The sequence below is a fragment of the Acomys russatus genome, chromosome 3 (genome assembly GCF_903995435.1).
Source record: "Acomys russatus chromosome 3, mAcoRus1.1, whole genome shotgun sequence".
NCBI lineage: Eukaryota > Metazoa > Chordata > Mammalia > Rodentia > Muridae > Acomys > Acomys russatus.
In genome coordinates, this window is record NC_067139.1 from 77648638 (window position 1) to 77712427 (window position 63790).

General features: G+C 46.4%; 2 protein-coding genes across 2 annotated transcripts; one reads left to right on the forward strand and one right to left on the reverse strand.

Annotated features, from left to right (window-relative positions):
• Nucleotides 1–10775: 10775 nt before the first annotated feature.
• Lgals3 (galectin 3) lies at nucleotides 10776–17398 on the forward strand. The gene is made up of 5 exons (XM_051142951.1): nucleotides 10776–10797; nucleotides 11692–12057; nucleotides 13175–13263; nucleotides 15995–16160; nucleotides 17216–17398. Exons 1-5 carry the CDS (start codon nucleotides 10780–10782, stop codon nucleotides 17369–17371), a joined length of 795 nt encoding a protein of 264 aa, XP_050998908.1. The 5' UTR covers nucleotides 10776–10779; the 3' UTR covers nucleotides 17372–17398.
• Nucleotides 17399–19569: 2171 nt separating this feature from the next.
• Nucleotides 19570–53643, reverse strand: Dlgap5 (DLG associated protein 5). Its single transcript, XM_051142962.1, has 19 exons — nucleotides 53409–53643; nucleotides 49248–49441; nucleotides 48988–49050; nucleotides 47668–47752; nucleotides 47455–47577; nucleotides 45779–45860; nucleotides 43927–43936; nucleotides 43072–43334; nucleotides 42037–42131; nucleotides 41536–41662; nucleotides 36625–36710; nucleotides 35356–35516; nucleotides 33482–33571; nucleotides 29105–29324; nucleotides 27300–27483; nucleotides 24635–24695; nucleotides 23344–23557; nucleotides 21857–21903; nucleotides 19570–19808 (listed from the first exon to the last, which is right to left on the reverse strand). Exons 1-19 carry the CDS (start codon nucleotides 53641–53643, stop codon nucleotides 19668–19670), a joined length of 2481 nt encoding a protein of 826 aa, XP_050998919.1. The 3' UTR covers nucleotides 19570–19667.
• Between the last annotated feature and the right edge of the window lie 10147 nt (nucleotides 53644–63790).

Consider the following 63790-nt stretch of genomic DNA (forward strand, 5'->3'; position numbering starts at 1 on the left):
AGTCAGCTCCACCTGTGTTACCTGTCACCAGGACCTATTGACACGATTCAGACACAGGCAAAACTGGGAAACTTGCTGTGGACCAAATGTGGGAAGATCTCTCACGATCCTTTTTCCTGGTTGTTCTGACATTCTGCTCTCTGTAAGAGTTCTGTCAGTGTGGTTTTGTTTATATTTCCCTACGGGCTTCAAGTCTTGTAGGGCATCTTTCCTTAGTTGGCACCGTGTAGCTAGTTTCTGGGAAATTTCTCCTTCTGGCTTTACTTCATATTTCTTCATGTTTTACTTTTTATTATACTTAGTTGTTTGTGTGTGGGAGGACACGTGCGTGCCACAGTGCATGCACTTGTGTGAGTCAGTTTTCTCCTCCTGCCATGTGGAGCCAGGGGCTTGAACTCATGTGAGCAGGCTTGGTGGAAGATACTTTAAAAAAATTTTTTTTTTGGTTTTTTTGAGACAGGGTTTCTCTGTGTAGTCTTAGCTGTCCTGAACTCGCTTTGTAGACCAGGCTGGCCTCAAACTCATAGTGATGTGCCTGCCTCTGCCTCCCGAGTGCTGGGATTAAAGGATTGTACCATGATGCCAGGCTGGTGGCAGACACCTTTATCTGCCATCTTTAACCCCTCCCCAACATAACTTTATATGCCCATAATTTTCCTGTTCTACTTCTAGCTTTCTTCCCCCATCTTCATTTTCCTACTTAAAAAGTTCCCTATTTAAAAGGTTCTTTTCCAGTCTCTCTCTCTTTCTCTCAGAGATTTCTTTTCTTTTCTTTAGTATTATTTTTCTTTCTCTCTCTCCTGGCTTTCTCTACGGGAATTCCCTCCTTCAGATACGTTTCGCCAGCTTCCGTCAAGTTCCTCCTTGCGCTGTGGGTGACACTGTTCTGAGGCCTTTGTGTGACTTTCTGTTCATTTGTTTATTAAGTAAAAGTCCTAACATGACCACATCAGAAGAAACCAGGTGGCCTCTTGCTGAGGGCCAAGGTTAGGCCTGTCCCTTATTTCAGATAGTACAGTCACTAGGATCTAGAAGCCATTCAGTGATCTTTTATGAGACTGTCTTACATTTATTTTGAAGGAGTTTATATAGGCTTTGGGTTGGGTTCTAAAGAGTCATTTACTGCACGTATACAGATCATAAATTCTGGGTGCTCTTTGATACAGCGAGACCCTTTTGCTAGGTTCATTTGGCATGAAACAAGGCAGAGACATGTCTCTACGATGGGCAGTGGAGACCTAAGTCTGATCTCATGACTCAGGTCAGCAGAAGTAAGCCTTCTAAGTAACAAAGCCACAAGCTCTATCTATCCCCAAAACTGACCAAAGATTGCCCAGAGAGCAAGAGTGTGACTCACTCTTATCTCCATAGCAACCCATTTGCCTGTTTCCCTTCTAGCTAGCCCTTAGAGAAAGTACTTATGACTTAACGTCTTAAGGCTTTTAGTGCTTTCCCATTCGAGGGCCATATGCTAACCATCCACAGATGACTCATTCAAACACATTGGTTGCCAGGCTACCTGTGTAGAGGAGAGTTCGTGGTGTCCAAATTCTTCCTCCAGCCACGCTGTGACTTCCGTGTGTAAGCTTAGAGGGAACAGCAATGAGTGCATGGACAACGACAGTTCCTGTAGAGCTTGTAGATCTGTCCTAGGGAATGCAGCAGGCCTCCTCAGTGCCGCTGATGGAGAGCGCCTGTGTGCACACTTCCCTCTGGTTGTAGAAAACTGGCTGAGATCATTCATTAATACACGAATAAGTGATTAGCTTAGAGACAAGAGAAATTCTGAAGATCCAGGTGACATCTGGGCTGCTCCACGGTTTACATTAGCTAGCGTCTACAGTGATTGGGGGTTTTGGTTTGTTGTTGTTTGTTTTTGAGATAGAATCTTACTGTGTATCCCTGGTGGCCTCAAAGTACTATACAGATCAGGCTGGCCTTAAACTATGGGGATCTGCCTGTCCCTGCATTCCAAGTGCTGGGATTAAAGGCGTGAGCCACCACAGCTGTCTACAGTGATTTAAAAAACACTTACATTCATTTACTTTTACATTTTTATTTGTCTATTTTAACGTTTTTTTCTATTTTAATATTTTAAGATACATTTTTGCATGTATGCACGTTAACATATGTGTGTAGGTGAGACATCAACATTCAAGAGTTGGTTCTCTCCTTTCCTCACGCGTTACAGGGGTCAAACTTAGGTGGTCAGACTTTGTAGCAAGCACAGTTCTGGGCTGAGCATCTAGTCAGGCCTACAGCGACTCTCTTGTGGAGTCTGCTCCTCTGGGAAGGAGCTTGGAGGAGCAAATTGCTTTCCCATTGTCTGAGTTCATTTGGTCTTGTCTACAAAAGGAACCAGCAACCAGGTGGCTTGTGGACAGCACCTACAACTTTTCCCTCTGGAGCCTGGGACCCAACACCAGGGAAGAGTCTGTGTTTGTCCTTTTTTGCTAGAGAGTGACTTCCCACTGTGTTCTCATTATAAAGGAAGGCCCTGATTTGATTATTTTTTAAAATTATGCTGGGCATGGCATAATTAAGCCCAGCACTCGGGAGGCAGAGGCAGGTGGATCGCTGTGAGTTCGAGGCCAGCCTGGTCTACAAAGTGAGTCCAGGATGGCCAAGGCTACACAGAGAAACCCTGTCTCGAAAAAAAATTTACATTCTATTAAGATGTGTGTGTGTCCGTCCCTGTGTAGTCCAGGCCTTGAACTCTCAATCCTCCTGAATACTGGAATTATAGTCAGTCACTACCTACTCAGTTTTTTTTTTTTTTTTTTTTTTTAATTTTGGCTATTTACTGTAGTTGATTTGACATGAGGTCTCACTATGTAGCCTAGGCTGGCCTTTATAGACTATGTTTGAGGAAAGGGTTTACTTCCCCGCCTCCCTATTCAATAGACTAAAGGGTGGGTAGAAGAAGAAGACAGGAAGAAAAGAAGGCAGGGGAGGGGGAGGGGAGGGGAGAGGGAGGGGGGAGGGGAGGGGAGGGGAAAAAGAAGGGGAAGGGGAAGGAGAGAGGAGGGGAAGACCACCACTTTTCCTTTGGTCACTTTAGGAGATGCTATGATCAGCCATTCAGAAATGGAAAGAGCAACTGACCACACATGCAATTAATTCTCTCTGGACACCGGAAAAGCAAGTTGCTCTTTCAGACCTAAGACAGTACAGGGCCAGAGCTTCCGGTGTGACTCAGATTCCTCAAGAGCTTGTCTCCTTTTGAGCTCTCTGAAAGCCTTTGGGGGTTTAGTTAGTGGAGGAAGACACTTGGTGCCAGAGGACCCATTTCTCAAGCTCCGGGACTCCAGCATGTTTTCCTTGTGATCATGGCTGTAGTTAACTCTCTAAACCTACATTTCTTCATGTCTAAATGTGATTTGTAAACAAGGGCACAACAAATCCACCCAACTGGAGTGACTGCTCTGTCGGTAGAAAGAAAGGTTTAGCAGAGTGTGGTGGCGCACGCCTTTAATCCCAGCAATTGGGAGGCAGAGGCAGGTGATCACTGTGAGTTCAAGGACAGCCCGGTCTGCAAAGCTACTCCAGGACAGCCAAGGCTACACAGAGAAACCCTGTCTCAAAAAAAAAAAAAAAAAAAAAAAAAAAAAAAAAAAAAAGAAAGAAAGAAAGAAAGAAAGAAAGAAAGGTTTATTGGGACTCAAACTGCCAAGGCAACACCCCGACCCCCCCCACCTCCCAGCTGGGTCAGGGGAGAAAATCACAAAGGGAAAGAAAAGCAAGTGGATTTTATATGACAGCAGAGTGTGGAGGGGGCCATGGAGGGGGGTGTGGAGGGGGGCGTGGAGGGGCCATGGAGGGGCTGTGAAGGAGCTTTGAGCTGATAAGGCTGTTGGGATTGACCTTGACCTAGATGGCTTTGCCTTAGATAAATGACATTGGGAGTAAGATTAAGGGAGGTTCCTGGTCAACAGAGACCATCTGTAAGCGGGTCCTTCTGTTTAGGACACGGTCACCAGCACTGCCCTTTTTTTTGGGGGGGGGGTTCTTTGGACCTAACAGGATTAAAATAATACCAACTCCAAAAATGTATGCAAAGCCCTAGCCACTGCATGGGGTTCATAAACCTTTAGTGGATATTAGCGGATGTCATCTGAAGCCGGAAAAAAAAAGTCATCTTAAATATCCTTAACCACGTCACTCTGTTTTTTAATCTAAATAAATGCTTCCAAATTGGTTAACAGCATTCTTGTAAACTTTTCACACAGACAGCTTCCTCCTGTTCTTTTGATTTAACTGTTCCTTGCTTTGGAGTACTCCCCTGCAACCTTTGAGGAAAAAAAAAATTTCCTAGGAAGCAATCCAGTCAGTCACTCAGTCATCCAGTCAGTCATCATCAAACACCCACTGAGAACCTACTATGTACTACGCACATCATAGTGAGTAGACAAAAACAACCAACACTTGGGGTATTCAGACCCAGCAAAACCCAGAGCAGGGACAAATGCAGCCTGGAGGCGCCTCTTCTCATGCGTGTGTCAGGGATGCCTTCTCCTCTCTCCCCTCTCAAGCAGAAGTCACTGCGCACTTCTGGGTGAGGGAAATGGAGGCAGGGTGAGACCATGAGAAAGGCAGCCTCAGACTCGGGAACCCGGTGAGCCTGCGAGTGTCTGGGTGGGGACAGCCTGGGTGGGGACTGCACTGCACTGTGCCTGGGAACAGGTGATGGGCACAGCCTGGCGGGCGTATCCCTGTCCAGTTTGGGGAAGCTCCGGGTCCCCGGGGCGGGGCGCGGCCGGGCCAGGCTCCTACTGGGGGAGGGACACTGCCCCACCCCGGGAGGGCGGGTCCTCCTGGCAGAAATGTACTTAGAAGCGCCGAGCCGCCGCCCTTAACAGCTAGCTGAGCGGCGGGCGGAGCACCAACTAGGTAAGCGGCTTCGGGGCGAGGGGACCACTGCTGTCCAGTGCGCCAAGAAAGGGCTCAGTTGGCAGGAGAGCGCACCGCCCAGGTTCGACGGGAGGCGACCTTCAGGGTTCCAGGCTCCCTCGAGGGTAACACTCGAAGAAAGTTAGTCAGGACCTACATACTGATCATCTTTGGGGTGGCGGGGTGCCAGTGGGCTCTGGGCATGCCTCGGAAGGCCTACGCGGGAGTTAGCCGCAAGCTACTGAGATCCACCTTGCAGTTGGCTCCAAGCAGTTGCCCCTCGCTTGTCCATGGGGGCGGGCACCTCAGGACATCTCCTGGGATCCTTGATTTGGCCAGCAGGCTCCTTTGCTCAGCCTTCAGCTAGAGTTCTTGCTGTGTGGTGCTGATGAGCTCTACCAGGTCCAGCGGCTACAACTACTCTCTGCGTGCTGACCGCGCGCAACACACACACACACACACACACACACACACACAGTGCTGCCCCAGGCACGCCCAGGCCCTAGGGCGTATGTGCTCTGATGAGGAACGACTGTAACCCCTAAACTTTTTTGCAAGCCAAGTGACTGACTCATCCCTGTGGAGATTTGTGCAATAACCTCTAGATCTGAGCTGAGGAAGCTTTGGGTGTGGTGATGTTTGTCTCAGAGTGCACAACCTTAGCTGGAGGCTTTTAAACAGTGTATCTGTTGCTCAACGGCAAACGCCAGGAATCGATGATGACAGGGGAATAGGTGATGGGGACTGAAGCCGTGATTTAGGATCCTAGCAGGAAGAAACTGGAATATTTCTGAAGAGACCCCTGGGGTGGAGTTTCTAGATATTGAGAACAACTGGGTAATAGTAATCACAGTGTGTAAAAATTCCAAGTTGTTTACTTCAAGATTTTTTATTTCCATACTTTTTATTTACTTAATTTTGGGGGGAGAGGTAGGAAGGTCTGGCTCGCTGCAGCCTAGGCAAGACTGGAACTCAGTATGTAACCCAGTCTGGCTTTCAATTTCTTTCTTTTTTCTTTTCTTTCTTTCTTTCTTTCTTTTTTTTTTTTTTTTTTTTTTTTTTTTTTTTTTTTTTTTTTTGTGTGTGTGTGTGTGTGTGTTTTGTTTTTGTTTTTTGAAATAGGGTTTCTCTGTGTAGCCTTGGCCGTCCTAGACTTGCTTTGTAGACCAGGCTGGCCTTGAACTCACAGCGATCCACCTGTCTCTGCCTCCCTGAGTGCTGGGATTACACTAATGCGCCACCACGCCCGGCTCTTTAAGTACCCAGTCTCATGTCTGCATTTTGATTGCACATCCTACTCTTGACCTCCTACCTGGACCCTTTCAAAGCATCTTTTCTAAAGCCACATTTCTACCCTTCAGTCTCCCAAGTGCAGGAATCAACAGTGTAAACTACCACCCCCAGCTCTTTCTATAAAAATTGAAGTTTAGTAACAAAAGCTCCCTTTTCTGCAACAGTGGTCTTTTTCCCAGGGAGGGAGCCGCAGGCCAACAACTCGAGACTGGTAGAATTTTTAGTTTAGATGAGGGCTTCCTGTGTGCTCTCGGCTGGTTTAGAACTGGCAATTTTCCAGGTTAGGACAACCACACCTGGCAATTGTTTCCTTCTTGGTCACTGATATTTTTTGCTTTTGTTTCTTGAGAAAAGGTCTAACAATGTAGCCTTGGCTGGGCTTGAACCCATGGCACTCTCTCTACCACGGTTTCCTGCTTGCTGGGGTTACAGGTGTGGACTGCCACACTAGGCTTCTTTCCTAAGATAGTCACGTTTGTCTCTGATAGGGACTAGCTTCCTAAGATTCGCAGTGTTGAGGAGTTTGGTTTCAGATCTGTACTTATTCCATATTCTAGAGAGGACTTTGATGGGGTCTTTCAGGTGTAAGCGTCAAAGTGTTTAAGGGATGGCTCATTAACTGTACATAAGGCAGAAACTGCCTAGGCTGCTCTTATTTATGCACCGGGTGCCTATCAGCCCAGCACTGTCAGTAGCCAGAGTCCGCATGCAACAGACCTGTGTCCAGCTTGCTGTGGACAGGGGGTCAGGCGGCTTCCTTGACTGACACTCAGCTTGTCCAAAGGGAGAAAGAAGCATAAAGTAACTTTCTCTTCCTTGATGTGAGGAACCGGGATGAGAAAGGAACCCTAGGAGACGGCCAGTGTCATCCGGGGGCAGGAGCATGGGGTGGGCCCAGGATCCTTAGCCGCTGTTTTATAGTTTTGTTCTTTGATAACAGAACTCCCAGAAGAGTCCCTGGGAAGCAGACAAGTGGGTGGTTGGCAGGCAGGCCCGGTAGAGCATGGTCCAGCGAGGAATTCCTAGTACAGGAAATGCTACTGATACACTGCTGGTTACACTGACTCACATTTAAACCCCTCATTCAGAGTTACATTGAACTGCTTCTGCCTGCTGCTTCCAAACAGAGACCTGAGCCCTATGTTCTGCTTAAAAAAAAATATATATCTTTGATGAATTGTTCTTTTTTCCCCGTGTGGCTATTCACAATTTTCTGGTTCTAGACGTGATAGAATAGAGTTTACACGTTTATGCTATTTGTAGGGTGGAAATAATTTTTTACATTTGATAGCTTGAAAAGAGCATGTTAAAACTCCTTTCAACAAATAGATTTGAGCCAGGTGGTGGAGGCACATGCTTTTAGTCCCAGCACTGAGAAGGCAGAAGCAAGCAGATCTCTGGTTCAAGACCAGCCTGGTCTCCAAAGTGAGTTCCTGGACCACAGGCTCCTGTCATAATCCAGAACTGTGGATGTGGAGACAGGCGGGTTCTATGGACTCACTCACCAGCCATTCTAGTCAATTAGTACACCTCAGATTCAAGTAGAAATGGCCTCAGAAAATCAGGTGGAGAGCGATTTCAAAGGACTTCCGGAATTGACCTCTGACTTCCTGTACACAGGCATTCATGCTCTCAGAGACAGGTGCATAAGCATACCTCACACACACACACACACACACACACACACACACACACACACACACAGAGAGACAGACATACACACACACACACACACACAGAGACAGACATACACACACACACACACACACACAGAGACAGACATACACAGACACCCACACATACATATATACATACACACACAAACACACAGACACCCCAGCTTTTTAAAAATAAAAAATACCTGTATTTGGGAGGCAGAGGATCCAGACCAGCCTGGTCTACAAAGTAAGGCCAGGACTACAAGAGAAACCCTGTCTCAAAACCCACCCAACCCCCACCTCCCCGCAAAAAAGATCTATGGTTGAGAGGTGGCACAAATAAAACACAACTTACTGGTTAAAATGTGGTTTTTCTTAGCAGTGTGACTGTACACAGTGGCATTCTGTACTCAGTGTCCTGTGTGTGTGGAATGACTCATGGAGTTAGTGTTCTGGCCAAAGCTCAGTCTTTCCCAGTAAAGAGTAAATAACAACTTCAAAAGATTTCTATTTTAAAACACCAAAAATGTATAGTTTTAAGCTAGCATAGGACAAACTTGAATTGGGAGTCAGGAAACTTGGGCCCTCGCCCCCAAGCTCTCCGTGAGGTGACTGGGCCGACGAATTAGCTGAGTTCTCACTTTCCAGTCAGTCTCAGCAGATTGCTAGCAAAATGAAAACAGACCTATGGACGTTCTTTGGGAACTGAAAAATCACCATACGAGTTCAGGGAGGGCTTCGTTACCTCAACATCCTGTGGGATGTATCACCATGCTGTGCAAATGGTCACCCAAGGCCCACATGAGTCATAGTGAAATCCGCTGTTTCCAGGATTTCATCTGGTCAGATCAGAGCACAGCAGCCTTGGTCAGGCAGAGGCTTTGCAACCTCTTTTTCTTTTTCTTTCTTTCTTTCTTTTGTGTGTGTGTGTGTGTGTGTGTGTGTGTGTGTGTGTGTGTGTGTGTGTGAGTGACAGGGTTTCTCTGTGTAACCTTGACTGTCCTAGACTCACTTTGTAGACCAGGCTGGCCTGGAACTCACAGTGATCCACCTGCCTCTGCCTCCCGAAGGGAGTGCTGGGATATGTTGTGGTTTTCAACGATATCTGGTTTTTGCCCCAGAGGATATTTGGCAATGTTTGAAAAACTTTTGTGTTGTCACAAGTCACAGAGCAGTGTGCTCCTGGCATCTGGTGTCTTAAGTCTAGAGAGATTGCTGAAGGGCTGGGAAAACCACTTTCAACTTCAAAACTGTTTCTGAACATCCTCCAAAATGGACACACGGTCTTACTATGTAGTGTTGGCTGATCTGGAACTTGCTACATAGACCAGGCTGGCCGCAGACTCAGAGATCTGCCTGCCCCTGCCTTCTGATGCCGTGTGCCACCATGCCCACATTTTCTTAACACTCTGAAGCCAGGCACTGTGGCTCATGCCTTTGAGTCCAGCCACTGGGAGGCTGAGGGAGGGCGATTGCCCTCAGTGGCCAAGGCCAGAATGAGAGCAGGCTGGCCACACACTGTAGATTCCACACACAAGCCAGCACACTCACCTGGTAATGTCATTTCTTGGGATAGCTGAGTAAAATATGAGAGGTGGGTGGGCAAACAAAGTCAGAAGAGATTCTGGTCCTTTCCAGGGCCGGGTTACCTGTCCTGGGAGCAAAACAGCTGCACTGATGCTGAGCTCAGGTAGAACTCCTGGAGGGTTTGCCAAATATGCCAAGACTGAAAATTTAACCCCCGGCACCCCAAGGTGGCGGGTAGGTAGGGAGGGGCACGGACAAAATGAAAAGTTTCCAACCAACGCTGTACTCTGCTGCATTCTGAGGCAGCTGTGGAAACTGGGTAGGTCCCAGGCATCCTGAGCTTCTACAGGAGTGGCACAGGGGTCAGAGCAGGGTGTGTCTGCAAACCAGGCCCGGTGGTGGCAGCTCAGTGCAGGACAAACCTGTTTGGCAGTATCTTCGCGTGCCCCCCCCCCCCTTGCCAAATGCCTCTATTCACGCTGGCTGCCGCCTGACTCTCCCTTTGTTCAACTACGTGACTGCTAAATGCTTTGTTCAGAATAACAAGTTACCTTTAGAAAAGCCAAGCCCAGTTGGCTCACACACCACAACCAGCACCCACATGAGAGGCTGAGGCCGGTGGATAAGTGCAGGGTCAGGATGGACTACACAGACCTTTCTAAAATATAGAGCAAAAACACCCCCCGCCCCCCAACCAAATACTCCCAAATGTCACCTGTCCATCAAGGTCCAACACAGTCTCCCTTCCCAACCCACAAGGAAAGGAGGGCTCTCAGATGTGAATGTCCCAGCAGAGTCTTGTCGCGTTGACCACACCCTTGTGTGCTTGGATCTCATGTCTGCGGCTGATCTGTGGGCCCTGCGCTTGTATGCAAAGCGGTGGCTCAGGGCAGGCACCAGCGTGTGCCAACGGAGGACAGATAACCTGCAGCAGCCATGCCGGCTGTCTCTGATATCTCAGTAGGAGCCGACACACAGCTCTCCTGCAGCGTCCCACAAGAGCTGGGGCTGGGGGCGGAAGAGAGGAAGGCTGTAGTGCCCACGAATCCTTCCAAGGGTAGATAGAGAGTCCCTGGGAAGAAGGCGGCCGCCCGTCTGTCCGCTAGAGATGACGCAGGAAATCCTCACCCGCTCCTTGCCCCTCAAGGTCTTTTCATCTCAGGCCTTCAAACCCCAAGCCCCTGGCACCAAGGTCTGACTTCACAGCCTGATTAGGGTTGGGATTTAGGCAGAACGGCCCCGCCCTCTACAAGATGCTTTTACGGCCCTGCACCATTGACTCAGGCAAAATGACTGTAGACCGACTGGAATCGCCCACCAACTGTTTGCAACGCTGAATCTCATGGAGGTTTGTAAAGTCTTTCAGGCTCAAATGATAATAACCCCCTTTTGTTTTTTCTCTCTTAGGAAAATGGCAGACAGCTTTTCGGTAAGTGTTTCTTTTTTTTTTTTTTTTTAAAGATTTATTTATTATTATGTATACAGTGCTCTGCCTACATGTACATCTGCAGGCCAGAGGAGGGCACAGATCACATTAGAGATGGTTGTGGGCCACCATGTGGTTGCTGGGAATTGAACTCATGACCTCTGGAAGAGCAGTCAGTGCTCTTAACAGCTGAGCCATCTCTCCAGCCCCTCGGTAAGTGTTTCATACACACTCACACGGGCTAAACACAAGTCGTTTTCACCACTGCGCTTTCCCATTGGTCCTCCTTCCGTGGAGTGCCCGGCTCACGTGCGCACTAGCGGCCTGTTAGCTGGAGGCTTGCTTTTCCCGCCGCAGAAGCCAGGGCGAGCCACGGCCTCCGCAGTAGTGACTCCCCCGCTGGAAGCGGAGGGCGTGGCCTCGTGTGCTCATGCCAGCGCCTGCAGCTGCGGCTGGTTAGAAAGCCTGTGTTTAGCCGGGTGTGGTGGCGCACGCCTTTAATCCCAGCACTCGGGAGGCAGAGGCACGCGGATCGCTGTGAGTTCGAGGCCAGCCTGGTCTACAGAGTGAGTCCAGGATGGCCAAGGCTACACAGAGAAACCCTGTCTCGAAAAACAAAAACAAACAAAAAAAGAAAGTCTGTGTTTATAAACAACCTGTCCCAATCTGCAATGAGACCAAAATAAAATAAAATAAAATAACCAGGAGAGGCTCGATCCCAAAGTCTAAGTCCTCGGAACCCCAGAGAGTGGAATAGGCAAGGGGAAAGTGTGAGCCTTTATGTACTTCTCAGCTTCTGAGATCACAAATGCCTACAGCCCTGAATTCTGTTTTGAGGAGGAGTCCAGGGAGGAGTTCCCACCGTATGATTGTTATTTATTTATTTATTTTAAACAGCTTAACGATGCCTTAGCTGGCTCTGGAAACCCAAACCCTCAAGGATGGCCTGCTGCATGGGGGAACCAGCCTGGGGCAGGGGGCTACCCAGGGGCTTCCTATCCTGGGGCCTACCCAGGACAGGCTCCTCCAGGGGCGTACCCTGGGCAGGCTCCTCCTAGTGCCTATCCTGGCCCAGCTGCTCCTGGCGCCTACCCTGGCCCAACTGCCCCTGGCACCTACCCTGGCCCAACTGCCCCTGGAGCTTATCCTGGACCCTCTGCACCTGGAGCCTACCCAGGGCAACCTGGGGCACCCGGAGCCTACCCTAGCGCCCCTGGAGCCTATCCTGCTGCTGGCCCGTATGGTGCCCCTGCTGGACCACTGGTAAGGAGGAAGGCTTGTTTCAGGGCCTTGACGCACAAGAGGAAAGGACATTAGGGGGAAATTACACCTTAAGCCTGCTGCTTAGAGCCATGTCTCAGGGGCCAGCCACGGGGGGGGGGGGGGATTGGTCTAGTGGAAGAGGGAGTGTGTCCATACTGAGTTTATTCTGTGACTTGTTATGATAAGGCATTGATAATGGTGCTTTAATATAAATCAAATTAAGACTGTAGTAAAGAGCCGGGCGTGGTGGCGCACACCTTTAATCCCAGCACTTAAGCAGAGGCAGGTGGATCGCTGTGAGTTTGAGGCCAACCTGGTCTAACTAGAGAAATCCTATCTCAAAAAATAGTTAACACTGTGAGGCAAGGTTGCATTGTTATTTTTTTCAAGGTTGTATTATTAATAAATACCAGCTGAGTGGGGCGGCTTGTAGCACTAACTGCAGTAAATACTGAGTGCCTCTCAAGGCCGTAAAGCTTTAGCTCAAACTGGGATGCAGGAGAGTGGCAGCGGGGACACCCCCAGTGCACACCTGCGCCAGGAGCCTTCCAGTTCGCTCATCTTCTGCGAGCAGCTCCAGGAAGCACACCCAGGGCTGGTACAGATCAGGGCTAGGCGTTTGGGGGAACAGCTGAACCTAGGAGGAAACATGATAAAAGGAGAGAGCAGAGGCAGGAACCGAGCTCTGGGGGTGTCCGCTGCCCCTTAAGCACTTTGCTCCACACTTGTGGAATGAGCTATAGAATCAGCGTCTCGTGTGCAAAGCACACCTGTGAGCACAGAAGCCCCAGGTGACACAAACCTTTCCCCAGGGACCAGAATTACAGTGCTGTATGTTATGTGACAAGGCAAATGTTACAGAAAGGATTCTGTGTGGATGGATCATGGGTTGAGACAGCCCTATAGCGATGGTCCTTATCTGGCAATTTCTCAGTTAATAGTTGTGCACACCGGGGACACTATGTCTCATCTCTTTAGGCCCTGGACAAGGTGGCCTCAGAATCTACAGAGAGTTCTGTGTTAGTCACATGCATTGTAACAATGTCCGCAATGTAACTTTACTCTCCCCAAGAAGACACAGTGCTTTACTGACACACGTATTCTTGGCTGTTCCCAGACAGTGCCCTACAATCTGCCCTTGCCTGGAGGACTCATGCCTCGCATGCTGATCACAGTCACGGGCACAGTGAAGCCCGGTGCAAACAGGTACAGAGGGGACCCTGACACCCAACAGATCTGTTGACTGGTTTTGGAATAAAGACTATGTTAATGAGGACTTTGTAACCTACACGTTAGAATCCAGGCTGGGCTATCACACGGACAATCCCACAATCAGCACTGGATCCCGTGTGATCTTTCTGTCAGGGTGTTTGGGGTGGATGGGAACATCCTCTAGGCTATAGTTTTGGTGTGAGTCATATGCTTTGATCTTCAGGTCTTACAACGGCAAACTGGGAAGCCTTCAGTGTGGATATCGTTTACTTAGAGGGTTTGAGAAGACTCTACCGTGTCTTAGTTAGGGTTTCTATTGCTGTGAAGAGACACCATGACCACAGCAACTCTTAGAAAGGAAAGTGTTTATTTAGTTGGGGCTGGCTGGCTTATGGTTCAGAGGTTTGTCTCATTGTCATCACGGCAGAGTGCAAGCTCTACATCTTGGTCCGTAGGCTGCAGGAGGAGACTGGGTGCCACACTGGGTGTAGCTTGAGCATAGGTGACCTCCAAGCCCGCCCCCACAGTGACATACTTCCTCCAACAAAGCCACACCTCCTAACGGTGGGTGTGGGCCTCCTATGGGCCAAGCATTCAAACACACATGTCTATGGGGGCCAGACCTATTCAAACCATCACATGCCTGTTAAAGATGTCATCAAGACAAATCAACCTTTGCCACTGAAACTGGTTTGACTGAGACGGACCATGTAATTTAGGCTATCCCATTTATAGCTGTCCATAAGCACCTCTAGTCATACTTACATAATATGAAGCTGACTGTGCAGAGTCATCTATGTCATCTGTCCCTGAGGTAGGCTAGTGGTGCCATCAAGGCTCCTGGAACCGTTAGTGAGTCCGTCTCTAAGTCTTAGGGATAAAAGGTAGACATTCTAGCCATCTGTACAGGTTTACTGAATAATTTTTAAGTAGGGCATTGGATGTGGCAGTGCACATGCCACCATCCTAGCTTGAGGGTGTTGGAAACAGGAGGAAACTAAGTTCAAGGACAGCCTGGGCTATATAACAGGACTCGGTCTCAAAAGGCGGGAATGAAGCTATGAATTGCTCTGTACCCGTTTGTACCTGGTAAAGGAATGGCGGCTGCATTCTGTCACCAGCTGGACACAGCTTTGATAGGCTCACACTTCCTCCCTCAGCTGACCTCCCCTGGCTGTGCACGGCAAGCACTGTCCCAAGCCATGCTTCTTTCCACACAGGCTAGAAATGCTCTAAGTGCAGGGTCCCATCACATGACGAAACTTGTCTCACAGTAAATACGCTTAATGTGTGTATAAGTCATATATACTAATGTTTTCAAAATATACATCTATACAGTCTGTTCCACATGATGTGGAACTACACAGTAACATTCACAACTGAGGGCTGTTGCACTAGATAATTTAGTTCTAGGTCGAATAGTAAGCAGTGTAAAAAAAAAAAAAAACCAACCTGTTGTGTGGCCCCACACTCTAATAAATTCATAGGAAAAGAGTGCTAGTGTGGCAAAGATGACCACCTCAGTTCACAGAAGGACTGGGGCCACTGGGCACAAATACTGCTGTCACTCTCCCTGGCCACTTCCTAAGTTACTCAGAACACTCAGAGAATCATCACGAGCTCTGGGTCCCACACACAGGCTTCTAGTGTTAGTGTTGGGAACAGGCCTTCAGAAAGCCAGGAGGAGGGCGGCCCCTGAGCGACAGACCTGTGTTTGCATTAACACCCAAGGGATACAAAGAATCAGAAGGCTCAAGCGGCACCTTCGCCAGTCCCACCTCACAGCATGGACTGTCCTGACTGTACAACAGGGCAACAGGGAAGGAAACATTAGCTCCATGTGTGTATCCCCGCTGTTCTGAGCTTTCTGGTTAACCATGGGCAAGTCAGGCACTTGATAGTTCTTAGGTAGCTGGCTTGCTTTTGACAGATATTAAGAGTAATCTACCCCTACCCAGATCCAGCCAACGGTCAGAACATTCTCCACAGTTGAGTGGAGAGTGGGATATGACTTTCTCACGTACTCTGGTGCCTCACATTTGACCATGTCCCCTGGAGGGGGAGACCTGGTGGCACTCAGAGGAAGGACAGCAGGTTACCAAGAAGAGACTTGATACCCTGTGAGCATGTACAGGGGGAGGTAATCCCCCTCAGGAACAGCCATAGGGGAGGGGAATAAGGGGAAAATGGGAGGGAGGGAAGAATGGGAGGATACAAGGGATGGGATAACCATTGAGATGTAACAAGAATAAATTAATAAAAAAATTTTAAAGAGTAATCAGGGCAGGAAAGAACCATTATTTATAGCAAGTACGAACTGCTCTTAGGATGGGTCTAAAGGATGTGCATGAGTACACGAGAGTATGTCTGTGAAGAGAAGAGAGACTACAGTCAGGAAGGATGGTACCAAGGTTAACGAAGCCCCATCCAAAAACACAAATGAGAAACACAGCCGGTGGCACACACTTGGGAGTCCCAGCCCTGGGGAGGCTAGCCTGGGCTACATAGTGAGACAACACATACTGTCCTGCTGCACTTCCAAGTTGACCTCAGTAATGAGAGGACTGGGCGGCTCTTCTTCTGAGTTGGAAGTGACGCTGCGGCTCATCTGCTTCCTGTACAGAAAAACGCTTCCTATATATTGTGAGAGGGTTTGCGTTTCAGAAAATGAGATGCTCTTGACCTGAAACACCCTTTGATATCTTTGATTTCTGGTTTAAAACAGGATAGTTGTAAATTTCGTGAGAGGGAATGACATTGCCTTCCACTTCAACCCCCGCTTCAATGAAGACAACAAGCGAGTCATCGTGTGCAACACCAAGCAGGACAATAACTGGGGAAGGGAAGAGAGACAGTCCGTCTTCCCGTTTGAAAGTGGCAAACCATTCAAAGTAAGTTGCTGCCGCTACTGTACACTCTCATGAAGGGGGTCACTTGGAAGGCTGTCCTGGGCCCCTGGCCAATCTCGCTCCCTAACCCAGTATGCAGGCGTAGCTGGCTGGGAATGTAGTGGGAGCCTCACCATGGCCACAGGGACCACTCCAAACCCACACTCTTCGACCAGTGCACCCCCTTCACGCAGGACGTCACAACACTGCCGCTTACAGGGGGGTTTGAGGGCGAATGTCCACTATGAGGAAAAGTGTGTTCCCGGACCTTTCCAAAACTGGCTATAAATTAACTAGTCCTATGAATTAATGTTTGTCATTAAGGAATTCTTTCCTATGTTGATGTTTTTAGGACCCCCCCCCCGACAGGGTTTCTCTGTGTAGCCTTGACTGTCCTGGATTCACTTTGTAGACCAGGCTGGCCTCGAACTCAGAGATCTTACTGCCTCTGCCTCGCGAGTGCTGGGATTAAAGGTGTGCGCCACCACAGCCCAGTTTTTAGGACCTATTAAAACTAAACTTTTTTTTTTTTAAGCAAACAAAACAAAAATCAGCGTTTCTTTGTGTTGACTAGGCTGGCCTTGAACTCTCAGAGATCTGTCTGCCTCTGCCTCCTGAGTTCTGGAATTAAAAGTGTGCACCACAACAGCCAGGCTAAAAGTAAATTTTTATGTAGGCAAACTAGGCTTTTATGGTGCCCATTATCTATCCTTCTGATAACTTTTTCTTTTTCTTTTGGTTTTTTGAGGTTTCTAGATTTTTGAGACAGGGTTTCTCTGTGTAGCCCTGGCTGTTCTGGACTTTGTTTTGTAGACAAAGCTGGCCTTGGAACTTACAACAATCCAACTGCCTCTACCTCCCGAGTACTGGGATTACAGGCGTGCGCCACCACACCTGGCTTCTTCTGATAATATTGATGTCTTTTTTTGTGGTCTGTGTCTGGCAAATCTAGATTCATTTCTGCTACTTGGTTGTTGTCTCTGGATCTGTATCATTATACAATTAACTGCCCCAGTTAATGCATGCTTTTCCTGACCGTTTCCATTTCTGGCTTCTAGATCCAAGTACTGGTTGAAGCTGACCACTTCAAGGTCGCAGCCAACGACGCTCACCTGCTGCAGTACAACCACCGGATGAAAAACCTCCGAGAAATCAACCAGCTGGCGATCTCTGGCGACATCTCGCTCACCAGCGCGTCACACACCATGATCTAGTCCAGAAGGGGGGGGGGGGGCTGAGACTGGCTCCGTGCTCAGAGCAAAGAGCCTCACATTTATCCCTCCTCATCCTTCTTCCATGTAATAAATATTCTCATGCTGAGAGATGCTGCCTTATTTTTTTCCATACTAGGTATCAAATCTTAGTACCTTGGGAATGCCAGGTCAAGTGTTCTATCACTGGGCTATGCATCCCCAGCCCTTTAAACTGTGTGTGTGTCATCAGGCCTCCTGGAGCTGGATTTACAGCTGCTTGACTGCAATGCTGGGTACCTGACTCAGGATGTCTGCTCATGCTCTGCGCCATCTGTAGGGGACGTACACGTTTTTGTTTTGATCCCAAGTGTGGGATGGGGAACAGACTTGTGAGAGAACAGGTGATGTTTCTCCACCAGAAGACGAACCACCTCGTGTGGGGGTTTGATTTTTGCCAGCTGAAACACATCTTAGTACAGACGCTGAGAGGAGATATGTGTGTGTGTGTGTACACACCCCCACCCCCACCCCCAAAACAGGAGGCAGGGCCTTTCTGGATCTTGGTATTGTTTGGCTGTTCATCTCTCCACTTTGAGACACTTGAAGAGAGAACCACTCCAGAGAACACTTTGAGGCTCCAGGTTCCGGCTGCTGTTCCAGGTTCCAGCAGCAACTCTGATGGAATTGCTGGTCTGCTGAAATCCTGCTGAGTATGCCAGGGGAATCACTCCCAGGAACTGAGTCCAAAAAGGTCTACTTCTCCCATTCCCATTAACTCCTTTTCTCTCCTATCTAGGGTAGGTGGGTTGGAAGGGAGGCATAAACATCAAAGAACCTCAAGTAAAGTAGGTTTAGAAAAGACTAAACCCTATAGCCATCGCTCTTGCCCTTTTTACCTTTGAGAGAGGATGGTTGAGTTGCCTACTCAGGCCAGGCCAGGCCAGGTCAGGCCTACCACTGCCTGCTCCAGTTGCCTGTCCCTTTAATTTGGAGCAGTGTAAGGAATGTAAAGGAAAATACGTAATATTAATAAACCACCCTGATTTTTTGAAAAAACAATTTATTTAACTTTATTTTATGTGCATTGGTATGAGACTTTCAGATCCCTTGGAACTGGAGTTACAGAGAGTTGTGAGACGCCATGTGGGTGCTGGGAATTGAACTGGGGTCCTTTGGAAGAGCCATCTCTCCAGCCCAGCCACCCTGATATTAAAAAGGAAGTGCAAACAGTTCCCCGGTAGACACTCACTACTGGCACCTGGGGATAGTCACGCTACTTAGTACTGTTAGCTGGTTCCAGGAGAAGACCAAAGGTGCACTTACACAATCCTAGATACAGACCAATCCAGGCACAGAAAAGGCTTTTGCCAGCACTGGCCTGCACCCCACCTCCCAGCATCACTCTGAACTACACAGACTCAGGGAGCAGGCTGCCCACACCAGCACCACCGCAATCATTCTCAATCATGATTTATGGGACAATCATGTACATCATCCTGAAATCTCTGCCGTGTAGGCTGGCCTCGAACTCACAGAGATCCGCCTGCCTTTACCTTCCCAGTGCTGGGGTTACAGGCATGCATCACTGTGCCTGGCTATATAGACTATTTTTAACTTAGTTTTCTTTTAAAGCCACAGGGCATAGCCTTCAAACCAGTATTCAATACCAATGAGACTTTCTGTGTCTTGATATCTGTGTCCACACCCTCATACCTGTTACTTTCTCTCTTTCCTATCACCAGCTCACAGATTAGGAAAAGTGTCAGAATTCTCTTTGTTCTACCATGTTATCTCCTCAGATACTTTAAACGACTCAGTTGTCAAGTGCGTGCACCACTCTTCCAGAGGACTTGTTTTCCAGCAGCTGCAGGAGGCGGCTCACAGCAGCATGTAATTCCAACATTCTTTTTACAGACCCCTGCCCCCCACCAACCCTGTCAATGGTAGCTGGCTCTGTTAAAAGGGAAAATTACCAGAGGCAGCAAGGATTGAATAGTAACTGTAATATGTGGACTTCACGATCCAGAAAACTTTATCTAAAGGACTGCAGGAAAGCAAAGCTATTTATTTCATGTCTACAGATAAATGAACTCAAATGCAAAGGTATAAAATGAGGGTGGATGCAGATATTCGCTTCACGTTTAACATTTTAAATAACTTGCGGAGTTTTAACAATATCACCACTAAAGTGTGTCTTGATGAACACTGAACATTAAAACATTGTGTGGGACAATATATTCCAAAATCTCCAACAGCTTAAGAGTGTATCAGGGAATTAACGACATGTATTTTTAAAATGTGTGGAATTACTTTTAAATTAAAAGTCCTCCTGGTGTTCTTTACGTTGGGGTCTTAGCGGTGAGAAGACGATGAGGTCACCACCGAAGGAGAAGAGTCTGGCGCGATCTTTTGGCCTGGTCTCCTCCTGCACGAAGGGGCTGGTGCAGCTTAGGCCTGGCTGAAGAAGACACCCAGAGATGGCACTGAATCGCCAGCAAGAGTCGCCCTGAGTAAATCCTCTACATCGCTAGGTAATTTAGTGCCAAAGAATGAGTACATTTCCCTATGTGACAATGAAATTATTGAAAACATAAGACCCAATACAAAGCTTTTTTCTTTTTCTCTTTTTGGCTTTTCAAGACAGGGTCTCTCTGTGTAGCCTTGGCTGTCCTGGACTCACTTTGTAGACCAGGTTGCCCTCAAACTCACAGCGACCCACCTGCCTCTGCCTCCCGAGTGCTGGGATTAAACGCGTGCACCACCACCGCCTGAGTGAAGTACTCTTTAATTTCCCAATCAAGCCCTATTTCAGCTTCAAAGGACGCTATTTGGCAGCACTAATTTGGGCCTAAACAGACAGGTGGACTTGGGTATCTAATGTTTAACATTTGTGGAAATGGAAAAAAATCATAGAAAAGTATGAAGTACTATGATTCAACGAGATAACCTATAACTACTACAAAGTGCCGCTGGCCACGCCACAGAGGCAAAGGCAGAGTACTTTTCAGATTTACTTATACTTTCTGAACCAATCATTCAGGGATGAGCCCGGCTGGTTATGCAAATTCGCCTTACAGGGCCGAAGTCCCTAATCTAAGTCTCAGGTTATGAGTAAAGGAGGTTGAGAAAGAATGTTCCTTGTGAACCATTTCTGCTCCTGACACACAGGGCAGCCCAGAGCCCAACCACAAAGACAGTACATCTGCAAGATAACAAGACCTGACACAAGTCCTTTAGGATCAGTTGCTTATGGAATACAAGTATCTGCTGCTATTTAATTCTCCATTTGCTGTATTGGGTCTTTTGTTTGTTTTTTATATTTATTTGGTGAGTGCATGCAAGGCCTCACATACAAGGGTAAGGAGGCCACAGAACAACTCGCAGGAATTGCTTCACTCTTCCCATCCTGTGGGTTGTGAGGGTTGAAATAGGGTAGTCAGGCTTGGTACAAGTGCATTTACCTACCAAGCCATCTTGCCAGCCCTGTGAGCTTTTTACCATTGAAACGGGAAGGGCTAGACAGGCTGCGGCTGTCACTACCCACCCAGGAGGAAACACGATTTCTGAAATGATGGTGCATTTTACAAATATAATAAATTCGGGCTGGAGAGATGGCTCAGAGGTTAAGAGCACTGGCTGCTCTTCCAAAGGTCATGAGTTCAATTCCCAGCAACCACATGATGGCTCACAACTATCTACAATGAAATCTGTTATCCTCTTCTGGAATGCAGTCTTTACATTCCATTAGAACACTGTATATATAATAAATAAATAAATCTTTTAAAAAATATAATAAATTCACAATGTACTCTTAGTAAGAGACTAAATATATATATTTATGATAGGCTTATACACCTATGTCTACATTAAATTGATATGGGAGAGAAGAGCATTTTTACAGGGAGACGTCAGAAGGGCTGACTGATATTGGACTAAAGGAAGAGATCACTGAAAGTCTGGGGAGTTTACAAATAAATTAGCAAAATCCAGGTAGTGGTGGTGCACACATTTAATCCCAGCATTCAGGAGACAGAGGTAGGCAGATCTGTGGAAGCTCAAGGCCAGCCTGGTCAACAGAGAGAGTTATAGGACAGCCAGGGCTACACAGAGAAAACCCTGTCTTAATCTCCCACCCTCACCAAAAAAGAAAAAACAGCAGAGCATAACTTTGTTTGTTTTTTGTTTTTTTAAGACAGGGTTTCTCTGTGTAGCCCTGGCTATCCTGGACTCACTTTGTAGACCAGGCTAGCCTTGAACTCACAGCAATCTGCCAGCTGCTGCCTCCCAAGTGCTGGGATTACAGGCGTGCACCCCCACACCCGGCAGCCTGGTCCCTATTTTGTGGGGGGGGCTCCTGAAACCCCTACAGAAGCAGAGAACTGACCTCCATCCATGTGCCGTGATATGTGCACACCCTCATAATAACCACAAATAAGATGAATCTGACCACACTTTTCTGCAAATCTAGAATATATAGCAACTTGCCAAATTAAGATGAAAACTTACTAGATTAAGAGGGGGGCATTCAGAAGTGAGGTTTCTGTGGAATAGAACTGAAAAACAAGAGAAAACAATTTTAAAAAAAATATTTTTTCGGTCAAGGGCTGTTACAAATGGACAAAGCTTTACTCAATCAAAAGCAAAAACAAAACTATGCTTGACTATGTCACATTGTTTTAATGTAATTAGATTTCTAGTTAAAATTCTTACTTTAAGCCGGGCATAGTGGTGCACACCTTTGATGCCAACACTCGGGAGGCAGAGGCAGGTGGATCGTTGTGAGTTTGAGGCCAGCCTGGTCTACAAAGTGAGTCCAGGGATACACAGAGAAATCCTGTCTTGAAACCGCCCCCCACCCCCCAATTCTTTTTTTTTTATTCTTGTTACATCTCAATGTTTATCCCATCCCTTGTATCCTCCCATTCCTCCCCCCCCCCATTTTCCCATTCCCCCCCATTCCCCCCCCAATTCTTACTTTAAGCATAAGGGCCTTCAATAAGTACCACACTTGTAACAGTAAAGGCATCCCAAAGTTGCTATGAAGAACAGAGGCCCAGGTGGTGGCATACACGTGTAATCCCAGCACTCGGGAGGCAGAGGCAGGAGGGTCTCTGTGAGGCCCTGGACAGCCTGGTCTACACATCAGGTTGCAGGCCAGCCTGGTCTATATAATGAGATCATGTATCACGCAGAAGTCGTCCAGGTGACAGACATTGGATGTCTTGTCTGTGTGTGGCTGTAATGTTTACTTCACCTCAGGCTCTGACAGACCTACAGAGCAGCAGAGGCAAACAGGCCATCAGTGTAGTGTAACAAACACGAGGCCAGTTCCGGTTATAGAACAGTCACAACATAGTCAATAGGCCTTAGGAAAGCCAGAGTGCTTTAAAGGTGGATTCTGGGACATGGGCTGAAGAAGAGAACGGAAGGACTTGAGTCTAAAAGTGAAGGCTCTAGAATACTCCTTGTCTTCAGATGGTTGGCACTTCTCTCTCTCTCTCTCCCCTCTCTTCTCTCTTTTCAAGACAGGGTCTCTTTGTGTAGCCCTGGCTGTCCTGGAACTCTCTTTGTAATCCAGGCTGGCCTTGAACTCAGAGACCCTCCTGCCTCTGCCTCCCAGGTGTTGGGATTAAAGGCGTGTGCCACCACCATGCCCAGCAAGCACTTCTCTTTCAAGCCTGAGGCTTAGAAGCAGAGCACTCTTGTTTTTGTTTTTCGTCTTGAGACAGTCTCACCGCAGCCTGGAACACTGTGTGCAGTAAAGGCTGGCCCTGAACTAGGAGCAATCCTCCTGCCTCTGCTTCTGTTCTGCTGGAATTCTAAGCATGGACCACCATGGCAGGCTGAAGAACAAAGCATTATGAAAGTAGTTTGTATGCGATATTTACAGTGAGCTTCTAATAGCTGAACTGTCACCAGAAACTGGCTCTCAGGATCCCATGACAGTCTGAAGTTAGGCTCTCTCAGCACTTCACCGCCTGAGAGGACAGTACCTGACTGGGGCGCATCAGCTGCTGCTGAGGAGTTCCTGTGCGAGGGGCTGGTTTTGTCAAGGTCACTCATCACCACATCCTGGCAGGTGACTTTAGGGTGCAGCCCGACTCCTTCCACACCTGGCACAGCTTCTTTTTGGTCAGTGTAAACATCCCCCGCCAGTCCACCAGCAGGAAGAGGCAGATCCACCCCCGCAGTTACCTTACTTCCATCCTGGAGGTAAAAAGTAGACAATATATGTTCCAGTTACCCAAGTTGGAACAACAACAGTCTTACTGCTGTTAACCCTAAGGAAAACAGAAGGCTGGCATATTAAAAAATCTAAAGAGCGATGGGCGTGGTGGCGCACACCTTTGGTCCCAGCACTTGGGAGGCAGAGGCAGGCTGATCTCTAGAGTTCCAGGCCAGCTTGGTCTATAGATCCAAGAGCCAGAGTTACACAGAGAAACCCTGTCTTAAAAACAAAACCAAAACCAAAACAAAAAGTCTAAAGAACCCCGAGCCCCACTGTCATGCTCCAGGACACCTGAGGGAGTCCTAAAGGACAGAGGACGGAGACAAGCTCCCAGCAAGCACCCGCTGCAAAGATAAAGTCAGTCACAAGAGCAGTGGCCCTGCTGGCCAGCGGCATGCTAGGGAGAGGGCTGCAGCTCAAGGCTCTCCAGGCAGACAGAATGTGCACGCAGGATGGCTATGTCATCATCAGGTGTGATTTCAAAAAAATAGAGGCCAGGGCAAGAGACGGCTCGGTGGATCAGCACTGGCTGCTCTTCCAGAGGATCTGCTTTGATTCCCAAGACCCACATGGCGGCTCGTGACCTTCTCTAAGTCCAGGAGAGTTGACAGCCATTCCTGACTCCCACAGGCAGAGGCAGGTGGATCGCTGTGAGTTCGAGGCCAGCCTAAGTCCAGGATAGCCAAGATCTCATAGAGAAACCCTGTCTCCAAAAACCAAAAAAGCACAAAAAACAAACAACAACCACCACCACCCCAAGAACCAAAACCATTCATATATGTAAAATATTTCTAAAAACATTTTTAAATGGGCCAAAGATGTGGCTCTTGCTCTAGTTCACCAGCTCTACACTCATCTTGCTGTGACTTGAAGAACACAAGACAGCATGTTTTCAAACAAGCCAGCGCCATTCAAGTGACAGTGATGACTGTGACTCACTTAGATTTCCAATGGAAATTCTGTTATTTTTCTTTCTTTAACAGAGACAGAAGTGTCTCCATTAAATGTGTGACATAGACAGATGGCATGGCTGGCTACCTTGCAGTAGGACTTACATAGTCTACATCACTTGAATCTTGTTCTCTGGAATGTGGAGCGCCCTCTACCCGGCTGCACCTGAAACAAGCAGTGGCATTCATTAAACACCAGTAATCAAACACATCACACCATTGACCTGTGCTTTGAGTCTGTCCTTCATGGAGGCCGCTAGTTTGCATAATGGGGTCAAACATAGAACCTGGCCCAGGAGCCCGGCCGCCCGACCCGCACAGCCTGGCAGTAACTGCAGGGTGGCCACGCAGATGGTGTGCACTCGTCCCTGGACGTTCACAGGACCCTTCCCACCAATCACGCAGGCTCCACGTGCACCATCAATCTTAGCCAAATCCACAATCACAAAACTAGGAAAAAGTCAAGATGTGGCTGACTTCTGAAGCAAAGCAACTCGACTGTGTGGCCAAATTTGTTTTGTTTTGTGTGACAGAGTCTTGCTGTGCAGGTTGGCCAAACCCAGGCTGGCTTCTCAATGCTTCTGCCTCAGTTTCCCAAGTGCTGGGACTACAAACGTGCCACCATGTCTGCAAGTTGGACACGTTTACCTGATAGTATAATTCAATATATTTTAATCATAAACTTAAGTAGAGACCAGATCTAGGTATGTACGTGCCCACAAATATACACAGACATAAGATACACACATAAAAATGGAACTGAACAATCAAGTACAGGGCTGGCGAGTACTTGCCTAGCATGCTTGAAGCTCCGTGTTCAATCCCAGGACCACCAAAACCCAAATCCATGAAAATGCCACAACAAAACTCATTCTTTGTATGTTGTTAATAAAAAACAAATTAAGAAGATTTATCTGTCATAATCGCTTCAGGAGCCAACAAGATGGTTCCTAGGTGAAGGAGCCTGCCAATAAGCCTGCCAACCCAAGTCCAACCTCCACGACTCACATGAAGCTGTCCTGACGCCCACACATGCCACGCCACGCCACGCATGCACAAATCCTCTGGCGCCCACACATGCCATGCCACGCATGCACAAATCTACCCTTGCAAAGTAAATAAACAGAGTGTCAACTTCAGGTTCTTCAAAGTTTGTTTTAAAAATATTCTCTTCCAGAGAGACGGAGTTTGCTGTTCTTACAGAGGATGAGAGTTTGGTTTCTATGCCGGTCAGCTTACAATTGCTTGTAACTCAGGCTCCAGGAAATCTGAAGCCCTCCTCTGGCCCATACCGGTGTACACACACACACACACACACACACACACACACACACACACACACACACACACACACACACACACACACACACACACACACACACACACACACACAGGCTCCAGGAAATCTGAAGCCCTCCTCTGGCCCATACCGGTGTACACACACACACACACACACACACACACACACACACACACACACACACACACACACACACACACACACACACACACACACACACACACACACACACACACACACACACACACACACACACACACACACACACACACACACACACACACACACACACACACACACACACACACACACAGCGCCCCTGCAGGTACTCACACATAGAGCTCTCGTCTCCACTTTGATGTTGTCTGTTGAGCCCGGGCCGCCAGGCTTGCCAGACAAGTGCCTTTACCCACCGAGTGATCTTGCTGGCCTCAGACTCTCATTTTAGGGGGACAAGTACTTACACTATAATTCAAATGCTATTACTGGTCTTCCTAATGTGGATAGTAAACTATAAATATACAAAGTAGTGTTACAATAAATTGGTATTTTAAAAAGCACAGATTTTTTTATGATACCAAAAGCTTTTTGTAGACCTAAAGGATAAAAATACCTTTGATATGTATTAGAAATTTAAAAAGACATTACAAGATAGTTAAGAACTTTCCTGTGTTTTCTTCTGTATGTTAACTCGAGGGGCCTGCCCTACCCACATCCACACCTTATTTAGTGGCACTTTGGCAATGAAGCTCAATACTTCCCAAACTTCAGATGGGTAACAAGCCCAACACCTCCTCTGACACCAGCTTGCACCTTTATCTGCTTACCTCAAGTCCCTTCTCCCTCTCATGCGCTACACACCTACTGATGAGTCGGCTGTAAGGACAGTTCATGCTGTTTTGCTGCATGTGTGTAAAGAACGGATGCAGTTTGAGCAATTTCAAGCTGAATTTCATTAAGACACCACTTAGCTTCTCACCCAGGGCCTGGCATGGCTGTTTTAAGAGATGACACTAGGTAATAACCTAAGACGGCGTCTAGGCTGTCTGCACACACCAGGCACTCCAGAGGCAGCAGAGCACTCCTGTTCTGGAGCCGAGGAAAGCGAAGCTGCGCTAAGTTGCCCCAGCTTGTCACAACTGGCGAGGCATGTGGTTGGTTTTGAGCTCAGAGCTGTTAAGCACCAGAGGACACCACACTCTTATTTTTCTCCTTTGCACAAAACCAGCCACTTCCGGCTTCCGTTGTCCCGCTTTGTTTTAGCCAGGCTGTGCTGCTAAGGCTGGTCTCAGACTCCCTGTTATGTCGTCTTTCTACCTCAGTTTCATGAGTGGCTACAATCTGAAAACTTAACTAAGTCTGTTTCCTCAGTTAGAAAAGGGTGTTACGGGGCCACATGTGAAATAACTAGAACCATGGCTGTCACGTCTCACCTGCTTAACTACATGACATGATATTTCATAGAAATACCTGCTTTCAAGAATAGTTGACAACAACGTCTCATCAGCCCGTTCACTGTCGCTGCTCTGAGGGTCAGGCTTCTGCAGTGACATCGTTTGTCTTAGAAGGTTCCCTGCAGCCCTGGTCTCAGGCACATCTCTGCTGGCAGATGCAAGCGTTCCAAATCTCTGAGAACGACGTTCAGAAGAAAGCCCTAGAAAAAGGAAAAAATAACCTCCATAGCAAATGTTGACCTTTCATTCAGAAAGGCAGTGCAAATCCTAATTAGGCCCCAGGCAGTGGTGGTGCATGCCTTTAATCCCAGCACTCGGGAGGCAGAGGCAGATGGATCTCCGTGAGTTTGAGGCCAGCCTGGTCTACAAAGCGAGTCTAGGACAGCCAAGGCTATTATATAGAGAAACCCTGTCTCCAAAAAGAAAGAAAGAAAGAAAGAAAGAAAAAAATCCTAATTAAGCCTTCTCTTGTCAGCATTGTTAAAGTCAAGTACCCAGGATGGTCTGTCAGAAGCGAATTATCACAGCAGACTATGCTTCCCTTTGACACCCCATGCCTAAGATGTCACAGAACTGGTCTTAAAAGGCAGGACCTTGGGCTGGAGAGACGGCCCAGCAGTTAAGAGCACGCGTGGCTCTTCCAGACGACGCAGCTCTGGTTGCACCTCATGGTGTCACAAGAGCCGCAACTCCAGGCCCTCGGGATCTGATGCTGTCTTCTAGATCCCAGAGGCACCAGACACACACGCGGTGCAGACAACCATGCAAGTAAAGCATCCATATACATAAAATATTAAAACTTAGAAGTAACAATAAAAGAGGTGCAACTCTGACAATAAGAGACAATAGTAAGCCTGGCATGGTGGCGCACGTCTTTAATCCCAGCACTCGGGAGGCAGAGGTAGGTGGATCGCTGTTGAGTTCGAGGCCAGCCTGGTCTACAGAAAGAGTCCATGATAGGCAAGGCTGTAACACAGAGAAACCCTGTCTCGAAAAACAAACAAACAAACAAACAAACAAACAAACAAAAGAGCGACTATAGTAAGAAAAATTTAGAAGGTATAATGTAAATTAGCAAGTGAGCTTCTCCTTAGCTAACTCAAACAATAAATGCTTGCTTGGGTCAAGACCCAGCAGCAAGGTGATATACACCTTTAGTTCCAGCACTTGGGAGGAAGTGGTAGGCGTTCACACAGCCTGGTCTCCATAGCAAGTTCTAGGACAGCAAGGGCTATACAGAGAAACCCTGTGTCAAACAAACAAAAACCCAGTCTGAATAACAAGTTCCTTCATTTAGTGCAGCAGAGTATTCCTAGGAAGGCTGAGACATCGGCTGTATCCGCCTGCCTCTGCCTCCCGAGTGCTGGGATTAAAGGCGTGTACCACCACGCCCGGCTCTGCATCTTCATTCTAACCTTGTCACAAACCGTACAGACAGACCGTGCAACTGCATGGCGCCACATGCTATGACACCACTTGGAAAACATAAACATGATCTTAAAGGATAAACCATGCACAAACCAGTAGAGCTGACCTTTAAGATGTGATCTGCATGTGGGCTTGCCAGCATAGACTCTGAGTTCTTTTTTTCGGGGAAGGGGATTTGAGACAGGGTTTCTCTGTGTAACACCCCTGGCTGTTCTGGACTCTAGACCAGGCTGGCCTCGAACTCACAGAGATTCACCTGCCTCTGCCTCCCGAGTGACCATCTTCCTATTTTCTGAAATATCTCTCTAGATTATATCTTTTTTATCTTTCGCCTTTTACTCAAGCCTGCATTTGGCTCAAATATTTCTCTTAAGCCTCAGCAAAAACACAAACCTGAAAATGACTTAACAGGACTCTCGATTCTGAAAAACCCAGCATCAAACACTATCTTGTCAACTTCCTTTGGCGTTTCCGCGGTTGCCACTGGGGCGCGCTCTTCCTGCCGCAGCCTCTCTCTCATTGCATTTTTTATGGCAGCGAGACGGTTTCTAGCGGCCTTTCGGCCATCATCATCCTGCTTTGCTTTGCTTGTTCTACCTGGCACAATTTTTTTCTGCAAAGAGAAATAGCAGGAATGAAAGGCGTCATTAGCACTCTCCCCCTGGTCCTGTGTGCTGAGGATGGAAGCCAGAGCCTTACACAGCAGACAATCTTTCGACTGCTGAAATAAGTTGCAAGCCCTTTTTAACATTTATTTTGAGGCAGGGTCTCACTGAGTTGTCCCACCTGGCCTTGAACGCGGGCCCACTTCAGCTTCAGGACCAGCTGAGATTAAAGGCGGGCATCACCCGCCAACTGAGTATCACCTTGTGTGGTGGTTGGTCCTCAGTTAGTAAAACTGTCGGGGCAGAATTAGATGTGTCCCTGCTGAAGTAGTGACCTTGTTGGAGGAGCTTTGTCACTGGGGGTGGGAAGCTTTGGGGTTTCAAAAACCACAGCAGCCACCACACCCCACCTCACGCGAACCCCTGCCTGCTGCCTGTGGATATAAGCTCTTAGCCACTGCTCCAGTGCCTCGCCCATCTGCGTCCCCCCACGATGATCATGGACTAACCCTAAAGGTGTAGGCAAGCCCCCAATTGAATCCTTTCTTTTATATGAGCTGCTTTGGTCATGATGTCTCTTTATAGGAAAAAAACTGTAGCTAAGACACCTTGTAAGAAACCACAAAAACACTTCCACTTTTGTTGTGGGTAAGGACCTCACTATGCCGTAGAGAACGGCCTAGAATTTCCCTGTCTGAAAATAAAACCAAAACCAGAAAGAAACTGTTGGAACGAGGTCCAGGAACGGAGTTAAGTGAGACTTCTGAGTGCTCGTGAGAACAGTGCAAAACACTCTTGTGACCTCAGTTTCTTCAAAACACAGAATTGTTTTTGGAATGTGTCTTGTGCTCCTCCCAGGTGTAGCCGACAGGAGTGAGTGTGCTATAGATTACTCTTTTTGTTGTTGTTGTTTTTTGAAGCAGAGTTTCTCTGTGTGTCCCTGGCTGTCCTGGACCCTCTTTGTAGACCAGGCTGGCCTCGAACTCACAGCAATCCACCTGCCTCTGCCTCCCGAGTGCAAAGGTTACGGCCATGCTACTTCAGATTACTCTTCTTTTTGTTTTTGGCTTTTTTTTTTCTTTTTTGAGACAGGGTTTCTCTGTGTAGCTTTGGCTGTCCTGGACTCGTTTTGTAGACCAGGCTGGCTTGGCACTCAGAGATCCACCTGCAGGTGTGAGCCACTGTGCCTTATTTTTTCAGGTCACTCTCATTGCTTGCTGTTATTATTTAATTAAATGTTTAAATTATCCTTTATATGCCTCTATGGAAAACCTTTATGATTTCATACAGCTTGAACTCATGAGAACTTCACTCATATGACCTTCCCTAACCCTCAGAGTGTAAAGTGTTTGAGGCTTTGAGTAAAGCTGGCTACTGCATGAGCCTTTAATCTGCCTCGTTTATTGGCTCCATTCTCCCAGGTTCCACAGCCTCTAGAGTAGTGACAGGAAATATTTAAATAAAATTGAGAGGACTTGAAAATCTACTGGCTGTATGTGATAGTTGTGCATACAGCAGGAAATGGCTTAGCAGTTGAGAGCACTGGGGTTTGATCCCCAGCACCAAGATGATGACTCAAAACCATCCATAACCTGAGTTCCAGGGCCTCCAACAGGCGTGCGTGTGGTGCACACACATACATGCAGGTAAAACAGTCAGAGCGAGAGGGTGAGGGATAGAGGTAGGTAGGTAGATAGGTAGATAGATAGGTAGATAATATGAGATCAAAGCAGAAACGCAGGGCTGGTGGCTGGGATCTCAACCCTGAGCATTGAGGAGGCTAAAGGAAAGAGATTACCTAGTGTGCACTAGAGTGCGACCCGGCCTCATGTTCTGAGACAGGAGAGTAGCCACGGAAAGGCTTGAGCAGTAAGTGCTGGGCGTAGTACAGATTCGGGACACCAAGAAGTAGGTTAAGATGCACAGGAATGGGGATGGGGGGGCAGCTCTTCCAGAGGACTGAGTCCCAGCACCAAGAGAGCTTACTGCCCTTCCAGAGGACTGAGTCCCTGCACCAAGAGAGCTTACTGCCCTTCCAGAGGACTGAGTCCCAGCACCAAGAGAGCTTACTGCCCTTCCAGAGGACTGAGTCCCAGCACCAAGAGAGCTTACTGCCCTTCCTGAGGACTGAGTCTCAGCACCAAGAGAGCTTACTGCTCTTCCAGAGGACTGAGTCCCAGCACCAAGAGAGCTTACTGCCCTTTCAGAGGACTGAGTCCCAGCACCAAGAGAGCTTACTGCCCTTCCTGAGGGCTGAGTCCCAGCACCAAGAGAGCTTACTGCCCTTCCAGAGGACTGAGTCCCAGCACCAAGAGAGCTTACTGCCCTTCCAGAGGACTGAGTCCCAGCACCAAGAGAGCTTACTGCCCTTCCAGAGGACTGAGTCCCATCACCAAGAGAGCTTACTGCCCTTCCAGAGGACTGAGTCCCAGCACCAACGCTGGGCTGCTACTAGCAGCCTGTAACTCCAGCTCCAGGGCATCCAACACCTTCTTCTGGCCTGAGAACCCACACACATAAACACATTTGGGAGTGTGGGGGAAAGACTGCATAGGAAGGGGCTGGGCTGTAGTTTAGTGGAAGGGCATTTGCCCAGTGTACATGAGGTCCCAGGTTCAATAAGCACCCACAGCAAAGACCAAAAAATAAAAATAAAAACCAAACAAGCAAAACACATGAAGAATATGTATGAATGGAGAAAAGTAAGTTCAAGTAGGAATTTTGCATATTAAATATTTAAGGAATCATGCAAAACAAACCTGCAAACATGCAGAGTGGACCGTGGTGAGTAAAATAAGAATTTCAAGAAAGAGGGCACAGACAACAAAGGTTAGAGTATATAAATCATGTGCCTTATAGCTTCAGCAACTAGTGGGTTAAAACCCTTGACAAGGTCTCTGGAGGCCGAGCGTGCTGACACAATATGTGACCACATATGCATGCTTTTCAGAAAACTTTGCGACTGAGAAGAAGGAGCTGAGAGTGGGGCGGGGCGTGCAATAAGATGGAGTGAGCGGGCAAGCTGGCTGGGTCAGTACAATCAAGGTTAGAGCCTGACACATTTACAGAGGGAGTAACAGAAACAAAGGTAAATGACAAACCGAGAGGGAGGTGTATAAGAGTTAAAGGACATGTTATCAAAGTATAGGTAAAAGTTAGTTTTGTTTGATTGGCTGTAAGGGCAAGCTGTACAGCTCAGACGTAAAGCACTTGCCTAGAGGACACACTGCCCTGGGATGATCCCAGGAATAAGTTCTCCCAGCCAAGAAACCTTAGACTAAACCAAGGCAGGAGAGAGACATCTGGTGACCACAGGCAGAATTACAGTTCTTATATGATACAGCTAAGCACTCAAATAGGAAGCACACTGCTCCTCAATCCACCTCTTCTTCATCTCCTCACCGCCCCCACCCCTCCTCAGCGCCCCACCACCACCCCTGGTGACAGGAGCATTCCTTGTTTGAATTCAGGCTGGGATATTTAATGAGACACATGCCAAAAACCAAGTATCACTGTACTAGTACCGTTTAGAAGTAACAGCCTTTACTGTTAGGGAAGATTGGAAAGTATTCGCTCGTCTAATCACTGCTTTCAGATCCTTGTAGTGAGATTCCATTGGGATGAAGCTTCTTTTAATTCTCTAACAGTTTATGCTCCTACGCCACGCCCATCCACCCACTGTCTAGGAACATGAAAGTCACCTCTGTGTTGGCTGTACTTACTTCCCCCTCAAAGGCAATTAGAACGTGATAAACAACATATTTAGTTTGTGATACAAGAAACCCAACACTGGGCTGCAGAGATGGCTCAGCGGTTAAGAGCACTGACTGTTTTTCCAAAGGTCCTGAGTTCAATTCCCAGCAACCACACAGTGGCTCAAAATCGTCTATAATGAGATCTGATGCTCTCTTCTGGGCTGCAGGTGTACATGCAGGCAGAGCACTGTATACATTAAAAAACAAAACAAACCCCAGAGCTAAAATGTTTAAAGTTTACATGGTAGAAGTAAAGAACCAATGCCCCCAAGTTGTCCTCTGAACCCTGCATGTACTCCATGGCACAACCAGACTACCCTACCCAACCACCCACATAAATATATTTTTTAAAAACAAAAGCCAGAGAAGAATCTATGTTGGAAATTTGAGTAGAACATGCGCAGACCTACCCGGGGCAGCATCGTGCTTGGGTCCCTGTCTTTCCACCCAGATTCCTCCAGTTTGGTCAGGTTGTTGAACTTTTGTTTTACATCCTCCACCTGTTAATAAAAGCCCAAGTTCATCCATTTAATGCTACGTTAAAGCTGCTACTTTATGACTCTAAAATTACTGTATTAAATAAACTGAAAATGGCAACCCAGGACCATGGTGAGTTATTAAATTTAAAATCCTGAGTGGGGGAGGTGTATGTGTATCGGGATGGTGAGAAAGACTGTGTGTGTGTGTGTGTGTGTGTGTGTGTGTGCGCACACGCGTGTGTGTGTGTGTCATGTCAACCCATCATGACCCACAACTTGCTATATCGTCCAAGAACATACTTGTACTCCCAATCCTCCTGCTTCCCAAATGCTGGGGTTATTCAGCCTAAGTCACTGTAAATTTCAAGACATCTTGTTTTGTCCAGATGTCGGCAAATACAAATCATGTTGTTCTGATAACTACACACAAATCTTATATGAACACAAGCTATTAATCATGTGGGTAAACACTCAGGATGGTGACTTTGGGACCACACAGTCAGAATATATTTAGCTTTGCTGAGAACCTGGATCTGCCATTGGCACCCTCACCAGCAATGACAGAGCTCCTGCTGCCCCGCAGCTGCTGCTTGCTCACCAGCACTCACTGTCAGTGTTCTGTACTTTTGCCACACTAACGAGTGTCTGGTTATCTGTCACTGTGTTGCTTTAATTGCTACTTGCCTGATGGCATAATGCTGAGCATCATTTCATAAGCTCACCATTTCATTAGTCACCATCTGTTTGCACTCTGTACGAAGGCATCCATTCAATTCTTTTTCCAAATCTTTAAATTGGGTTCTTCATTTTCATGTTTCCTCCCTCCCTCCTGCCTCCTTCCCCCTTTCTCTCTAGGGGTTGGGGGGGGGCGGGGAGGGGGAAGAGGGGAAGAAAAGGGAGGGGAGGAAACCCTAAAAATGCTAAACCCAGAGATGAGAAGAAGGTATAACTAATGACCAAGCACTTGCTTGGCAGAGGGAAGGCCCCGATGTAGGTGCTCGGCTTCACACTAGAGGAGGTAAAATCCTTTACATAAAATGTCATGGGATTTGTGTGTAATCTATGCCCATCCTCTGTACAGTTGAAGCCCTCTATATACGGTTCGTAATTCTGAATGCAAATTCTATAGAATTAGATTCCCAGGGTGATGGGATTAGGAGTATGCCACCACACACACGCTTGCTTAGTTTTCCTTCAAGATTGATTTTATTTCGTGTGTCTATGTTACATGCATGTGCCTGAGTGTATATGTGTGACCCAGGTGGCCATAAGTGGGAGTCAGATTCTTTGAAAGCAGAGTTACAGGCACTTGCACACTGTCTGGTGGGTGCAGGACCAGCAGGAGCAAGTGTTCTACTGGTCTATCCCCTCAGCTCCTCACATGTTTATCTCCTTCCCTTTTTCTTTCTTGCTTTGTTTTTGTTTGTTTGTTTGTTTTTGTTTTTGTTTTTGAGACAGGGTTTCTCTGTGTAGCTCTGGCTGTCCTGGAACTCATTCTCTAGACCAGGCTGGCCTTGAACTCAGAGACTCATCTGCGTCTGCCTGGGACTAAAGGCGTGCGCCACGCTGCCCTGTCCTACCCGGCTTTTGGTCATTTCTAACTACCATGTCGGGCACACAGAAGCAACGCAGTAACTGTACGAGTTCATTCCTCACATGTATAATTCTCATAGACCGACAACATGGGCGGAGGACAGCGCAGCTTCCACTCGGCCTCCTGAGAGCTCCCCCATGACGTCCTAAGAAGCAGAGCTACCATCCCACTCACTGTTGATAGAACAAATGGACAAACACGCGACACATACCTGAAAACCAACCATATCCCAAAATCCATCCAGATCCGTGCAGGTCGTCTCCTTTTCACCTCGTTTGTATTCACAATTATCCACCAGTCCTTCAAACTGTTTGAATCTCTCCTTAATAAGGAGTCTTGTTTGACCAATTGCTGTTCGAATAAGATCTTTAGCTAAAGAAGTCAAAATGACAATGGGCCTTTATAGCAAGCCAGACAGTGAGACTTAACCTCAATACCCTAGAGCTTACAGGGTCCCATTCTTACAGCTAAACAAGTACCACCCCAAAAACCTCCGCATTAGCGCTGAGTGCCAGTTCCTTGCTTCCAGTCCCAGTAACAATCAGCAGTGTCCATCCTCAATTGCGCACGGCTTCACATGAGCACCGTTCGCTTTCTCCTTGCAGTTTATGAGATATCAGCCTCAAACAAGTTAAAATACATAAGGATCCAAGGCCCTCACACTGCTAACTTCTTATAGAATGCTTCTCTAATTGTTTTCATATTGATGTACAAGATTATTATTCAGAACACACACATACATATAATATATACATTTCTATTAAAAAATTTTGTTGTTGTTACTTTGTTTTTGGTTTTGAGACAGGGTTTCTCTGTGCAGCCTTGGCTGTCCTGGAACTTTCGCTGTAGACCAGGCTGGCCTCAAACTCATGATCCACCTGCCTCTGCCTCCTGAGTGCTAGGATTAGCACAGAAATATTAGGAGACATGTGTTAGACAATTCTACAAAGCTGAAAAACACTAGAGTTTTCTTTTCTTTTCTATTCTTTTTTTTTTTGGTTTTTCGAGACAGGGTTTCTCTGTGTAGCCTTGGCTGTCCTGGACTCACTTTGTAGACCAGGCTGGCCTCGAACTCACAGCGATCCGCCTGCCTCTGCCTCCCGAGTGCTGGGATTAAAGGCGTGCGCCACCACGCCCGGCAACACTAGAGTTTTAATGTTGAAATGAATGCTACAACGTTGAAGGGACAAGGGCCGTGGATACAGCTCGATGCTCACGCACTTGCTTAGCACATGCAAGATCCTGGGTCAGTCCCTACTGCTGCCACAGACAAACAGAGAGTCCTTAATGCACACACCATCATTTTTATGGTGAAGTGTGCTGAGATGCCTGGAAGCCAAGCCCTTGGGAGGTGGAACAGGATGACCAGGAGTTCAAGGTTACCTTCAAGTGCAGAGTGAGCTCTAGGCCAGCCTGTGCTGGAGAACCTCTCTAACAACAACAACCACCACCAAAGAAACCTACGATACCCTTTCCTCACCGTCATCAGGAATGTCCAGCCCCAGCTTCCTCTCCCACTCCAGGCAGTGCGAGGTTAACGTGTCAGTCTCTGATTGGAGAATCTGTCTAAAATTGGGACATACATTTTAGTGTTTCAAGTGTTCTCCACCTTAATTCAGCCTTACCGTTTTAACACTAATACTTAAGACTAGAACATTTTAAAACAAAGGAATGAAAAAAAAAAAAAAAACCAAAGGAATGACAGCTGGTGGTGTCATTCCTTTAATCCTTTAATCCTAGCTCTTGGGAGGCAGAGGCTGGTGGATATCTGAGTTTGAGGCCAGCCTGGTCTACAACGCAGTTCCAGAACAGAGACAGCCAGGGCTACAGAGAAACCCTGTTACTTCTCCATGTATCAGAGCCCAACATCCACTATGGTATAATACATACTCAGGTGCTCTTTATGGAACAAAGGACAAGCAGAGTGCTCAAGACAAACCTGTGGCAGGGTGCAGTGGCACACGCTTTTTTGGGGGGGGGGGCTTCAAGACAGAGTTTCTCTGTGTAGCCTTGGCCATCCTGGACTCACTTTGTAGACCAGGCTGGCCTCGAACTCACAGCGATCCGCCTGCCTCTGCCTCCCGAGTGCTGGGATTAAAGGCGTGCGCCACCACGCCCGGCATGGCACACGCTTTTAATCCCAGCACTCGGGAGGCAGAGGCAGGTGGATCTCTGTGAGTTTGAGGCCAGCCAGGGCTACACAGAGAATCCCTATCTTGAAAAACAAAAACAAAAACAAAACAAAACAAAACAAAAAAAGATAACCCTGTGGAGTCTAGCATTAAAGTTAGAGGGCTTCACTTTGGCACAGTGATGCACACCACCTTCAGTCCCAGCACTGAGGAGGTGAGGCAGGAGGAGCTCTGTAAGTGAAAGGCCAGCATGGTCCACAAAGCCAGATCCTGTCTCAAAACAGAAAGCAAGAACAAGACGACACAGCAAACTGGCCCCAGTAGGGGATAAGGCCTTATGAAGTCTAGCAATTAGATGGTGCTTCCTAGCTGAGCCAGTTTGGTTCGTGGACAGCATTTAATGATGTCTAGAGACCTTTTTCTTTTGAGATTTGTTGTTGTTCAAGACAGCGCTTCTCAGGTAGCTCTGGCTGTGCTAGCACTCCCTCTGTAGACTCGGCTAGCCTTGAACTCAGAGAGATCTGTCTGCCTCAGCCTCCCTAGAGTGCTGGGATTAAAGCCGTGTCCTCACGCCCCCCCCCCCCAGCCCTGGCTGTCCTTGATCCTGGGACCAAGGCATATGCCACGGAGCCTGTCTGGAGGCATTTCTGGTTGTCACAATAGGATAGAAATGCTGTCAGCACTCAACAATGTACAAGAAGCACAGACTTTGCACTGTAAGCAATGATGCTGATGCTGACGCTGACGCTACGCCTGTGGGCATACAGGCATCCCAGAGTGCAGAGAAGCCGTCACCTCCAACACCCAGAAATACACATCTAGGTGTACATCAGTGAAGTGAAAGCAAGGTCTCAAAGGCATATTGCACACTCGTGTTCACAGCTTCTAATTGATAAGAGACAGAAGCGAGCCAAATGTCATTACAGGTAGGTGTGGTGGCACCAGAGTCAGACACAGAAGGATCAATCTGGATCGGAGACTGTGGTAGTGAGTTCTGAGCCAGTCAGGAGAATATAGCATGACACCTTCACAAACAACAATGAAAACACAACAAACAACAGAAATGTAAATGACAGATATATGGACAAGCAAAATTACTGTTATGTGTATCAGTGCTTTGCCTACATGCTATGAGTGTCTTTGGAGGACACAAGAGGTTCTTGGATTCCCTGGAGCTGAAGTGACAGCTGGCTATGGGCTGCCATGTGAGTGCTGGGCACCAAACTCCTCCGCGAGAGCAGCCATGTGCCCTTAATGCCTAAGCTATCCCTCCACACCAGCCCCTTAGAAAGGAAAACAGGGCACAGGGCTCGTGTCTGTATCTCAGCACTTGTTAGGCATAAGTAGGAGCATGGCCCATGGGTGGGAGGCCAGTCTGGTCTACAGAGGAGGTACGTGCCAGTTAGGACTATACAGTGAGATCACAACTCAAAACAAGGAAGAAATTCTAACATTACACATCAATCTTAGGGACACTATGCTAAGTGAAAGAAACCAGTCACAAAAGCGAATCAATACTGGCCTGGGGTGGCAGATAAATGCCCAAAACCCCAGAAGGCTGATACAGGAACATCTCCAGTCTCAGGGAAGTCTGTGCTACTTGAGACTATCTTTAAAATAAGTTAAAGGCCTGGGCACTGGTGGCACATGTATCTCTGAGTTCAAGGCCAGCCTGGTCTACATCTACGCAGTGAATTCCAAGACAGACAAGGCTATGAAAGAGTCCCTGTATCAAACAACTCTCCACAAAGAAATTAACTAAATAAAGGCAAATAGATTCTATTCAATTATGTGATGCCCTTAGTCAGTAGAAGAAAGTTGGAGACAGAAGCTAGAACGGTGTTTGCTAGAGGCTCTTAGGAGAAGCAGGATTTGTCTGGGAGATGGAGAATACGGAAGATGAAAGTCACAGAGACGGGTGGCAGTGATGGACACAACACCGAGTCTATTTAATGCCTGTGAGCTGAACACTTAAAGTAACATCTGCATGATGTACATCTAACCTTAATAAAGCAATTGAAGAAATATCAACACAAACTCAAGGGAGATAAAAACAACAACAAACAAGGTGTGGAGGGGAATGGAAGATTATCCCATAAACTCCCTAATAAAAAACCCAGAGGACAGTTTTGTTTGCTGGTTTTTAAATCTTTTCTTTTTTTTTCGTCATCATCATCATCACCATTATTATTATTATGTTGTCTGTATTGTTGTTGTTGTTGTTATTATTATTATTAGTCTGTATTATTATTATTATTATTATTATTAGTCTGCATGCACACCTGCAGGCCAGAAAAGGGCATCAGATCTCAGTGTAGATGGTTATGCGACACCATGTAGTTTCCGGGAATTGAACTCAGGACCTCTGAGAGAACAAACTGCTCTTAACCTCTGAGCCACCTCCACAGGCCCAGTTTTGATTTCTTTCTTTTTGGGGGGGGGGGGCTTTAAGACAGGGTTTCTCTGTGTAGCCTTGGCTGTCCGGGACTCACTTTGTAGACCAGGCTGGCCTCGAACTCAGAGATCTGCCTGTCTCTGCCTCCCGAGTGCTGAGATTAAAGGTGTGCGCCACCACGCCTGGCCCAATTTTGATTTCTTAAAAGAAAAACTAGGCCTAGAGATGCAGTTCCGTGCTAAAACATCTCCACAGCATAAGCAAGGCTCTGGGTTTAGTGCTCAATGGTGGGAGCATCAGAAAAGATAGGAAACAGAAAAGGGTTACTGTTTACAGCCAGTGGACAAACATAGAAACAAATGACTGAAGTCATGAGGAAGTGTACACAGCTGAGCCCTGGACTTACTTAGTTGGGTAAACTGCTTGTTACTCCAGTGACTCAGTGGCACAAGAGACTAGTGCTCACCTCTAGAAGGCCTTACATTTGAAAAGCCTCACTGTGGAAACAATTCAAGGGGTTAGTAACATGAAAAACTCAGAAGCAGATGATTAAAACCTTAGAAGATGGTTCATCGGTTAGGGTTAATGGCTGCTCTTCCAGAGGATCCAGGTGGGATTCTCAGCACCCACAGGGCAGCTGACAGCCATCTGTAACTCCACTTCTAGGGGGATCTAAAATCCTCTTGTGGCCTCTGCAGGCACCAGGACCCACACAGTGCACTAGCATACATGTAAGCATGTCTCCCACGCATATTACAAACCAACCAAACAACAACAAAAGTACAACAGGAAGGTGATGTCCTCTAGTTGGTTGAGAAGTTTCTAAAAAATGCTACAAGCAGTAACCTGGGAACATAGGAGCCTTCACACGGGAGGGAAGGTTGTCTGAACTTGGTATTGGTTATGTATTCCCAAAGACAGATCTGGTCCCCACCTCTCACTGACAGCTGATAGCTTTAGGGGATGGACAGTCAGGTTCCTTCCTGGTAGGTCAAGCATACCCCAGTAGATGGCCCCGCGCCCAGCAGTGTATGGGCAACACAAAGAGAAGCCCACGGTTATTTAAAACAAAAACCAAAAACCAAAAAACTTGTTGGTAGGTGCTGACCAGGAAAGAGTTAAAAATGGATGCTGGGTGAATGTGTTATATAGCCAAGGGTGACCTTGAACTCCTCCTGATCCTGCTGGGGTGAATGTGTTATGCAGCCAAGGGTGACCTTGAACTCCTGATGCTCTGTTTCTGGCTCCACCTCCTGAGTGCTGGGATTATGGGCCTGGCCAGTTTATCCAGTCTAGAGATCAAACCTAGGACTCCATGGATGCTCGGATACACTGCCAACTGACACCCCCAGCCCCGTCCTGGGGAAGATGCTTTCTCCTTCAGCGCTGGCTTCAAGATGAACCAGCTGCACCCTGTTACACCCACCAACCGAGTCCCAGCAAGCAAACCAAACCAGCCAGGGCCGGACAACTGGGTATTATGACCCACACAAGAATAGAAGGTCATCAACACTTAACACTAAACGAAAACAAAGCAAGGCATTTTCAAAAGACAAAAGGTCTGTATTTGTCCTCAAGTGCATTGTTTATCTCTCAAAGTATTCACACAAAACGACTAAGGCCTGCATGGCCGGGTGCAGCTGTGGGTGGGGAAGGACACTTTTCCCTGGCAGATTTGCCTTTGAACAGAAACCACATTAATGTCGCACCTACTAGGAAAGTTAAAACTGCAAAGTAAAAAATGCCCAAAGCCAGTTTCTGCCCATTTATCATAATAAATATTTATGCATAAAATTAAACACTTTAGTTTAGGACTAAATGCCTAGATGTGAATGCAGATTCTTATGGTAATTAACAGACAAACCTGAAATACAGCACGTCATGCTGCGGCTGAGCCGTCTGGCCTTCGCCTCCTCCAGGTGCTGTGACTTCCCTCACTGAGAGGGGATTCGAGTCTGAAGTGGGAGCTGTTTTGTGATGTAAGCCACGTTCTATGACATGAGAGAAAAACCATCATTAAAGCACAATTCTTACATCCAAACCGCATGCCTCAAGAACAATTCCTACATCCGCAAACGGCATGCCTCAAGCACGCTCCGCTTTCTTTCTGAAAAGGCTTCTTCCCAGGGCCTGAAGTCCAGCTGCAGTGTCCCCACCCCCCCCCCCCCCAGCGCTGGCCTCCCTGGTCCTGCCCAACCCCAAACAGCTCTGCCCTTCGGCTCCATGCTCAGTGGCTGAACACTGTCCCCAGCTCCTTCTCCGCACTTCCCACCTCATCCAGACCCTGGTCACATCACATGAACTACACACAAAGTTCTGCAAAGTCATAAGCCAGAGAAGTGACATCTTAATTATAATACCGTACCTTCATTACAGTCTGTTAGTGAATCCAAAGCGGATCGTGATTTATTCAACTTTTGCTGTACTGAGATTTCATTTGCTGTGTCTTGAGTTGTAGTGCTAAAAATTAACAGTAAAAAGTACACATCAGAAAAAATGAAGTTCACATATATGAACTGAAGGTTCTTAAGTTGTGTTGCTTAAAAAAAGAGGATAAAGTAGGAATGTTTGGCTTTTTGAGAGTAGGCCTCATTCTGTAACTCACACCAAGTTGCTTGTATTTAAATTTCTACCCAGGCCTGGTGATACATACCCTAACCAAACATAACCAAGAATGAGAATAAGCATCTATAGAACACTAATAATGGGAGATTAAAAATCAACAGCCATGGATGATGCTGAGTGATTTTTGAGACAGGGTTTCTGTTTGTAAACCAGGACTCTCTTTGTAGACCATGCTGGCCTTGAACTCATAACCATCTGCCTGCTTCTGCCTTCCGAGTGCTGGAATTAAAAGTGTGTACTACCATGCCTGGCTGTGACTCATAGTTAGTATACATTACTAACTAAATAGTGCAGAAAGAAAAAAAAAAAAAAAAGCAGAAACGTGGGGCTGGAGAGATGGCTTGGTGGCTAAGAACACTGGCTGCTCTTCGAGAAGGACTGAGTTCAATTCCCAGCAACCACATGACAGCTCACAACTGGAACTCCAGTTCCAAAGGATCTGACCCTCTCACACCAATGCTCATAAAATGAAATTAAATAAATTATTTTTTTTAAAGCAGAAATGTGAGACAGGCCTTTGTTATTCCTTTTAGGAAAGTGTATATTTAGATTATTCATGTATTAGTATTTGTGTCTGCTTAAAAAGTATATCTTACAGCCAGGCGTGGTGGCCCACGCCTTTAATCCCAGCACTCGGGAGGCAGAGGCAGGCGGATCGCTGTGAGTTCGAGGCCAGCCTGGTCTACAAAGTGAGTACAGGACGGCCAAGGCTACACAGAGAAACCCTGTCTCGAAAAACAAAAAAAAAAAAAAAAAAAAAAAAAGTATATCTTACACTTCTGGTTTCAAAAGGTTCCAATCACAAGTGGGTATCAAGAAAGCGTTGGCACTTCTAGGACTCATAGGAGTCACTCGGTAGGTCTTCAGACCACATGGTGGCTGAAATACACAATGCTTAGGTGCAAAGGAATTCCGTTCTTTCACTTTTGCAGGAGCGGTCTTAGGCAAGCTTTCCATTGCTTGGAAGAGTCCGCCTGGATCCATTTCATTTGCTACGCTGGTCTGTGAATCTTCACTCTCAACTTTAGAAGAAATGACCTAGGCATAAGCAAGCAGAACAGAGTTGAAATTTCTCTTCCAGGAATGCATCCAACCATTAAAAAGGAAACACAAATAACAAGAGCAGCCACCAAAAACCCAAGTCTGATGATGTGATGGCTCATGCTGACTGGAATTCAACAGGACTCAAATTTCCGCCACACCAACAGTGGTGGGCAGCACCATTTTTGCCAACTTAATAAACACGAGAACGTGAGTTGAACAGAGGCATTTGCTGCTGTTTCCAACATGTGACCAATTACCTCAAGACTCCACAGCTAGGGTGACTATATCCTTGAGCTGTGATTTCCCTTTCCAACTTAAGTTGCTTGGGTCAGCATTTTATCACAGCAATAGGAAAGGTACCAAGAGAACATCCACATGCGTTATTTGAGACAAATGTGGATGCCCTTAAGAAGGTATGTATGAGGGCATGCCTGGGACCTGGCTTAGTACCTAAGCGTGCTTGCTGGTCTTCAGAGAGCCAGAGGCTGATTCTCAGCACTCCTGTCAGGCCGCTCTCCACTGCCTCGAACTCCAGCTGTATCTTTTTAAAAAATATATATACTTGAAATCAGAGGGTCAGCCATACTAAGCCAATGCTGTAATTCAGAGCGAGTCCTTATTAAGGGAGCAAACTGTACTTTGTAGATATTATAATAAAATATATATTAAAGCTAAAATGGAAATATATTAAAGCTAAAAATACATTAAAGCTAAAATGAAACAAACCCAACTAACAAAATATATTTTTACCAAAATTTACATGGATTACTGCGAGGCTTTGAGAATGACAACCCTAGTATTTATTGAGTGACTCCTACTCAAGAGGACCAAACCCTTTGTGAAAAATAAGCTTGGATGTGGGAGCTAGAACAGGGGATCTGTGGGAAAGAGCCTGGCTACCTCTCCAGAGGACCTGGGATTCCCAACACCTACACAAAGGCTCACAGTTACCTGTAACTCCCATCCCAGGGACCTGACTCCTCCTCTGGTCTCCTCAGGCATCAATCACAAAAGTGATGCAAAGTCATATGTGCAAGTAAGACACCCACACATGTGAAATAATTAAAAATAAATAAATAAATGAATAAAAACTAACCTTAGGGGCTGGGCGTACCCCCCAGAACTCAGGAGGTAGAGGCAGGTAGATGCATGTGAATTTGAGGTCAGCCTGGTCACAAACGGAGTTCCAGGACAGCCAAGGCTACACAGAGAAACCCTGTCTTGAAAAAAACAAAAACAAAAACAAAAAACACAAAGCAAAACGCCTCAAAGGCCAATGTGTCAAAACTAGTAATAGCATTTAGAGGAATAATAATTGTTAAACATACTTATTTTTCCTGTGTGTGTGTTTGGGGGAGTGAATACCTTGGCATGAGTACAGATTGGGACACACCTTCCAGGCGTCAGTTTTCTTCCTCCTGGGACCCGGGAATCAAACTTGGGTCAGGAGGTTAGACAGCAAGTGCCTTTACCCACTGAGCAACCTCACGGGCCACCAAAAATAAATCTTAATAACTCTTCCCTTAAGGCCTGGGTGGCTTAAAAAGATTCCCTCTCCATTTCCTTCCCTGGAAGCTTGATATTTGCTGTTCAGCAAGGCTCTTGACAGCTTTCTTGCTCTTCACCATGAGGCTTTTTGGTTTGGTTTTCTTTTTTCTTTTTCTTTTTTTTTTTTTATTAATTTATTCTTGTTACATCTCAATGGTTATTCCATCCCTTGAATCCTCCTATTCCTCCCTCCCTCCCATTTTCCCCTTACTCCCCTCCCCTATGACTGTGACTGAGGGGGACTTCCTCCCCGTTTATATGCTCATAGGGTATCAAGTCTCTTCTTGGTGATTTTTTCTTTTTCTTAAAAGGTTAAAGTTACATTGTATGCTAAGAAACTAGGAACTCAAAATAGTTCCTTAATTTTTTTTTTTTTTTTTTTTTAATTTCTATGTGTGGAGGTCAGAGAGCAGCCTGCAGGAGTGGGTTGTCTCATCCCACCATGTGGGCTCTGGGGACTGAGCTGAGGTCATCAGGCTTGGCACCTTCATCTGCTGAGCTGTCCTGCAGGCCCAGGTCCCATGTTTTGAGGATGTCATTGCTAGATACTGTCAGAAACCCTCACTTACTGAATTCTTAACAACTCTAAGTAGGAAATTCTATGCTAGAGATAGAAAAATAAACAAATTCCACAGCGTGCCCCCGTCATGCAGCCAACTGGAAGTACAGACAATAAGGTGGCAGCACTAATCTCCACTTCCTCTGCTAGTCAGACCACACTTTCTTTAGCTACAACTGTGAGATTAAGACACCTAACCAGAAGCATGAGTCCCCTTGTGCTGCTTCCTTAGAGTGCACGGCTTCAGCGTGCATGTAGGTTAGCTCTCTGAAGCAGTCTGCACGAGTCACCTCAGCTTCATATGGCGAAGCATTGAGCAATGAACAGAAACCTGCTCTCTACCTTGCCTGGCTTGGCGTCTTCCTTTTTGGCGGGTCTACCTCTGCTCGGTCCAGTTCTTTCTGATCCGGTCTCTAAAACAGAAAATGAAGTAGCACATCCATTTCAAAACAGACAAGCAATGCTACATCAAAGCTGTAGAGTTGACCTTCATTCACGGTGTAGTAAGCTATGTCTCTGCATATTCCATTGTTAATGCTGACCTGGCAGTGCGCTAAATACTAACAGAGTCAGTCACTGTTATTGCTCATGAGGAATCTCCTGTCTCAATGTTGTATAAAAAGTACTCCCTAGTTATCTGATTAATTAATAAAAACACTGAAGAGCCTATGACTGGGCAGAAAGGACAGTAGGTGGGAGTTGTATTCCTAGATTAGAGCGGAAAGAAGGGAGGGAGGGAGGGAGGAGGAGGTCGCCAGGCCATGAAGACAAAGACGGAGCAGGCAAGACGAGATGGGCCGTAGCATGGGGCACATGGCTGGAAGTAGCCAGGATAGCACAGACCTGTCAGAATAGACCATATCTGGCAGCTATAGTGATGTAAAGCTTGTTATTTAGTCAATAAATGTAATAGGTTTTCATCCCATTATTTGGGAGATAACGCAGGCACAGAAAGCATTAATTCTAACATAAAGCACTAGACGTCTTGGTGAAGCTGGAGAGATGACCGACACAGGAGCGTGTGCCTTCAGCTTTCCTGATCATAGTCACACTAGAAAGGGACAAAAACAAGGGAAAATCCTGTCAGATATAAATCATCTTTTCAAAATAAAGGTGTTTCCTTTCTCTTTTTCTGATTACCAAACACATACTTATTATTAAAAAAGAAGACAGAGCCAACACATCTTATTGCCAACACTAAACCAACCAAAGCAGACAGGTAGATGCCTACGCCTGAACCCCAGCATGTCCTTGGAAGCCCAAGGCAGCAGGATCAAGAGCGCAGGCTAGCCTCAGCTATGTGGGAGGCCTTGTCTCAAAACAGACTGGGCTGGCGAGATGGCTCGTGGTGAACAGCACTGGCTGCTCTTCCAGAGGGTGAGTCCCAGCACTCACAGGTTGCAACCAGCCTCAGAAGATCAGATGCCCTCTTCTGGCCTCTGTGGGCAACAGTCACACATGGGGTACGCAGATACAGACAGGGAAAACCCAAACTCATAAAATAGGACTAAATCTCGAAGAAAGGAACAAAGAAAGAAAGAAACCAGTAAAAAAATAGTCTAGAACAGTCCTTCAGTTGGCAGAATGCTTACTGGAAACACAAAGTGCTAAGTCTGCGCGCCAGGACTCCTGGAGAAAGCTGCACGCTGCGGCACTCACTGACAGTCAGTGCTAGGGAAGCAAAGAGCTGCAGCCTGGGGTCTAATGACCAGCCAGTCCAGAGACTACACCTCGAAAGCAAGCTAGAGAGTAATTGAGGAAGATAGCCAGTGTTGACCTATGGCTTACACACACACACACACACACACACACACACACACACACACACACACACACACACACACACACACACACACACACACACACACACACGATCCCATTAATGATTTGATACTTTGGTGTTTGTTTCCAGCATTTTTTTGTGTTATTAACATCCTCTATGTCAGGGTCCTGATGCTTTTCTGTGTGGTACTGTGTATGTGCACACACATAATAATCTCTTCTTACCACTGGCAGCTCTTGTGACTGGCTTTCTTATAGTAGACGGGACTGTCCGGGCAATCGTCTTTGTCCTCTGAGTCGCACCTGATCCAGTCACTTTCCATGATGTGGACACCATGGGCTGCACAGCTGGGAAAAATAATCTATCAGATGCTTTTTGTCATTCATAAGTTATTTCTGTGGCAGCACTAAGTGCACCACTGTTGCTAATATTCCTACCTTTTTTCTCTTTGTCCATTATTTTCTTTTCAGGAGGCTGCCTGTGGCCAGACTGGGTTGCCTGAGGGACAGTCTTGTTGTCTACCTGTGAGGACAGTAGGAACTGTGTTATTCAACTGCATAATAAATCAGAGCGCACCTCCAACCTGTAAACTGACCTACAAAAAAGTCAGCAGGCCAAGGGCAGCCACAGCCAATAAGGAGTCTCAGAAGAGTCGGGGCCATGTGTGACCCTGTCTCAAAAACAAAGCCTTTAATCCCAGCACTCAGGATCAGAGGCGGGAAGATTTCTCTGAATTCCAACCCAGTCAGAGCTCCAAAGTGAGATCTGCCTCAAAATACAAAAACATAAAAAATTTAAAAAAAAAATTTTTTTTTTGGTATGCTCATTTGAGAATTCTGAAAATACTAACATTAACTATGTCTTTCTTGCCCTGAGATAAGGTCTTATTGTGTTGCCTAGGCTGGCCTCAAACTCCTGTGCTTAAGCTATCCCCCTGCCTCGGGCTCAGGAGGAACTGTGAACAGTGAGCAGCTTGGGCCGCAGTCTAGTTATTTGCTCCGTGGATGCGAGCACACCTAACATGCACAGACCGCAGGGCTCTGTGGTTCCAAACACTGCCAGCAAGTAAAAACAGCAGCAAAAATCTCTGAATATTATATTTCTTCTAGGGAAAAAGTGTTTTCCTGGGGTTCACTTACTTCCGTTAAGGCTACGCCCACAGGTAATCACCTCAGTAGGGTTTCCTTGACTGCTCCAATTAAAATGTCCCTCAATGCCTATTCCTAGTGTCGTCCCCCATTCGACATACTACGCATATCAGTTTTCTTTCTAGGCCCACACTATGATCCACGAAGCCTCAGATTTTCATTTAGCTCTGTATGTATCCACGAGGCCAGGGAAGTTACAGTCACATGGCAGTGACTCCGATTTGTTAAAAACATAAAACATGCTGGGCATGGTGGCACATGCCTTTAATTCCAGCACTCAGGAGGCAGAGGCAAGCAGATCTCTGTGAGTTCGAGGACAGCCTGGTCTACAAAGAGAGTTCCAGGGCAGCCAGGGCTACACAGAGAAACCCTGTTTCGAAAAAACAAGCAAACAAACGAAAGAAGTGTTTATACAAAGAATACAATGAGTGAAAACTTCCTTGGCACCAACCAAAAACTGCTGTAAGTCATGACTACTTTTCATACCTTCAGTTCAGATAAATTATTATATTTATATCTGGTCTTACGTTGAAAATGGAATTACAAACTTTGAGGGGGGAAAAGGTACAACGTGTTATTTTAATAGCAATTATCTATACACAATGATACCTTAGTCTGTTCCATATGGACTCTGACCTTTGATCTTGTAATCCGCCCACTGTATGGAAAAGCCTTTAAACAGCCAAAAGAAGACCAATTAAAAAATAAACAAAACCAAAACACACTGGCAAAATTTATTCCATTCTCACTTTCAAATTTAAATTTTATCCTTAATAATTTATGGCATAAAGATACTTGCTATGTTAAGTATGATTTTTTTTAAATTCCAGAGTTAAAGGAATTATTTCAAGCTAAAATCATAAAGGAACCTTTTCTGGCTCAGCTCTGACGCTCCGCTGGTCTGTGGTGAGGAATCCCGGTGCGGCAGGTCTGTAGAGACCCACTTTGAACACTCCGCGTTTAGCTTTCTCTCGCTGTTCTTTTAATTTTTGAAGCTGCTTTTCTTCTTTGTACTTTTGGAGGAGTTGTTTCCGTTGGTCACTCAGAACCACTTTCACTGCCTCTAAGGGAAGGAGGAGTCAAACAGTCCATAAGACATTTTAGGCGCCAGGTGGTGGTGGTACACGCCTTTCATCCCGGCACTCGGGAGGCAGAGGCGGGCGGATCTTTGTGAGTTCGAGCCTGGCCTGGTTTACAAAGAATGTCCAGGACAGCCAGGGCTCTGTTACACAGAGAAACCCTGTCTTGAAAAAACAAACAAATAAACATTTTAGGCAAAATAGTATGTCACATTTTAAAAAAAGATTTATTTATTTATTCTATACAGTGTTCTGCATGTATGTGTGCATGCACACCAGAAGAGGGCACCAGGTGTCTATAGATAGTTGTGAGCCAACATGTGGTTGCTGAGAATTGAACTCAGGACCTCTGGAAGAACAGCCAGTGTTCTTAACCTCTGAGCTATCTCTCTAGCCCCAGTATATCACATTTCTAAAGGAACTTTAAAAAAAAAAAAGATTTATTTATTTATTATTATGCATACAGTGCTCTGCCTGCATGTACACCTGCAGGCCAGAAGAGGGCATTATAGATGCTTGTGAGCCACCATATGGCTGCTGGGAACTGAACTCAGGACCTCAGTGCACTTAACCTTTGAGCCATCTCTCCAGCCCTGAAAGGAACATTTTGTCTAACTTCATCTGCTAAGAAGAAATGCTTGTAATCCTCAACACTCTAACACAATTATTTTGAGTTCTAATCATTTTGAAATTATATTCATTGTATATGATGTCATTTCCTCAACTTTTTTTTCTTTTTTCAAAGATTTACTTATTTATTATGTATATAGTGCTCTGCCTGCATGTAACGCCTGCAGGCCAGAAGAGGTCACCAAGCCACATTATAGATGGCTGTGAGCCACCATGTGGCCGCTGGGACCTTAGGAAGAGTACCCAGTGCTCTTAACCTCTCCAGCCCCATTTGCCCAACTTTTACAAAAATATTAGTATACTGATTACTTCAGGCTGAATTACTCAAAGACCTCTGGAAAGGGTTATCTGGTTTGCCTTTTCCTACATGCGACAAATTCTTTTGGTATCTTTTGACACGTGGCTCTGATCGTATTTGAGGGGCTGAAGCAAGAGGGACGCGAGTTCTTGGGCACCCTGGCGTTAGCAAATTGCGGCCAGACAGAGGTGGCTACTGAGACTGGTCTCCAAAACCAAAGGCTCTTCTGGGAGCTGGGAGTGTTGCTCAGTGGTAAAGTACTTACTTAGTTGCCTGCATGACTGAGGCCTTGAGTCCAGTCCCTACCACCTACAAACAAAACAACAACAAAACCATTCTTTGGGAGGGCTGCCACTCACACACAAGCCTTTCTTACTGGGGCTCCAAGGATCTGAGGAAATCAACTCTTGCACTAGCTTTACCTCTTCTGCTCTGTCACTCCTCACTGACCTTTGCTCTAAGCAGCATTACACCTTGGCCATTCCTTCGGATCTCAGTCTCTCTATGAAGACAGCACCCCAACCCCGTGCATTTTACAAGCTTTGCTGTAAGTGTCAGGCCCCTGGCCAGGCCCACGCAGCTGGCCCCTGGCTCTTGCTTATTTCAAGAGTTGTTCCTACTCCATGTTTCTCTACAGGATAGAAATTACATCTAAGGGCTTTGTGGACTCAGGCTCAGCCTTTGAAGCAAGACTGTGTCTTAGATGATTCCTCCATTCTCTTTTGAACCCATTCCTACCCGGCATCCCTCCCTCCCACGCCCGAGTTAAGCCAGCACCTCACGAGACAGTCCTGGCTGGCTTTAAACATGCCTCTGCCTCCTGAGTCCTGGGATTAAAGGCATGAGCCGCCACGTCAGGCCACACAATTACTCTTAAATCATCGCTCCTTACCTGCCTAATAGGCAGAACTTCAACATGTCTAGCAGCAGGCTGTAGTCATATATTTGTCCATACATGTACACACATGCATATGTATGTAACAATAATAAAAGAAAAGGAGACTATCAGTTTGAGATGGGGCGTGGAAGGGCTCAGAGGGGCGATACCTAAGGACAACTGGAACAGGGAAAGAGCGGGGAAATGAGGTCATTGTATTTTAATTTAAAATGTATTTTTTGAAAAATAAAAATAAAAATTTAATATGTCCAAAATTGAACTCTTCATTCTTAAAATACCCTTCCTTAAAAATACTGCTGCTCGGACTGGTGAGATGGCTCAGTGGTTTAAGAGCACTGCCTGCTCTTCCAAAGGACACAGGTTCAATTCCCAGTACCCACATGGCAGCTCACAACTGTCTTTAACTCCAAGATCTGACACCCTCACACCAACGCACATAAATTAAATAAAGTATTAAAAAAAAAAAATACTGCTGAGCTGGGCGTGGTGGCACACATTTTTAATCCCAGCACTCGGGAGGCAGAGGCAGAAGGATCGCTGTGAGCTCAAGGCTGGCTTGGTCTACTAAGTGAGTCCAAGACAGCCAAGTCTGCACAGAGAAACCCTGTCTTGAAAAACAAAACAAAAAAAAAAAAAACAAAAAAAAAACCCAAAACCCAAAATCAAACAAAAAACCAACTGCTGTCTTCTAAAATATTCACTGTGTATTTTAGATGTGCTCAGACCAAAAAAAAAAAAATTCTTTCAAAATTCTTTGATTCTAGGCCTTTCCCTTTCCTTAGATAAGTTGCTATTTTCTCTCTTCAAACAGACTACCAGGCCAATTTCCGTTCTTCTTCAAACAGGCACCAGTCACTTCAGATCAGAAGAAACAAAAACCTGTAACTGTTTTGCCCAGTTCTTGCCCCGCAGTTCTTCAGAAGCACAAGAACAATGAATCTGGAAGAGAGTGGGCCTCCACGGAGAGCGGGCCTCCACGGTACACATACAATCTTTCAGCACCAGTGCCACCCTTTACAAAGCCAGGTTCAAACGCACCAAGTGCGCAGGCCACACTGATTCTAAAAAACTCCAAAATAAAACTGCGAGGGGTCAGGAGCTCAGACCACAGTGCCTGCTAAGCAGCCCTAACGACGAGGGTTGGATCTCTGGAGCCAACCACAAAGGTGGAAGGAGAGCGAAGCCCAGAAGTGGGCCACTGCCTTCCACATCCTCACACAGCGTGGCTCCCACTACGCCCCACACCCCCAGCAAGAGTAGATATTAAACAAAACCCCTTCTGAAAGAGCATGCCACTCTCCACCCAGCCTTGTTTTGTACTGCTGCCATTTAGTTCCTAACACCTGCTACGTAACGAGAACAAGACAGGACTTCAGTGACTCCCCTAGAGGTAAGCCATGCCTCAGTGCTCTTTCTCCACGCTGGAACCCTCTTGCCTACAACACTCTATTTCCACTCACTTTATCTTTTTCTGACAATATTCTTTTTTGTTTATTTAGTTCTTTCTTTCCTCATGGCCTCAAATCATTTGTGGCAAATTGCAAAAATGATCTCTTTTCTCTGGGTGACTGGCAACTTTTTTTTTTTGGTTTCTCTGTGTGTCCTGGAACTTGCAGAGATCCTCCTGCCTCTGCCTCTTGAATGCTGGGATTAAAGGCATGTGCCACCATGCCCAGCTCTGTGGAAGTATTTTTATATTTCAAAGGTTCTCACCAAGGTATTAAGAATGATTTTCCTTTGATTAGTGGAGTTCTTAATTTCCTTTCTAGGCATTAAACCAACTTTCACTTTTCTTTTAGTATTTATCTGATGTGCATGTGTGCATGGTGTGCCTGTGGCCATCACAAGAGGGGTCAGATCCCCTGAAACTGGAGTTACAGGTGGTTGTGAACCACCATGCTAGGAACTGAACCCAGGTCCTCAAAACTCAACTGCTAAAGCGTCTCTCCAGGCCCAACTTTTACTTACTCGTAAACATATTTACAAGTATGCCTAGCCGTGGTGTTGGTGCACGCCTTTAATGCCAGCACTCAGGAGGCAAAGACTGGGGGATCCCTGTGAGCTCCAGGTCAGCTTGGTCTAGAGAGGAAAGGGCTGCACAGAAAAAGCATTTACAATTACTTACTTGTTTTGGTGCTGGCCTTTTCTGGAGCGTGGTCTTGGGACGTCTCAAGTATATTAACAAGATCTTTACCTTCCAGGGGAATGTTGACGTCTTTCAAGCCGAAGCATCTATTTCGTTCATATACCTTGTGTCTGTTCTCCTTTTGAGATAATGACTTTCTGTGAGCAATGTTAGTTCTAATCATTTCAGTGCTCAAATCTTTCCTTAGTCGACTGGCAAAATGTGACACAGGCATCCTGTCAAAAAGGAGAAGCAGACAACAACTTAAGTGGATTTTCATTTTATTATTATTATTGTTGTTGTTGTTGTTGTTGTTTTTGAGACAGGGTTTCTCTGTGTAGCTTTGGCTGTCCTGGACTCCCTTTGTAAACCAGGCTAGCCTCAGCTGGGTGTGGTGGCGCATGTCTTGCCTTTAATCCCAGCACTCGGGAGGCAGAGGCAAGTGGATCACTGTGAGTTCAAGGCCAGCCTGGTCTACAAAGCGAGCCCAGGAAAGTCAGGGCTACTACACAAAGAAACCCTGTCTCGATAAACCAAACCAAACCAAACAAAACAAAACCAGGCCGACCTCGAACTCACAGAGATTCACCTGCCTCTGCCTCCCAGTGCTGGGATTACAGGCGTGCGCCACCACTGCCCTCTCATTTTATTTTATTTTATTTTTTTGTTTTTGTTTTTTGAGACAAGGTTTCTCTGTGTAGTCTTGGCTGTCCTGGACTCACTTTATAGGCCAGGCTGGCCTCGAACTCACAGCAATCCACCTGCCTCTGCCTCCCGAGTGCTGGGATTACAGGCGTGCGCCACCATGCCCGGCCGCCCTCTCATTTTATTATCTTAAAAAAATCAAAACCTCAGGTCAGGCTGTGCTGAGTCACCTCTAGAATTATCAACACTTGGGAGGCTCAAGCAAGCAAATCCTTGTTAATTTGAGGACAGTCTGGGCTAAAGAGTAAGTCACTCTCTCAAAGACCAAAATAAGCAAATTAATAAATAAAAACAATTAAGATTTTAGTCCATCTCCTATATAACTTTGCACTCCCTTGAAATGAAAATATCCCAACTCACAGCGGAATAAATATGAAAGTAGAAAAGTTAGCAAAGACAAGACACCATGGCCTGTGTTGGGGGTTCTGGGTAGGAAGCAGCTCAACAGATTAACATCAAGCAGAAGATGCTGAGACTCGCAGCCCAACTCTGGGCAGAGCGCAGGGAGTCTGATGGAAGAGAGGGGGATAGAAGGGCCTGGGGATGGAGACTGACGCACCAAGGACTGCACATGGAGAGGAGCCCTGCTCAGATGTAGCGGATAGGCAGCTCAGGCTCCATGCAGGACCCCTAGTAAGGGGAGCAAGGGCTGTCTCTGCCATGGACTCCATGGCCTGCTCTTCGATCACTTCTCCTGGTGGGCGGCCTTGCCAAGCCACAGAGGAGGAGGAGGCAGGCAGCTCTGATGGCACTTGACAGGCTAGAGTCAGACGGTAGGGGAGGAGGGCTCCCCCTTTCTGAGGACTAGGGGAAGGAGATTGGGGGGGGACGAGAGACAGAGGATGGGACTGGGGGGAGATGTGGGAGAGGGATAAGATCAGAATGTAAAATGAATACAGTAAAAACATTTAAACAGCTGGGCGTGGTGGCGCACGCCTTTAATCCCAGCACCCGGGAGGCAGAGGCAGGCGGATCACTGTGAGTTCAAAGCCAGCCTGGTCTACAAAGTGACTCCAGGACAGCCAGGGCTACACAGAGAAACCCTGTTTCGGGGAAACAAAACAAAACAACAATAACAACAATAAAAAACCCAAAAAAAACCAAAGAGCTACATTACAGAACCACTTCCTTAATTTTTCCCGGTGACAAATAAAAGAGCCTCAGCATTTCTTTTTTTTTCTTTATTTTTGGTTTTTCGAGACAGGGTTTCTCTGTGTAGCCTTGGCCATCCTGGACTCACTTTGTAGACCAGGTTGGCCTTGAACTCACAGTGATCCGCCTGCCTCTGCCTCCCGGGTGCTGGGATTAAAGGTGTGCGCCACCATGCCCGGCTCGCCTCAGCATTTCTTAATCCCAGCTTAACTCAGAGGCAGAAGCAGGCAGATCGATATGAGTTTGAGACCAGCCTGCTCTACAAAGTGAGTCCAGGACAGCCAAGACTACACAGAGAAACCCTGTCTCGAGGAAAAGCAAGCAAGCAAGCAAAACTGGTCTGGGGAAATGGCTCAGTCCATAAGTAGCTGCCACACCACCAGGATGGCCTGAGGTTCTCCAACACCCACGTGAGGGAGGGCGCAGCACTGCACTAACTCCAGTGCTAACCAGGGCAGACAGGCAGTTAGTTCCTGGGGCTCTTCTGCCAGCAAGCCTAACTCAGTCAGTGAGCTGCAGCTCCCCCACCCTCACCCAGCGCGCAAGACAGGGTTTCTCAGACCGGCCCTGGTGGTACCAGCACTTGGGAGGCAGAAGAAGGCTGATCTCTATGAGTTCAAGGCCAGCCTGGTCTACAGAGTGAGTTCCAGGACAGCCAGAGCCATACAGAGAAGCCCTGTCTTGAAAAACCAAAGCAAAACAAAACACAGGGTTTCTCTGCATAGCCTTGGCTGCCCTAGACTAGCTTTGTAGACCAGGCTGGCCTGCCTGCCTTGGCCTTCCCAAGTGTCGGGATTAGAATCATGTGCTGCGAAGCCGCACTGAACTCCAGCTTTAATGAGAAACTGTCTCAAGAAATAAAGAGAGAGCAATGGAGGAAGACGCCTCTTATTAACCCCTGGCCTCCACATGCACGCCAGCAGGCACACCCACCCGCACAAACACACATCTAATATGCACACACTGACAATCCTAGCAATAGCGACACAGAGGCTGACACAGAAGGATCAATGGGATTCAAAGCCAGATTGGGCCACAGAGTGAAATACGGTGTGAAGGCCACCCCTTTCACTCCACACCCTACTGTGACTGTAGCACCTGGCTAAACCCAGCCTATCAAACATAGCGAGACCAAAACCACAAAATCAAAACATAGAGGGCTAGCTCACAGCCAGGCCCAGCTCCAAAGGGCACTGAGGCTGGTGGGAGCTACATGAAACCTTATTTACTCCTCCCCTCCCAAAAGGAAAACAAGCCAAACACAAGATTAACTACTAGAGAAAGAGTTTAAGAAAAACTTAGTAATACGGTTAACCTCACTGGCTTGCCTCATCACTTTTGTCCACCTTAGAAAGCATACTCTCAACTGGCCTTTTCTTAGTATGACCTTTGATAATAAGAGGACAGTCAGATCTGTGATATTGTCTTAGTTTCTTTTCTTAGTTTGCTTTTCTGTTGTTGTTATTATTAAACGCTGCCCAAAGCCTCCGTGGGGGAGGAAGAGGTTTGGGTGGCTTACAGTCCACCATGAGGGAAGTAGGGCAGCAGCCCAGAGGTAAGAACCGACGAGGAGACCACAGAGAAATGCTACTAACTGACTAAATCAGCGGATTGATTCATTGATCGCATCTGTGCCAGAAGGTAACAGACCTTCCTCCTAGGTGCTGACGGTGGAAAGGCGCCCCTCACGTCAGCTCCCTCGCCAGCGCGCTCACCTTACCCCCCAGGATTCGAAAACACCATACGCTGTAGCTTTTCTTTAAGATCTTCAATTTAATACGTACAGGTCGTAACAAGTGACAGCTTCTTCAGGAAACGCAGAATCCACTGCCACTTCTGGGCTCTTGTGATTCTCGTCTCTAATACTTTGTTAATGCCAATGTTTTACCTTTTTTATTTACGTGTACGTGTGTGTGTCCGTGCACGCTGGTGTCCAGAAGAGGGTGTCGGACCTCCTGATGCTGGAGCCAGCTTGTGAGCTGCCTAATGTGGGGTGCTGGGAAGCTAACTTGAGGCCTCTGCAAAAAACCAGCAAGCGCGCTCAACTGCTGCTGAGCCATCTCCTGGCCATTTTTTATTTTTTTGAGACAGGGTCCCATGTAGCCTCGGCCATTCTCGATCTGGTATGCAACCAAGGAGCACCTTGACTTCTTGGTCCCACTTACCTGAAGCAGCTTCTGGACCGACTCCCAAAAAATCGCGCAAAACAGAGAAACCACCGCAAGTGCACAGCAAGTACGCCGGGCCGACCTGAACCGAACTGAAACTTCCCGCTGCCAGCCGCTGATTGGCGGGGCTTTTGCCGACACTCCCGGAAGCTCCCGCCCCTTCCCCTCGGGCGAGGCTTGTGATAGGTTGGTTCTGTGCGATGTTTGAATTGTTTGGAGGGCGAAAGGTTGGGAGGCGGAGGGCAGTAAACGGCTGGGCGGGGGAGGCGAAGCCGCAGTCTCCACCGGCGGCGTGGAGGAACTTCTCTGTCGTCCCGACTCCAAGCCGGTTTTAACCTCCTTTCATTTTAAAATATTTGTTTGTTTGTTTGTTTGTTTACAGGGTCTCACTATGTCGTTTGCCTGTCGTGGGACTCGCTATGTAGACCAGGCTGGCCTCGATCTCACTGAAATGCTCTTTCCTTGCCTGTCTCCCAGGGCTGTGATTAAAGGTGTGAGCAACCACGCTCAAAAAAAAAAAAAAAAAAAAAAAAAAAAAAAAAAAAAAAAACGGTTTTAGTAAGGTTAAATGAGATAATTTATTTTATTTCTGCTTCCAGCTGACGGTAAAGTTAACCGCTGCCGTAGAGGTCAACTGAGAAACAACGCAGACAAACCAGGTCAGGCCCATGCCATGAGGTGTCAAGAAAACAAAACAAAACAAAACAAAAAACCTCTTGGGCTAGCGCAGCTGTACTGACCTTGTGTTTATAGACTGACGGGTATCCTGTAGACACTGCGTCAGTAAATCAGGAAAGCTTTTGTAAGATTTTGCCGTTTGCATACCCCTGCTAACCTCTGTTTTTTAACAATTAGACTATTATTTTTTAATATATTTGATTAATGTATGCATATTACATCTCAATTGTTATCCCATCCCTTGTATCCTCCCATCCTCCCTCCCTCCCATTTTTAGACTTTATTTTTTTTAAAGATTTATTTGTTATTATTTATGCAGTATTCTCCCTGTATATGAGCCAGCAAGCCAGAAGACAGCAGATCTCATTGTAGATGGTTGCGAGCCATCGTGTGGTTGCTGGGAATTGAATTCAAGACCTTTGGAAGAACAGTGAGTGCTCTTGACCTCTGAGCCGTCTCTAGCCCAACAATTAGACTTTACAGTCCATCGATCCTATACAAGAGGGGAAAAGGGTTAAAGAGAAACAAGAAAAACTTCCAGTATCTGTTCCACAGGACAGATCCCCAGGTGTAGGTGTCTCTGGCCTGCACACTGGTCTGGCTTGTAAGCTGGTCTCTCCCCAAATCCATGTGCGATCCTGCTCCAAAAGATGCAACCTTTTCCTCTCTCCTCCGCCTGAGTCTCTCTCAGGGTGTGTGTGTGTGTGTGTGTGTGTGTGTGTGTAGGAGGGAGAGTCATTGTTTTTCTGTGGTACTGGCTGATTGAGTGCACCAAGGATGACCCTGGTTATACTCGATCGAAGGGGTGTCACAAAACAAAATGGAATGACACAAACATGTGAAAGAGTTTTGTAGGGAACACATCAAGGAAGAACACGCTTTTATTAAAACCTTTCGGCTGGCATGGTGGCACACACCTTTAATCCCAGGACTCAGGAAGCAGAGGCAGGCGGATCGCTGTGAGTTCGAGGCCAGCCTAGTCTACAAATTGAGTCCAGGACAGCCAAGGCTACACAGAGAAACCCTGTCTTGAAAAAACAAAAAAAAAAAAAAAAACAAAAGTGAAATACAAATGTCTTAGTTACTGTTCTATTGCTATGAAGAGACACCATGACCAAGGCAACTTTTGAAAAAATATTATTATGTATACAGTGTTTCACCTGCGTGTCACAAGAGGGCACCATATGTCATTATAGATGGTCATGAGCCACCATGTAGTTGCTGGGAATTGAACTCAGGACCTTTGAAAGAGCAGTCAGTGCTCTTAACCTCTGAGCCATCTCTGCAGCCCCCTCCCCCCCCTTTAAAAGCATTTAATTGGAGTTCCCTTATGCTTTCAGAAGTTACTTCATTATCGTCATAGCAGGAAGCACGGTTGGACACATGGTGCTGGAGCAGTAGCTGAAAACTTTACACCCTGGTCTCCTGATGGGCAGGCAGAGAGAGCCTGAACTTGGTGTGCACCTTTGAAACCTCAAGGCCCACCACCTGCAGTGACACCCGACTCCTACACACTTCCTAGACCTTCTAATCCTCTCAGACAGCTCCAGCCCTGGGTAACTAAGCGCTGCAACAGATGAGCGTGTGGGGCCCATTCTCATCCAAATCTCTGTAGCTAGGTTGGCGGCAGGGGCAGGAGAACCACTAGTTCAAGACCAGCCTGAGCCATGTAAATGAGGTACTGTCTTTTAAAAAAAAAATAGTGAAAAGGAAAAAAAAATATTGATTGGAAAACTGTCTTAGCTAAGTTTCTATTGCTGTGGTAAAACACTGGGCAAAAGCAACGTGGGAAGATGGTTCATTTTCATCTGGCGTGCATCTTCCTGGTCATCACCCACTGAGGAAGTCTGGCCAGGAGCCTAGAGGGAGGAACTGAAGCAAAGGCAGGAAGGAACTCTGCCTGCTGGCTTGCTTCTCCTGCCTCCCTTAGTTTGCTTTCTTATACATCCCAGGACTGCCTGCCCAGCACTGGGGAGGCCACCGAGTGCTGGACACTCCCACAGTAAGGAAATGGCCTACAGACTTGCTTCCAGGCGGTCTGGTAGAGGACTTTTTTTTTTTCAACTGAGGTTTTGCTTCCCAGATAATTCTAACTTCTATCAAGGTGACAAAAACAACAACACAACCAAGACAGAAACCTCACATATCTTTTTTTTTTTTTTTTGGAAAATCACAAATATAGCTGGAGATATAGCTCATTTGGTATAGCTTTTTCCTGGTGTGTACAAGACCCTGGATTTAATTCTTAGTACCCCCTCCAACTCCCCCCCAAAACCAAAACAAAACAAAAAAACACCGTAGAAAAAGTTACACAAAGTAAAACTACAAATTAAATATTTTTATTTTACGTGTATGGCTGATTTGCCTACACGTGTGTCTGTGCACCATGTACATGCTAAGTGCCCTCAATAAGAACGTCCCAGATAATTAAACTTTATTATACAACCCAGCTAGCTTACACAAGAAGGAAAAAAGGTTAAAGGGACAAAAGAGTGAACCTTCTGGTATCCGTTTCACAGGACGGGTCCTTAGGGGTCTCTCTGGCCCGCATGCTGGTCCAGCCTGTTCGCTGCTCCACACGGGCTCAAGCCCCAGCTGAACCTGTTGTTCTCTCCTCCCCACCTGCCTGAGTCACGTGGGAAGGGCAGTCTTCTTCTCCCGTTGAGGGTCAATTAAAAAAAAATAGCCCAGGTGGGGCTCCCAGGTCTGCTTCCTGAATTCCAGGCCGAGGATGGCTCCACTCAATCTGTCACAAGGTATTCATGGGGTGCCCCAAGGGTAAAGCCCACCAAGACTGCTTCCACCTGTGACAAAGCTTAATCTTTCCCATAGATGAGCCACCATGTAGATCTTGGGAACTGAACCCAGGCTCTTCTGCAAAATCAGTGAGTGGTCTTAACTGTGGGTCATCTCTCCAGCCCCTGAAATTAGAAATCAAGATGATAGAAAACATTTCAAATAGATAAATATGGTAAGTATAAATGCTGGTAAACTCACAATTTGATGATAGATGTTTGCTGTTTACAAGCTATATTCTTGGGACTGGAGAGATGGCTCAGCGACGAGCGCTGGTTGCTCTTCCAGAAGACCCAGATTCAGTTCCCAGCACCTACATGGCAGCTCACATCGGTCTGTAACTCCAGTTTAGAAGATCTGACACAGATATACAGTAATCTACTCTTTGTTTTACCATCCCTACACATCTCTATACACCCCTTTCTTTCTTTACAACCCCTATCTCTATACCTTTTAATGACAATGTACATCTATAGTCCAAGAAAGCAACCAAAAACCTACCCAACCCCCCCTTAAGGGAAATGGAGCGTCTTCCTCTTAATGTTTCTTTAAGCTGATTTGGGGCAGAGAATACCTGTAGGGGGCCCAAATACAAAAATTGGTTAAAGAAGCTGGGAACAGTATTGGTGGTCCAGTCTCTAAATGTTGAGAAATTCCAGGCTTAATATTAGTCCTGTGTGGGGCAGTCTGAAATGCTGGACCAATTTGGATCAGGAGGTTTTTTTTGAATCTGTCCTTTTTTGATGAGGAACAGCAACCAAAGCACTTGGGCCTGGAACATGAAGGATGCAGAACGTCAGCGTCTCGGCATGCTGGAGCAATGAATCCTGTCAGGTCTGATGCAGTGTCAGTGTCCGGCTCTTTTATTCTGAAACATGTATTTCTCACAAGCATTGTACAGTCCTAAAACTATGAGTGTATGAGGTGTGCAGGATGCACGTGTCTCAGCCAGTCTCACAGCTGTTCCCGTGCAGTGGGACTAGCAATATAAATTAACTGCTTGTTCTGCAGTTTGAATTTATATAAACATAGACTTTAAGTTAGCAGTCTCTCTTTTATCTCTGTCTGTTTCAGTTTGACCTCCTTTAAAGACAAAATATAACGTCACCATTAACAATGAACATACAATTATCATATTGGAATCCAAATAAGATTGTATAGTTTTGGTTTTTTTTTGTTTGTTTGTTTTTGTTTTTTTTTGAGACAGGGTTTCTCTGTGTAGCCTTGGTCATCCTGGACTCGCTTTGTAGACCAGGTTGGCCTCGAACTCACAGCGATCCGCCCGCCTCTTCCTCCCGAGTGCTGGAATTAAAGGCGTGCGCCACCACGCCTGGCTAAGATTGTATAGTTTTAAATGTTCTTTTTAGGCTCTGTGGTGCTTGATGTGTAAGTCAGGCCGCAACCTGTTTTCCGAAGTGCTTCTCATTTTAGAAACAAGCCGGTTGCCATGAGTAGGAAAAGAAGGCATTAAGTTTTAAATAAACATCAGACAGATTCTCATTTTATCTTAGGGTTTATGTATACAGTAGGTATCTTGTACCTACGTAGGCAGCTTGTATGTTTGTTTCTCTTTTTAACCTTGGTCCTTATCTTGACCAACAAAATATATTTTTTAGGCCGTAAGTATCTTGTACATGGCTTTTTACATTTATTTTGGGTGGTTTTGCCTCACCCTTTCTTTACGAGGGAGCTCTGTAGCTTCATGTCTTTCTCCCCTTTCAACCTATGTCTTTACCTTGACCAATAAAACATACTTAAAGCATTTTTATTACCTTATTTTTTTTTAACATAAATCTCAGATTGTTGCGTATCTATCCTTTAGGTCAGTAAGTATATACAATCCATTGTTAAGAAAGAGGAACATACCAAAAAATGTGTCAGTTTAAATCTTGAGCCATCTCTTGTAAGTAACTTATCAGCAGGGGGTCAAGCAGATGGAGGCCAGGTTGGAACTCAGGCATCCCTCCTGGCTTTTGTCTCTGTTGTGTTGGGATTAAGGGCTGGTGCTACCACCGCCCTCTTTAACTATTTCGTCTCAATTTAGTCAAAATTTTTAGAAATCTCAGTAAAAAAATCAAACTAGGAAACCAGAAAAGTCTAAGCCTTGGGTCATTTGTGTCAATTTAGGCTTCAGTTAGTGAAATCCTGTCCACCGTTCCTTGGAATTTAGTTATTGCTATCTCCCTTTGGTGGACCTTTTCCAGAAAGCCCTGACAAACACCTTGCAGCTAAGGAGCTTAGAATTCTAGCTGTTACCGACTTTATGGAGAAGAGTTCAGATCCTCTGCCTGTCGAGTGGTTAGTAACTTAGTTTCACATTTCTCTGCTCTCTGTCTTTCTCCCTGAACCTTTTCAGAGAGGGTAAGGAGAAGTGTGACTATGACTAAGCCCATTGTAAACAAATTTACAAACACCAAAACAAAGCCAAAAAGGATCCCGGAGTCTTCTGTCATGGCGCCTTGGAGAGGGACCATAGTAGTTTTTATTTTATTATTATTTTAGGCACTTAACTCCATCCCTCAGGCTAGTTTAGAAGACTGCCAGTCTCTTAGATCCGCCACGTGTATGTAGCCATCTTTGCTCTGGCCCATGGAAGCTCTCTGGGAGATATTTACCCTTTTCAGCCTATGACAATATGATTTTTAAGAGTGTGGATTCCTGCCCCACACTGGATGCCACTTATTGTTTTTAAAATTAAAAGTGTTATCTGTTGGCCCAGCTAGCAATCAATCAAGACACAGATACTTGTTATATTTTAAAATAGCCTTGGTTAACCTGGGGCAGGGCAGATATCAATCCTCTAAACTACCTCCCATCCACAGTCCCAAATACTTGCTCATGTTCTTTATCTGGGGCGGATTCTCCATCCACGCCGCCGGCCAT

Excerpts from the sequence above, each read along its gene's own strand:
- Lgals3 (XM_051142951.1), top strand. Across the intron at positions 13,264-15,994 it reads GTGAAGCCCGGTGCAAACAG|GATAGTTGTAAATTTCGTGA; the intron begins GTACAGAGGGGA and ends GGTTTAAAACAG. Across the intron at positions 16,161-17,215 it reads AAAGTGGCAAACCATTCAAA|ATCCAAGTACTGGTTGAAGC; the intron begins GTAAGTTGCTGC and ends TCTGGCTTCTAG.
- Dlgap5 (XM_051142962.1), bottom strand. The coding sequence starts at position 53,643 with ATGCCTGTGTCACATTTTGCCAGTCGACTAAGGAAAGATTTGAGCACT. Across the intron at positions 49,051-49,247 it reads TCAGAGCTGAGCCAGAAAAG|GCTTTTCCATACAGTGGGCG; the intron begins GTTCCTTTATGA and ends GGCTGTTTAAAG. Across the intron at positions 23,558-24,634 it reads ATTCAAGTGATGTAGACTAT|GATGGAAGTAAGGTAACTGC; the intron begins GTAAGTCCTACT and ends TTTTACCTCCAG.